Source organism: Henckelia pumila, chromosome 4, assembly GCF_033568475.1.
Source record: "Henckelia pumila isolate YLH828 chromosome 4, ASM3356847v2, whole genome shotgun sequence".
NCBI lineage: Eukaryota > Viridiplantae > Streptophyta > Magnoliopsida > Lamiales > Gesneriaceae > Henckelia > Henckelia pumila.
The window spans coordinates 190,817,753-190,871,215 of NC_133123.1; the positions used below are offsets into that span (position 1 = coordinate 190,817,753).

The 53,463-nt window shown below is 39.4% G+C and overlaps 1 protein-coding gene and 1 non-coding gene across 2 annotated transcripts; one reads left to right on the forward strand and one right to left on the reverse strand.

Moving 5' to 3' along the window:
• Positions 1-29,986: 29,986 nt before the first annotated feature.
• LOC140869868 (small nucleolar RNA R71) lies at positions 29,987-30,092 on the forward strand. Its single transcript, XR_012146859.1, has one exon. It is a non-coding gene; the product is annotated as a small nucleolar RNA R71 (small nucleolar RNA).
• Positions 30,093-36,885: 6,793 nt separating this feature from the next.
• LOC140862477 (uncharacterized mitochondrial protein AtMg00860-like) lies at positions 36,886-37,635 on the reverse strand. Its single transcript, XM_073265500.1, has 2 exons — positions 37,459-37,635; positions 36,886-37,338 (listed from the first exon to the last, which is right to left on the reverse strand). The coding sequence occupies exons 1-2, from the start codon at positions 37,633-37,635 to the stop codon at positions 36,886-36,888; spliced, it is 630 nt and encodes a 209-aa protein (XP_073121601.1).
• Positions 37,636-53,463: the final 15,828 nt, after the last annotated feature.

The following is a 53,463-nucleotide window of genomic DNA, read 5'->3' on the forward strand; positions in this document are numbered from 1 at the left end:
TAAAATTAAAAGACGTTCCAATAAATTATGTTGATAAACCGGTAACAACGAACAAAAGGAAAATCGATAGTCAAAACCCGGCAAACCTTTGGCATGCTAGGCTAGGTCATATTTCATCAAGGAGGATGAACAAGCTAGTGGGAGAGGGCATGTTTGATATGTCTGATATTAACTCTCTACCTACTTGTGAGTCATGCCTGAAAGGAAAAATGACTAAATCTCCTTTCAAAGGAAAACCTGAGCGTAGTCAAAATCTATTGGATTTGATCCATACGGATGTTTGCGGACCATTTAGTATTGGTACAAAATTTGGTCACACCTACTTCATTACCTTTACTGATGATTATTCAAGATATGGGTATTTATATTTAATGAAATATAAGTCTGAAGCATTTGAAAAGTTCAAAGAATTCAAGGATGAAGTAGAAAACAAGCTAGGTAAAAGTATTAAAGCACTTCGATCGGATCGAGGTGGAGAATACTTAAGTACCGAGTTTTTGGACTATCTAAAAGAGAATGGGATTCTCTCTCAGTGGACTCCTCCTATGACACCTCAGCTGAATGGTGTTTCGGAGCGTCGTAATAGAACCTTGTTGGACATGGTTTGATCCATGATGAGTTTCACTGAGCTCCCACCATCGTTTTGGGGCTACGCGCTTGAAACGGCGGTTTTGTTGTTGAACAACGTTCACACTAAAGCAGTGAACAAAACACCATACGAGTTATGGAATGGCAAAGCTCCTAAGTATTCGTACTTGAGGATTTGGGGATGTCCAGCTTACGTGAAGCAGACAGTGGGAGATAAGTTGGATAGTCGATCCACCTTATGTTATTTTGTAAGGTATCCGAAGAATTCAATCGGATATTATTTCTATCATCCTACTGAAACAAAAGTGTTTGTTTCAAGGAATGCCACCTTCTTGAAGAAGGAGTTCTTATTGGATAAGAAAGGCGAGATGATGGAACTCGAAGAAATTCGAGAAGAACCCGAAATACAAAATAATGATCCCATACCTCAAGAATCTTCAGAGGACACGCCTATACCTAGAAGATCCGAGAGGACTTCTAAACCTCCTATTCGATATGGTCTTCTTCTTGAAGGGGATCAAGAAGAACCCGACGTTGGATGTGATCCAAGAAACTTCAAGGAAGCAATTTCTGATGCGGATTCAAATTTATGGCTTGAAGCTATGCAGTCGGAAATAGATTCGATGCATACAAACCAAGTTTGGTCTTTAGTAGATCCTCCCGATGGAATTGTTCCAATAGGGTGTAAATGGATCTACAAGAGAAAGCTTGGGTCTGATGGTAAGGTATTGACCTACAAGGCACGATTGGTGGCGAAAGGTTATACTCAAAGACAAGGAGTTGACTATGATGAAACCTTTTCACCAGTTGCAATGTTCAAGTCCATAAGAATCCTTATTGCCATAGCTGCTTGGTATGACTATGAGATATGACAAATGGATGTGAAGACTGCATTTCTTAATGGAAACATTAAGGAAGAGATCTATATGACGCAGCCTGAGGGATACACATCCGTGGGAAGCGAGCATAAGTTATGCAAGCTTCAGAGATCAATCTATGGTCTCAAACAAGCATCAAGAAGTTGGAACCAGAAATTTGATGAAACAATAAAGGATTTTGGTTTCATCAAGAACCCGGAGGAACCGTGCGTGTACAAGAAAGTAGTTAAGGATTCTGTGACATTCTTAGTACTTTATGTTGATGACATCCTACTCATTGGAAATGATGTAGGGATGTTGCAGTCAACAAAGATATGGTTATCAGGTAGATTCTCGATGAAAGATTTGGGTGAGGCATCCTATATTCTAGGGATACAGATCTATAGAGATAGATCTAAGAGAATGATAGGACTCACTCAAGCAACCTACATCGACACCATATTAAAAAGGTTTTCAATGGATGGGTCCAAGAGAGGACATCTACCTATGTGTCATGGAGTTTCTCTATCCAAGTCTATGTGTCCCAAGACTGATGAAGAGATAGAGAAAATGACACATGTACCATATGCGTCAGCCAAAGGTAGTATCATGTATGGGATGATATCTACCAGACCGGATGTAGCATTTGCTCTGAGTGTCACGAGCAGATATCAAGCCAATCCCGGTCAAATGCATTGGAAAGCCGTGAAGGACATTCTTAAGTACTTACGAAGGACTAAGAATATGTTCATGGTATATGGAGGAAGAGAACTAAAATTCGAAGGCTATACCGATTCTAGCTTCCAAAGTGACGTGGATGACTTGAAGTCAACCTCTGGATTTGTGTTCATGCTCAATGGCGGTGCTGTCTCTTGGAAGAGTTCCAAGCAGGACACCACAGCGGATTCCACCACTGAGGCAGAATACATTGCGGCATCAGCTGCTACTAAAGAGGCCGTTTGGATGAGGAATTTCGTCCAAGAGTTGGGCGTTATTCCTGAAGTTGTTGATCCAGTCCCGGTGTACTGTGACAACACGGGTGCCGTTGCTCAGGCAAAGGAACCAAGGTCTCATCAAAGATCCAAACACGTACTGAGGAAATACCACATCATCCGGGAGATCGTGGAAAGAGTAGACATCACTGTCGAGAGAGTGGCCTCTGCAGACAATATCGCTGATCCACTTACTAAGCCCTTTCCAGGACCATTATTTGACAAACATCGCGAAGCAATGGGACTGCGTAGTATGACTAGTTGGCTTTAGGGCAAGTGAGAGATTGAAAGAGTGGGTGCCCGGTGAGCCAACTTGTGGCTAAGGGCTTTGATGACTCTATGTACAAACAATCTTTTATTTAATATAATTTACACTTTTATAATGGCGTTTACTTTATCTTTTATCATATTATTATGTTGTGACATACTATAAGATGTTTAGATGAAGACCTTGAATATACTATAGTGTATGTAAGATGTGGTGGCACATGGGGATGACTATCATGAAACACATCTTATAGTCACTGTATATTCTAAACAGTTTCTAGTCGATTGAGCCGTCCGTTAATAAGGATAAGGATCGCTCGAGATTGAGACTAGCATTTGCGATTCCGAGTACCACGTTTCATTGGTATGGAACATAGAGATGTTCAAAGTATGCAAATGGATATTCATACGATGAATGATCGAACTACCCTATCCGAACTTTCCAAGTGGTTATCACTTATCGAGTGGATAAAGTCCGCGGTTTTGGTTGTACACCATTAGTCCTTACTACTTGAAACATCATTGAGACTCTATATGCTAGTACTGTACTTTGACTCATTTACCAACTCTATTGGGGTCATCAGGTGTCGGGATTGGGTACAGTTACGACACATATAGGAGTCGATGCTTTGTTGTCAAGGATTCACCACATACTTGCGAGTGTGGATATCCTATGCAATCTGAGGAGATATTAGTGTGACGAATCTCTGGCCAGAGTACATGATGTGTTTTAAGAAATGGTTTCTTAGTAGCACATGCGATGTCACTATTTGATCTTCAAGATGCATTGCATAGTTATCGAATCTCGAACGACTCTCGATTTACCAATGGTTGTTGATTCGATCGGGATATATGGATGAAGGGACCGTACTGTACGCTAACCAAAATCTATTGGTTCTTGCAGGCACTATCAGTGATACCTAGGGAATCATGGGGCGATGTTGCTAGGCGCTCTTACCATGATTCGATGGGCAAGTCGGAAATTGTTGTTCCGAGTCACAAGGAGTTGTGAGCCCACGGCTAGCTGTATCCCTGAACCATTGAGGGTCACACAAGTAATGGATTTTTAATACCCGTTGAGATAATTAAATTTAAAGAGTTAAATTTAGTGAATAAAGAAGTGGGACTTCTTATTTAAGAGTAGAGGAGTAAGATTTCCTAAAATGACATAGGGATGGGCATTTTTTGGAAATCACTGAATTCGGATTCAGAAAATTTATCTTGACTTTAAAAGATGCAAAAATGGTTTCTGTGCACATTGGTGAAATTGGTTTATCAATCTGAGTCACGATGAATTTTATATTAATTTCTGAATATGCGGGCTTTGCTTGTCAGGCTTGAACTTATGACTAATGGGCCCTAAGCTGTTAGCAGCCCACATTATAAATAAGTTATTGCAGTACAGAAATTATATAACAGAGGCATAATTTTCGAAATTTACTAGGGTTTTTGAGACCTAGTGGCCGCCGCCCCCTCTCCCCTCTCTGCTCGAAAAATTCCAGCCTGTGAATTTTGAATTTGCAGTCTGGTTTAACGGATCAAATTCGTTAATTCTCTTCGTAGAAACTTCTGATAGATTTTCTAGTGCAATCTATCAGAGGGATTAAACTTCTGTTCGTGGACCTGATTGAAGAATTGTTCGTCCATCAGTTCCTGGGACATACAACAAGAGCAGAGTAATCTGTTGGTGTCCATAATCTCGTTTCGAGATTCAAGGTAAAAATTTAATTGTTATTTAATTTTTACACGCACAATTTAATCGTAAAGTTTTGATACCCATGATATGGAATCGTTCCATATAAAAATTTTAAACTTCCGCTGCACCGGGTATCAATTCTGATTGATCTGAACACGGCTTTCCAACAAAGTGCTCACCTACCTCAGGTATGCTCTACCCTAGCTACTCTCCTCCGCCATCGTCATCCTTAACTCCTAAACTCATCCGCACCTCACCTCATCACCTTCCCACCTCCCTCTGCTCATCCACTCTTAGGCTCATCCCCAACTCCAACATGCCTCGCCTCCACCACCTACCGCCATGGGTCAATCTTACAACTTGGACCTGGACCTGAGCTTTGTTTCTTGGCTATGGACTCTAATTGGGCCTAAACATGTGATGAGTCCATTCATGGGGTATCACCAGTTTCCCCCTCCCAAGTCGAGCTGAATCGCAGGTTCAAAACTTGATTGTTTGAGTTCCATAGCCGAGATCTTGATTTTAAAATTTTAAGCAGAGACTGAGCTGTATATTTCGTCATTCTTCTTTAGAAATCTTTTCATTCCTTAATATTTGGCCAGCCTCAAGCCCATCATCTTCATCCTCGTCCACCTCTTACTACATAGATTATACCATTGCTCCCAATCTTTGTCAACCCTTACCATCCTCACCCTCCTACCCTAGTCCTTATTATTTAGATCTCAACTAGCTTCTCTAGTGACCTCACCAACTGCTTGACCATTGGCTTCACTCAAAAATACTCAAAATTCTGTTTGTCTGCTATCTCATTCATCAATCACTACTAACTCCTCTACCATGCATTGCCTCAGTAGAAAATTGAATTTTTTATCCATCACCACTAACTCCTCTATTAGACACAGTTTTAGTAGAAAAATTAAAATTTTCATTTTCACATCTCTGCTCCTCTACTAGGCTTAGCCTCAGTAGAAAATTGAAATTTTTTTACCCATCACCACTAACTCCTCTACTAGACATAGTCTCAGTAGAAAATTGAAATTTTTTTACCCATCACCACTAACTCCTCTATTAGACATAGTCTTATTATGAAAATTAAAATTTTCATTTTCACATCTCTACTCCTTTACTAGGCTTAGCCTTAGTAGGAAAATCAAAATTTTCATAAACTCCTTATGGCGGAGAAAATTAAAATTTTATTCTCCTTCTCAACACGAGCTTGCCTCCTAGGCTCTACCTTAATAGCAAAAATGTAAATTTCATCATCATCGCCTCAAGCTTGTTAGCTTAGCCTTGGTAAGATAAACATAAATATCAGCTTTCACACTTCATGCTCCTCACCTCCTCACTCTTGCCCTAACCCTTCATTTCTTGAATCATTGCTATAAGTTGGATAATTGAACTCGCTGATCCAAATTCCCCTTCGACCGACCCGAAAATTTCGCGATGCTACAAAGTGACGACTTTTGCGGGATTAGTTGCTTGGGTTGAGGGATCAGGCCGGTAGCCACAGTAGGAAGAATACAACTCTACTTACCTCACCCTCGCCCCTTGCCCTCTACTTGTCCCACCCTCGCCCCTTGCACCTTCGCCCATCATTCATCCTCGCCCCAGCACCTATGCCCCAACATTCACCCTCGCCCCAACATTCATCCTCGCCATTGCCTTCTACTTGTGTATCAACTACGATTCAATTCCAATATCCATATTAAAAATATATTCGTCGTGATATGTGTAAAACGATGTTCTTCCTAAGGCTCCATTAACGCTATATACTCTCACGAGCTATATAAACAATTAACTGTGTAATTTCTATTGGTCCTATTAAAAATTTCCTCTCCCGAGCAATGATTTCAAATAAATATAACAATTCAATTAGTGATCATGTAATTGAAAAGACAATCAAAACTAAAAAAACAATTAATCTAGTAGAATTCAATCCAATAAAATCAAAAACTCGTAGAAGACTCTACACCAGGTTCCACCATCCCTCTAGACTAATAAAATTTAGTTCATGATCAAATATAAATAAAACTAAATCATGTTCAAAAATCCAGACATCAAATCAATAATATAAATTCAAAAGGAAGAAAACAAATCCGAATATTCGATCTTTCGTGTCCGGTCGATCGATCTTTGTGCAGATTTCTTCTTCTTCATTTCACGTTCCAACTCTCACGTTGAATCTCTCTCAAAATATTCTATGATATGTGGCGGCCGCCGACCGGAGACCTGCACTTACTTCCATAAAGTGCCTCATAGGGAGCCATACCGATAGTGGACTGAAAACTATTTTTATGCGCAAACTCCACTAGTGGTAGCCTCGTCTCCCATCTATCCCAAAAATCAATAGCGCAGGCCCTCAAAAGATCCTAAAAAATCTGAATCACCCTCTCTGATTGCCCACCCGTCTATGGGTGAAAGGCGGTACTAAGCAGAAGTTTCATCCCCAAGGCCGAATGAAGACTCTTACAAAAAGACGAAGTAAACCGCGGATCTCTATCAGACACAATGGAGACTGGGATACCATGTAGTCTGACTATCTCGGATATAAAACTCCACGTACTGAGTTATAGTGAAGGTCATCCTCACCGGTAGGAAGTGCGCTGACTTAGTGAGACGGTCCACAATGACCCAATGGCATTCGAGCCCCTCACTGTCCTAGGCAATCTGATGACAAAATCCATGGTAATATTCTACCATTACCACTCAGGAATAGGGAGTGGCTTATGCAATCCGACAGGCCTTTGATGCTCTTCTTTGACCTGCTGGCATGTCAAACACTCAGACACAAAACAGGAGATATCACGCTTCATACCCAGCCACCAATAAAACTGCTGAAGATCTCGGTACATCTTTGTACTCCCTGGGTGGATGGAGTACGGTGATGCATGGGCCTCTGACATGATCGTAACTCGAAGTGAGTCACCTGCTGGCACCAAACCGACCTCTATACTTCACAATATCGTCCACCGCTGAATACAAGCCACTGCCTTTCTCCTCATCTCTTTGTCTCCACTTCCTCATCTGCTCATCAACTGCCTGCTCGGTACGGATACGGTCAAAAAGAGTGGTATGCAGAAATAGTGAAAACAATCTGGGAGCTCTACCCACTGCATAAAACTCTAGGCCGAACCTTTGAATCTCATCCTACAATGGCCTAGACACTGTCAAGGAGGTAATCACTGATGTCTTCCTACTCAAAGCATCTGCAACGACATTAGCTTTACCCGGGTGGTAACTAATGTCGCAGTCATAGTCTTTCACCAACTCCAGTCATCTCTGCTGCCTCATATTCAACTCCTTCTATGTGAAGAAGTACATGAGGCTTTTATGGTTGGTGAATATCTTACATTTCTCTCCGTAGAGATAGTGCCTCCAAATATTCAGAGCGAACACCACAGCCGCTAACTCCAAATCGTGAGTGGGATAATTCTTCTCGTGCTCCTTCTGTTGCCTAGAAGTGTGGCGCCTAAAATCCAATCTACTAAATCATATGCATTAAATTAAATAAATACTAGGGTTATTATTTTTAGGTTTAATTGATTTAAATTCTTTATGTGAAATTATGTGTTAATAAAATATTTTATTATTTATTCAAATGATTTTTATTGTACTAACTATTTAATTAATATTTTTAATTGTTTAAGTTTATTTTTCAAAATGATTTTTATTGTGCAACTTAATTGTTTTAATATTTTAAAAGTTTAAGTTTGCATATTTAAATGAATTTAATTATTTAGTTTATTATTTCAAATGATTTTAACTATTTAACTTATTTGTTTAAATATTTTTGAGTGTCCAACTTATTTATTTTAAATCATTTAAGTTCACCGGTTAGTTACTTTAAATTATTTTAAATGTCTAGCCTATTTATTTAAATTCTTTTTAATTGTCCAAATAATTTTTTTAAAGATTTTTATTCTGCTTGTGTATTTATTTAAATTTCTTTTAAACGTTTGTCTAGTTTGTTTAAATTATTTTTAATCGCTCTGTTATTATTTAAATATTATATTAAACACTGTGACATCAAAATATTTAAAGTATTAATTTTTAATTTTTAAATTTAGTATTTAAATTCCTTCAGATGTTTATTTGATTAATTATCATGTTAATAATTCTTGAGTTTTCAAGTTCAGTGGTTCCGGGCCTGGCGCGTGGAGATGGTGGATTTCGGCGGAAAATTCTTAAACTTTATTTCGAGATTTAACATTTATGGGAATTGAGGAAAATAATTAATGTATTTACTTTTAAGATTTTTCGGGTGACCGAAATCGCCTTTGTGGCAATTTTTAAGCTTACTTTAGAATTTTCCAAAGATTAGCAATTTCAAACCCGGACTAGTGAAATATAAATTATTTATTTCAATACTTGAATTTTTTTTAACATTAGGAATTTGAAAGAAATAGTGTGTGTAGTGCAAGAATTTTTATAAAGGAGTAGCACTTTTTAAAACTAAGTAGCACCTTTTTAAATTACCCACACATGTACACTTAAAACATATTATACAACACAAATAAACCCCAAATCCCTAACCCAAGCCCCAAACCCACGCTTTCTTCTTCTTCTCCTTAAAGAATCGATCGGCATCTTCCTCCAACCCTTTTTCCTGTCGTCGCCGCCGTCGTTCACCCACTACCGTCGCCGGAGCTTGCTCTTTGGACGTCCTCATAGCTGCTAGGCCGAGAGTTCTGCCGTGAATCCTCAGTTTTTCCAGCTTGTTTCATCTCGTTTTTTTTGGGAATTTTTGAGCTAGGCAAGATTTATGGGTTTCTTTGGCCACCAAGTAGATTATTATGTCATGTGATTGTCCTATTGTGTGCATTTTGAATTTTTCTGAAATTTTAGGTCAATATTTCAAAAATTTCAGATTTATATTGGGCTTGTTCATGTTCATATCGATTTATTGTGGTACTTTATTGATTTGAAATGAGTTGGGTTTGATGTTTGAATGATGTCCTCATCTTTGCCCTATATTTCGAAAATGTCAAATTTTGGTGCTTGTGAAATTTTGAATTTTTGTGTGTTGCTTGGATGGTGAATAGGGGCTACCATGGGTGAGAATGTAGCTCACATGGTAGTGCTTAGGATGGGTTGAAGTTTGCTTGGAAGTTGGAGATGAGGAGCATTTCGATTTTAGGTGAGGTTGGGCTTCGCTTTTCATAGTTGTTTGTGGGATGGTTTCGTGCCAATTCTTGGCATGGGAGGGCTGTCCTAGTATCTTGGAGAAGTCTAAGGAGTGGTCTTGGTCTTGATTTATAGGTTGGGTTCATGGGAGTCCAATGGTTAAGTTTTAGAAGGGAGAAAGTGCTAAGATATGTGTGCAGATTTTTGCTTAGTAACAGGGCTGTCCGGAAATGGTTGTTTAAAACAGGGTTGGAATTATGTTTTGGTTAAGGGCTCGGGTCTGGAATTGTTCTAAGATGCTAGGAGTATTTTGGTTCAAGCAGAAATAAATTCGGTTAAATTTTGGTTGAGTTCTAGGCATTTGATTTGATAGGTGCATAATTTTGGAAATTTAATGAGGTTGCTGTCCGGAACTGAATTTTTATAAAATGATTGGACAGGAATAATACCCCGAGGTGACTTTCTTATTTAGTTCTAAGTGTGAGGGAGTCGTTGTTTCAAGAATAATGAGTTATAAGTTTTACGGGCGAACCACTCTAAATGTCTTAAGCGCTAAGTTATGGTTTAGACTTCCATCCTTTGGTTTGCTCTCTAAATCACCATCCCGGTTGTCCATGTGTGAGTCATTTTCATGATTATCTATCAAAAATTTACATGTAAATCATATTTACATATGCATGCTAAGTCCCATATTTAACTATGAAAGAAGTATTTTACGAACGAAGTGAGATGATTGTGATTACAGTAAAGCATGTGTTTGTATAGGGCTAGGAGACGTTTTGGCCTCCCTTACCAAATCATTATGGGTTTCCTTACTTTAGCATGTGTCCGTGTGGGGATGAGAGATATCTTGGCCTCCCTTACCAAATACATGACATGATTGGGTTGGGTGATATCCTGACCTCCTTGCGGCATAGTGCACTGCAGCCATGATCATGATCGAAATCACAAAGTCACAATTCAAGGATATAAGTTCACAGTTTCAGTTCAAATAATTTATGACCATGTTTAAGTTCAGATTATTCAGTTACATTGCTCATGTTCGACTTAGCCATGCATATTTTTCATTCATATTCACTTCATTCTTCTAGAAATCATTTGTTTAAGTTAAGGGCACAAAGTATTTTATTAAAAGTTATTTTTAATCTATATGTGCTTGTATTTATGTATTACTCGTTATTTTTCCCATATTCTTGCTGGGCCCCTAGGCTCACTACATCTACTTGGTGCAGGTTTAGGTTATCATTGAGATTACGGGGCAGGACTATCGATTGGACTGTGATGCGGGCACGGCACATCCCTCTGATCATGTCAGTCTTCCGCAAAAGTTTATTTTAATATTTTATAGTCTTTTATTCTGTTACTTGGATTAATGTAAACGTAAAGATTTATTGATCGTCTTTGGGAATGTAAGTATCAAAGTATATGATTTATGGACGTTTGGAAGGTCGAATTTTTTCTCCAATTCTCGTTCAGTTCTCGGTCTAGTTTATTTCGTACTGTTGGTTGCATTTTAAATTTGTTGTCTGTGACAGGTGGGTCGTTTTATAAATAGGTAGGTCATGCCGATTTTTTTTTTAAAATTCGTGTTTTCATTATTAATTAATTTAAAATAGAGATCAGGATCGTTTCAATTGGTATCAGAGCATGGTTCTGGTTGGGTTGTGCCTACTGCCGGTTGCAAGAAACTCGAGAAATATCGCCTCAAAGTCTGTAAGTTTTTAAGGAATTTTATATGTTAGTAATGCTTGAATTAATACTCTAAATGTTTTGATGTCATCCTTTTGAGAATATTTTCAAACTATATGTTTAATTTTTTTAAGTGTGTAGCTCAGTGTTTATTTTTGTTTAAAACTTTTTTTATAGTTTAAAGTGTACTATTTGACTGTTTATTTTTATAGCATGCGATTTCAAGTTAAACGAAGTTGGTGTACTAATATTCCTTCCAGTTTTAGATAATACGTGGTTGTTGTTTGAGTTATTAGGTAGTGTCATCAATTTTGATGAGATTGTAGGAGTTTTTTGGGAAACATTAAACTTGCGTATTAGGAAATATTAATTGTGTGCTATTATTGTAAGTTGTTTCCTTATATGAGATTTTAATCGGATGCAACTAAGCGCATAGGTTTCTTAGAAGTTGATAGGTGTATGTCTTGTCAGTTAAGTTAGTGAATAGAAACTTGTGCGAGGACTTGGGTTACGTACTTTGTTTTATATTATGAATAGCCTAAGTTTTACTCTTATTAAGGGGTTAAATATGATTTTTGGATAATAGGGAACTGGTTACTATGAGCCTTTCAATTATGTGAACGATTATTCCGATCGTTATTTTTTTTTTCCTTCTTTTGTGCTCAAATCCGTTGCAACATATATTTTTGAGTATTCGAACATTCTTTGCACTTCCTTTGAGCATTTATGGATTCATATGATATTATTCAGCATTGAATTCTGCCAATTTGGCATTAGTTGAACTTCTTAGTAAAATCTTGTTAATGTTTCATACTTCTTGAAATTTTTCCTGCGGTTCTATAGCCACATGTTGATGTGAGTAAAATTCACTTTTTCTTTTTGGTAATCTACTCATGTTGTGTGATTGACATCTGATTTTACTTTGAGACCGTTGTTTTTCCTGATTATTAACTTGTGTGGACTTGTCTCGACTGAAGTCACACCGATTGCTCTTAATTGTGCTTGGATTACTCGAGCATGATTTCATTACCCATGGATGAACGATCACGAGATTTGTATGTTGTTGGCTCATATTCATTATTCATGGAGCCTCCATTATTATTCATTCACCACTAGAATTGAATTATGAGGGAGTTGTTTTCACTTATCTAGATTTTTATTTTCAGCTCGTTTGTTTGTAATACTTGTATTATTTCATTTCATATTAAGCAGCATTACTTATATGTATGTTTCCTTTCATGATCCATCATGATAAGGATTTGGGTGGATCATAATTTCAATTATTATTTCAAATTCTTGTGTAGCGAATTGGCACGTAACCGCATAGTAAGTGTTTAGACCGTTGGAATTTAGTATTAGTTCTAGATAAAATCCTAAGTTATCGTTGTGTTCTGATAAGTGACGACTATCAATTATATCTGGTTCTAGCGAGTAGTTTGCTACGTAGTAAATTAATTGAATGGGTCGCTTCAATTTTAAATAGGATCGTTAAGAGTAAACAGACGACTTCGACAAGTTGAATAGGTGATCAGTGGCGAGATAGAGAATTAGAGTTGCCCCTAGAGACCTTTGGGTACTTTACATTTGTATTCTAAGATTTTGTGAATGTCAACCGGTTAGACTAACGCACCAACTATGGGTACAGAATGACGAATTGCATATTTAGGAAGTTTTCTGGATAAGCTGTAGATTTACTTACCGGTGAAATGCTAAGGTATTAGATGTTGCATGTTTTTCGCTCGCAAGCGCACGATGTCAAGTTATAATATAGAAATTAATTCCAAGTCGATCCCACGGAGAATGAATAAATGATATTATATCAAATATTTGCAACTAATAAAATCCTAATCCTATGTAGAGCTACGAAAATGGTTTGATTTTTATAAAACTAAAATTTTCAAGAAATAAAACTAAATAACCACGAGTTCACGAGATGAAAGTTCAATAAGCGATGACTGTTAGAGGTTCGACTTCACTTGACTGTCCACCACAATTTATTTCTAATGATTGTTCAATTATCAATTCATCTAGTTTATTAGCCAAGAATCCCTATTATTTTCTACTGCCTTTCTCGAGTGTCAAGCAGAAATTTGTATTCAATAGCAAACTCAATATGTCTATCTAAGTTCAACTATTAAACCCGGTAAATGGCACGAGAATCCTTCTAATGACTTCTATGGAGTTATATGCCTCTCGAACAATATAAACACCAAAGATGTATTTTCCTATGTCGTATTCAAAATCTCCTCTCTCGAGTGATAGATTCTAAATAAATTATCATTCAATTTATGGCCAATAAATTGAAAGCATTAAAATCAGGAAAACACAAATAAACTGTGCGAAGAAGTTTAAATATATAAATAAAAATATCTCAATCATGGTTTCCAGTCAAGATCCATCTACCTCTAGACTAAGAAATTAGTTCATAACGCAATTCAAAATCAAATAAGACATATTTTTACAACAATCCATAAACTAAGAAAAATAGAGTTCAAAGGAAAACTAGAACGAAGTAGAATTAAGATTCTCCGTTGCCGGATGCCGCCGTCTTCCATCTTTGTACCGAGTGCTTGAGCTCTTGTGCACTCCTAAACTCTCAATAGCCGTTGTTATGCTCTGAAAACTCTCTAAACCCTCGTAACCCTCAGAATAAGTTGTAAAATTCCTTTTTAAAACTCGATCAAGGCTTTCAAAATTTTAGGAGACTGCGCAGCGCTGGAGCGCCCGTACAATTTCCTCAACAGCGCTAGAGCGTTGGTTTGATAGCGTTGGAGTGCTATTTCCTCGACTTTTCACCTTTTGGAAGACTCCGTATAGTGCTGGAGTGCTGGAATTCAGGCACTGGGGCGCTGACCTGTTCAACTTAAATTCATTTTTCCTCTTCTCTTTTCTTCACTCATTTTGCATCTTTTTTATTCTTTTGATCAACTAAAATAAATATCACTTGAATTTTTGCAAACGACACTAACAACAAAAGAAATGCATAATATCGCTCAAAACACAACAAAAGCCAAGATAATTCATATAAAATATAAGTGCAAAAATTGCACTTATCAAATTCCCCCAAACTTGAAATTTTGCTAGTCCCGAGCAAAACAAAACAAACAAAATACTAAGACACACAAGAAATCAGTAAAACTTTAATAAACCAACCGGCCTCAGATGTTCAACAATTAATCCATGTGTAGCTAATTTTCTCAAGAGTTCTCGTGTGTGTGTAATTAGCCAATCCCATCTACCCACCTAACTTCCGATCAAATCATGCAACCAGTAAGCCTCAAAGAGTCATTAACCCCGCCCTCTAGTTTCAAAATACTCTCCACCAAGTTCAACTGTTACTCGCATAAATCAAAAGGAATTTTTCAGTAAGTACAATTTTTTCATAAAATTACCGAATTTTTCACCCGGTTTTTATTTTAGCCCCATAAATTACCCGCAGACTTAGCTATAACTAAATATAGAATTCGAATTTCAATCCCCTCGTCTATAGCCCAGATGGAGCATCAACCCCATTTTATCCACATATTTAGTCTTTGATTGGTGATTATGATTTCAATCCCTTTTCAGGCCCGAATGGAGTTGTTAAAAATTTAAATTTTTATTTTTATTTTTTATGACCCCATTGAATCCGTATACTTAGTCAAGAATAAGGTGACTAGGATTTCAGTCCCTTGTTCCTAACCCGGATGGAGTCATCTTTTCAATTAAATTGCCTAAATCATTTATATGCTTGTATCAGTCTACCTCAGTATTGAGCATAAATCACCAAAGTTAAGAGTCAAATTATCCAATCCACTTACAAAATCCACATAAATTTTTCTACTTATCAAGAGTATTGACAGTCAAGGTTATAGTGCATAAAAGGTGAGAACTCAAGATACAATGTCGCCAACACTAGATTATAAACTCTTTCTATTTTTCCAATTCATCATCATAGGCCATTTTTCTTTTGCTTTTCTCATTTTTCCTTTTTTTTTCTGAAAGAAACAACCACACAAACTAACAAAAACACTGACAAAACAAAACAAGAAGAAAACACAATACGAAAAAAAAACAATAAAAACATAGATGCAGGAACTAGTGATTAATTCAGCATGCAAAACCCATCAGACTTTCAAACCAACTTCACTTCAACTTCAACAACAAACTTCAATAACCCACGATAAAACGCATCCAAAACAATTAATCAAAACAACACCACCCCCCCAAACTCAGATATGTGCATTGTCCTCAATGTGCAATATATCAATAAGAATAAAGAGAATACACATACCTACGACAATGACCATCAGTGGTCATCGTCCATGTCGTCAACCCGAGGGGGCCAAGTAGGAGGCTGGGGAAATGGTTGATACTCGCTGGAACCAGGAAAACGCTGGGCAAGGCTCGTCGTGAAATCCGCCATATAATCCATAAAAAGATCGGTCCGAAGACAATTACTGTCTAGCCTCTGCTCCAAACTTGTCAAACGCTCATCATAAAGCATATCAGCTCCCGGAGGTGGTAGTGGTGGTGGCTGGCTGCTAGTGGGGCGGTCCTGAGGTGCTGCTGCTTTCGGAGGTGGCGGTACATTCTCTCGTGTGCTACCAGTAATAGGTCCCTTGACCTTGAAGAGTTCTTCATCTGCACCCTATGTAACACCAACATGGCACAAAGCTCTGTGATCAGAGAGGGGTGCGGCAATCCTCCAGTCGTGGTGCTCTTCAGTGCTGCAAGAATGGACTCCTGAATGATATTACCCAAATTAACTGTCTTCCCTGTGACGATACTGTAAGTTAGTACAACCCATTTCTTTGTCACCTCAGAAGAATGTCCAGTGGGCAGCACACGAGCAGCTATCAGAAAAAACCAAGACCTCGCGTCTTGCTTCATTTTCCCGAATGGAAAATGCACCACTGATTCATTCTTCATCTTCCACTGTGCCCCTTCTTCACAAAGAGTGGCAAGAATCTCATCATAATCCACACACTGACCTTGAACGTCAAATATTCATCCTCGTCTAAAGATGGCATACCATAGAGGATATTAATGGTATGCCCATCAAATGCCACCCTCTTTTCTCGCACTAGTACATGGTATTGTTCATGCTTGCACTTCAGATTGGCATAAAATTCTCAGACTACAGAAGTCACAGCATCACCGGGAGGTTGCACAAAACCTGTCCATCTTCGCTCATGAGCTTCTTTTCGTACATCCCACAATGGTACAGGAGAATTAGGATCAAATACCCTTTCACGAACCATACTCTTATTCATCATCAATAGATAATTCTTTGCAGCATCTTCGTCCCAAAATCGATGGGCATCAAAACTACCAGACGAAGTGCACCCTGCTTTTGTTTCTTCTTCGGCGCCATCATAATACTCAATCACAATCACAACAAAACAACAACTCAGCTCAACAGTAATCACTCTCTTTTCACTACACCGGACAATCACAAACTAAACACCAATACACCGTGCCAAGCAGCCACTCCAACCCAATATACACGGCCTCAGACAAACCATAATACACACACAATTCACAATTCTCCAACAAAACAACAATTCAACTTTTAACAACCCAAAAGAAATGCACAATTCACCATTTTTCCACAACAATTTCTGATAATCACTTCTAAAATAACACCAGTGCGCAAACTCCCCACTAAAACATATCACAATCCAACAAATCCGCTAAGCCAAAAATTGTAGACACAAAACACAACAAATTCTCTCAGAAATTACTCTGGCCGCGAATTATCTCTGATTCCGGTGAGATTTTGAACAACAATATTCCTGTTTTCCTTTAATTCAAACGCCGATCTGCTACAGCCAAAAATGGGACGAAATCCCATCTCGTTGAACCCTAGCTGCGAAAATATTGGACCCCGGATGAACTACACTTCGAACAAGTGCTATTAAAGGATGAATATGTGCGATTGATGATGTGGCCGAGATTTTCAAGTGAAATTTTCCGGTGGTGAGGGTGGCGGATCGTGTGGATTTGATGAAAGAAAAGGGTGGGTGTAAACAAATGAAATCTGAGATCAACTTTTTATTTTCAGAATATACGCAGTAGTGCTGGAGCATTGCGCTGGGGCGCCCGCTAATCTTCAGAGAGAGCGCTGGAGCGCTGGATATTTAGCGCTGGAGCACTAAACATTCGACTTTTGCAACATAGAGAAGCGCTGGAGCGCCTTGCTGAGAGTGTTGGAGCGCTGAATCCTCGACTTTAAGAAAAAATTCCAACTTAAGAACAGCGTTGGAGCGCCTGGAATGTAGCGCTGGAGCGCCTAATCCTCGAATTTCATACTCCAAAATGTGATTTTTGTGAAGAAAAATACATGCAATAAAACTCTTAATTAGGACTAAAAGTAGTAAAATAAATAAAATGACTGAAATTCAATAAAATTAACTAAAAAAAATAAAACTAAAACTAAAACAAAATTAAAATTTGGGTTGCCTCCTAAAGAACGCTTGGTTTAATGTCATCAGCCCGACATTCCTGGTGTTTTTATGCAGGCTCGATCAAAGCCACTTTCTCCATGTTCCGCACTTCATTGCCAAAGTAATGTTTCACTCTCTGCCCATTGACTTGAAAGGTTTGACCATCGTGACAGCTCAGTTCAATGGTTCCATAGGGATGCACTTTCACCACGGTGAACGGACCAGACCATCTTGACTTCAACTTACCTGGAAATAATCTGAGATGAGAATTAAACAATAATACATGCTGTCCAGGCTTGAATTCTCTCTTCAGTAATATTTTGTCATGCCACTTTTTGGTATGTTCTTTGTAGAGCTTGGCATTTTTGTATGAATGATTACGAAACTCCTCGATCTCATGCAACTGCAACAATCGCTCTTCTTCAGCAGCTTTCATATAAAAAAATTCAACTTTTTCACCGCCCAATACGCTCGATGCTCTAACTCCATTGGCAGATGACATGCTTTACCAAAGAACAATCTATATGGTGACATGCCAATCGGAGTTTTGAACGCAGTTTGGTATGCCCATAGTGCATCATCTAACTTGATTGCCCAATCCTTCCGGTTCGTGTTGACAGTATTTTCCAGAATTTGATTAATTTCCCGGTTGGATATTTCAGCTTGCCCATTTGTTTTTGGATGGTATGAACATACCACTTTATGCCTAACACCATATTTTATCAGTAATGAATTAAAGATTTTATTGAAAAAATGCGTACCTTCATCACTGATAATGGTCCTTGGGGTTCCAAACCTCGTGAAAATATTTTTCTGCACAAACTGCACCACTACACGAGCATCATTAGTGGGGGTGGCGATTGCTTCCACCAATTTCGAAACATAATCAACAGCCATTAAAATATAAGATTGGCCAAAGGATAGGGGAAACGATCCCATAAAATCAATACCCCACACATCAAATAATTCAACTTCTAAAATATTTGTGAGAGGTAATTCATGACGCCAAGATATATTTCCCATCCTTTGACATCTATCACATGATTTTACCAAGTTATAACTGTATTTGAATAAATTTGGCCAATAAAAACCAAACTGAAGTACCTTGGCGGCTGTCCGGGTGGCTCCAAAGTGACCACCATACGGTGCAGAATGACATTGTTCCAAAATTTCTTTTGATTCAGCTTCATCTACACATCTCCTTATCACTTGGTCCGAACACTTCTTGTACACAAACGGATCATCCCACAGATAAAACTTGACATCATGGAAAAATTTTTTCCTTTGGTGATGATTAAGATCTGGAGGCAAAACACCACAAGAAAAGAAAATTAGCAAAGTCGGCAAACCAAGGAAGTTTAGAATTTACCTCAAAAATATGCTCATCAGGAAATTGCTCCTTGATGAGCTCATATTCAGCTTTTCCTTCCAACTCCAAGGGAGACAGATGATCCGCCACTAAATTTTCACTTCCGTTCTTGTCTCTAATTTCAAAATCAAACTCTTGTAGTAAGAGTATCCACCGAATCAATCTTGGCTTGGCATCCTTCTTGGCAAAGAGATAACGAATTGCTGCATGGTCAGTATAAACAATTACTCTAGAGCCAATGAGATAGGACCTGAATTTGTCGAAGGAGAAAACTACAGCCAACATCTCTTTTTTCGTAGTAGTGTAATTCTGTTGTGCTCCGTCAAGAGTGTGGCCGGCATAGTAAATCGCCCGAAACATCTTGTCTCTTCTTTGCCCCAAAACTGCTCCTACAACATAATCGCTGGCATCACACATTACTTCAAACGGCTCTTTCCAGTCAGGCACAATCATAATCGGCGCAGAAATTAGTGCATCCTTGATTTTCGTGAATGTCTGCAAACACGCATCATCAAAAATAAAATATGTATCTTTTTCTAGTAAATTACACAAAGGTTTAGTAATTTTAGAAAAATCTCTAATAAAGCGACGATAAAACCCGGAGTGTCCCAAGAAACTTCTAATGGCTTTCACATTATTTGGCGGTGGAAGCTTTTCAATTGCAACCAAATTTGCTCGATCCACCTCAAGCCCATTAGATGACACTTTATGTCCAAGTACTATTCCCTCTTGCACCATTAAGTGACATTTTTCCCAATTAAGCACTAGATTTTTCTCTTGGAAACGCTGCAAAAAAAGGGTCAAATTGTGCAAACAATGATCAAAAGAGGACCAAACACAGAAAAATCATCCATAAAAATTTCCATAACTTCTTCCACCATGTCAAAAAAAATTTCCATCATGCACCACTGAAAAGTAGCCGGTGCATTACACAAACCAAATGGCATTCTCCTAAAAGCATAAGTACCATAGGGACATGTAAAAGTTGTTTTCTCTTGATCTTCTGGCGCTATGACAATTTGATTGTAGCCAGAATAGCCATCTAAAAAACATTAATGTTTATAACCTGCCAACCTGTCAAGCATTTGATCAATAAAAGGAAGAGAAAAATGATATTTTCTAGTAGCCTTATTCAACCTTCTATAATCAATGCAAACTCTCCAACCAGTGACAGTACGAGTCGAAATCAACTCGTTTTTCTTGTTTTTTACCACAGTCATACCCCCTTTTTTTGGCACAACCTGTACTGGCGACACCCAAGAACTGTCAGATATAGCATAAATAATATCAGCATTCAATAATTTCAACACCTCAGCTTTTACTACTTATTTCATTGCAGGATTTAACCTCCTCTGATGATCAACATAAGTACTATACGACTCCTCCATTTAAATTTTATGCATGCAAATGTTGGGACTAATTCCCTTGATATCAGAAATTGACCAACCCAAAGCAGATTTAAATTTTCTCAAAACTCTTAATAATTTATCCTTTTCATCATGAGTAAGAGAGGATGAAATAATTTCCCGGTAAGTCAAATTTTCTCCCAAAAATTCATAGCATAAATGACCAGGAAGTTCTTTCAATTCAGGAGTAGAAACTGGTACCTCTTTGCTGGACTCCTCAGGCAATGCTTCAATTTTTTCTTGGCCATATTTTTCCTTTGGAAAACTTTCAAGAGCAAGAAATTGCTCTCTAAGTTCCCAATCCTCCACATCAAACTGGTACACATAATTAATTAAACACCTAGCCAATGCATCCTCCAACTCCATTCTTGCACAAAAATTATTCTCATAAGAATTAGATAAATCAATGCGAATACAAGAATGTACCTCATCTTGGTATTTCATGGTTATAGATATTGAAAGTGACAGCTTTCCCACCAACTCGTAGAGTTAATTCACCCTCCTACACATCAATTAACGCTCTACCAGTCGCCAAGAATTGTCTCCCCAAAATTAGAGGGACATCTTGATCTTCTTCCATATCAAGCACTACAAAGTCAGCAGGAAAAATAAATTTATCTACTTTTACCAAGACGTCTTCCACAACTCCTCGAGTATATGTCAGAGAAAGGTCTGCCAACTGCAGAGTAATCGTGTTTGGTTTCACCTCGCCAAGCTCCAACGACCTGAAAATAGACAAATGCATTAAATTAATACTTGCACCTAAATCACATAATGCCCTATTAATAGTCGCACCACCAATAATACAAGGGATAGTAAAACTCCCTGGATCTTTCAATTTATGTGGCAATTTATTTTGCAGGATGGCGCTGCACTCCTCTGTCAACTTCACTGTTTCAAACTCTTCAACTTTTCTCTTTCTCGCCATCACATCCTTCATGAATTTAGCATAATGCGGCATCTGCTCCAAAGCATCAGCGAATGGAATATTAATATGAATTTTCTTAAACATTTCAAGAAACTTGGTAAACTTCTCATCCAACGCTTTCTTCTTGAACCGCTGAGGATATGGCAGAACAACTTTTGGCACAGGCGGTTTCTCAGGTATAACTGCAGACTTGCTAGAACTTTTTCTATCAGAATTTTTGGACTCCACTACAATCTCTTCAACTTCCTCATCATCCACTCCTTTTGGGTCATCAACCCCAAGTTCTTTACCACTTCTCAAAGTAACAGCCTTGCACTGCTCCCTTGGATTAATTTTGGTATTTATAAGAAACACACCCCTCTGCTGATTATTCAATGCATTCGCCAATTGACCAATTTGTGTTTCAAATTTTTTTATAGAAGCTCTCACATTGGTCAAGTGCGTCTCCATACTATCCAGCTTATTCTCATTCCTCTTAAATCTTGTGGATGACTCTGAAATAAAATTATGCACCAAGTCTTCCAAAGATGCCTTACCCTCACCATTCTGAGTATTGAACCCCGGTGGAGGATTCAACACATTCTTATTGTTTGCATAAGAAAAATTCTCATGATTACGCAAAATAGGATGATATTGGTTGGGTACAGGATTACCTCGATAGTTGTTGTAATTCCTGTTGTTAACATATTGAGCTTGCTCCACACTCTCAAATCCATCAGTAGAATTTACGGCAGACGCCAGTGATGTTGTATCAGTAGAACTTTGATTCCCTTTGGTCAGTGCAGCCAACTATGTAGATATAGTATCCATCTGAGCAGTTAAAGTAGTGAATGCATCAACCTCATGAATTCCAGCAGGCTTTCTTATAGCAGATCTCTCACTCGGCCACTGATAACTATTAACAGTCATTTGCTCAAGCATCTTTAAGCCTCCGCAGGAAATTTAGCGAATATGGAACCTCCTGCAGCAGCATCCACAGAAATACGAGTTGGCACATATAGTGACCCAACCCGGATCCACTAACAAATCAGAGTTATAGTAAAAGCGCATGCAATAAAAGCTTAAAGCGTAAAGTGCGGATAATTAAAATACAACAAATTCAATCGGCAGAATACAACCGACGTTATCACAATTGTATAAATACTGTTATACAACCAAATCGAAGGTTCAGGGTAAATAAATCCCTACCCTCTACAACCTCGCACTCCCCAAGCTCAATCCAGCTGAGAGCCGCATGGACCGTCTAGCTTCAAACCTGCCCCGCCACAAGGTACACAATACCCAACCACCGGGGCGTGAGCTAGAACGCTCAATACAAAGCAATGATATAAATACAAATATGCGCACACAGATGATTTAAAACTCAAGTGAAAACACTTGCTCATGGCGCCGGGAATATACAGCACCGGCTAGAGAGCTACTCCGCGGGGTACTCGTATATTCTATATCAGAGCTGAGCCAACCCCATCCTGACCCGAATCCAAAACAGGATACGAGTCCCGTATGGAAACTGTCATACCTGACTCGAGTCCATAATGAGATCACCGTTCCCTATGGAAACTGTCAATGACTCACATCTCTCCGGATACAGTCACACGTAAAATCATGTATGTGCTAAGGCGGTAAAACATGCTAAAACATGATAAAACATATAGCACATACTCATGCAACATATAAGCAAATATATCATGCCGGCTATCTCGGTCAGTACTTACGTACCTCTAACACTTCTGGTCAAACCTAGCTCTGCTGGTCTAGACTCCAAGCCTACTAGTCCAGTGTACTAGCTACTACAATGCAAATATCCATGCATCAACGATTAAGCTCTTAAAGCCTTAACTAAGCTATTGAATACTCCTAAATATTTTTAGGAAGCCAAATTATACCTTCGTCCGTCGTCAGCCCGCTGGTGTAGAATCGCCTCAAAACCTAGGCACACCTTCGCTACGACGCCGGGATCGCTAGGCAACTTCCGGATTCCTAATAGGATGCCTAGAACTCCATAGATCTAAGTAAGACGGTTCGAAAACTAGAGGAAAGGAGGGAAAATTGGTGCACAGAATGAGGGCTCGGACCCCTTATTTATAGACGGCGATCGGAGCCTCCGAACCTGGTTCGAAACGTCCGAACTCGATCGGAACATCCGATCGCCCCTTTGGAACTTCCGATCGCCCGATATTACGTCAGCCATGATGTCACCTTGCTGACGTAACCGATGACGTGTACATTGAGTCCGATCGGAGCTTCCGATCTCGATCGGAGCCTCCGAACTCCTCTTCGGATCGTCCGATTCTGCTGAACCAATTCAACTAATTCGAGTGCTCTGAATCCATTTCTGAAGTCCGTTATCCCAATAGGTACTTACTTAATCATGTTTTACTTAATCTAAACATGATCACGTGATTAATTACTCATTTAATCACTAATCAGAAATACGGGTTACTACATTCTCCCCCACTTAAGAAATTTCGTCCTCGAAATTTAAGTCTTAGAGGGAAACATAAATAGCCAACCAAATGTTCTTTATTACAATTGAACAAGTACAAATTCGATACAAAGAAGTACATAGTCTCAAAATAACTCGGGGTGCTCGGCTAACATCCGACTCTCTAACTCCCAAGTAGCTTTCTCTGTCCCTCTGCATTGCCACTGTACCATCACCAATGGTATACTCTTGTTACGAAGTACCTTTTCCTTCTTGTCAAGAATCCGTAGGGGTTTTTCCACATACGATAGATCTCGATCCACCTTTACCTCGGTCGGATGCAAAATATGCGACTCGTCTGCCACATACTGCCTTAACAAGGATACGTGGAACACATTGTGGATCTCCGAAAGATCGGGTGGAAAGGCCAGACGATAGGCAACATCCCCAACCTTCTCGAGAATCTCGAAAGGACCAATAAATCTAGGTGTCAGCTTACCCTTGCGACCAAACCTCATCACCTTCCGGAAAGGTGACACACGCAAGAAAACATACTCTCCTGCCTCAAAATGAAGTGGTCTGCGGTGAGTATTTGCGTAGCTAGCCTGTCGATCCTGGGCTTCCTTAACCCTGCGTCGGATCAATTCTACTGCATCAGTCATCTGCTGAATCATCTGAGGACCCTCCACCTGCCGCTCACCAACCTCGTCCCAAAACAAAGGTGTACGACAACGGCGTCCATAAAGAGCCTCAAATGGTGCCATGCCAATGCTGCGATGGAAACTATTGTTGTAGGCGAACTCCACCAAGGGTAAATGATCATGCCATGCTCGCCCAAAATCCATCACCGCCGCGCGAAGCATATCCTTTAGAGTGCGAATAGTACACTTCGACTGTCCGTCCGTCTCTGGATGATAAGCCGTACTCAAGCTCAGAGTAGTACCAAGGGCTCGCTGGAAACTACCCCAAAATCTCGAGGTGAATCTCGGATCTCTATCGCTGACAATGCTCAACAGAATCCCATGCAATCGAACAATCTCCCGCACATACAATTGTGCCATCCTATCAAAGGTGTAATCGCGGTTGTAGGGAAGAAAATGCTCTGACTTTGACAACCGATCCACGACAACCCAAATAGCATCACAATTCCTGGAAGACATAGGCAAGTGGGTGACAAAGTCCATCGTCACATGCTCCCACTTCCATTCAGGAATCTCTAAGCTGTGAAGTAATCCTCCGGGTCGTCTAAACTCTGCCTTGACTTGTTTACACATAAGGCATCAGGATACAAACTGATAAACGATGCGCTTCATCCCTTTCCACCAAAATCGAGTGCGAAGATCCTTATACATCTTCATGCTGCCTGGATGTACAGAAAATCGACTGCGGTGAGCTTGCGATAAGATCTCATCTCTCAAAGTAGAATCCTCGGGTACCACAACTCGACCAGAAAGACACAACAGACCGTCTCCTTGCAAATGGAAACCAGAAGTGTTATCACCCTCAGCCAGCCGGGCCAACTTCTGAGTCCTCAGATCAGAATTCTGAGCTTCCCGGATTTGTCTGTATAGTGCTGGCTCTGCAAGCACAGAAGAGACACGAATCCCTTGTTGTTCTTTCTTATGACAAAACATGAATCCCAAAGAACAACACTCCTCCACTGCCTTCGAAACCGAGCTGGTACGAATGGAACTCATATAAACTTTGCGACTAAGCGCATCAGCAACAGGATTTGAAGAACCTGGATGGTACTTGATCTCACAGTCATAATCCTTCAACAGATCCATCCAACGATGCTGCCGCATGTTCAACTCAGCCTGAGTGAACAGATACTTCAAACTCTTATGATCGGTAAAGATCTCAAATCGTTCTCCGTAAAAATAGTGACGCCATATCTTAAGAGCAAAGACAATGGCTGCAAGCTCTAAATCATGTACGGGATAGTTCTCCTCGTGAATCTTCAACTGTCTGGAGGCATAAGCAATCACGTGGCCATTCTGAGTCAACACACACCCCAAGCCCTGAAGAGAAGCATCAGTGAAGACTACAAAACCACCTGATCCAGACGGTAAAGCAAGAACTGGAGTTGTCATCAGACGACGTCTCAACTCACAAAAACTGTCTTCAAAAGCATCAGACCAAACGAAAGAAACGTCTTTCTTCGTCAACTGAGTCAATGGCTTAGCTATTTGAGAGAAATTCTCCACAAAACGATGATAGTATCCTGCTAAACCAAGGAAACTACGAATCTCAGAAGCTGTAGTCGGTCGTGACCAATTCAAAATAGCTTCTGTCTTGCTAGGATCAACAGATACGCTATCTTGAGAAATGACATGACCAAGAAACACAACTCGGTCAATCCAGAAGTCATACTTACTCAGCTTCGCGTATAGCTGTCTCTCCCTCAAGACCTGCAATACAGTATAGAGATGGTAGGCATGCTCATCCATGCTGCGAGAATACACCAAAATGTCATCGATGAACACCACCACGAACTTATCTAGAAAGTCGCGGAAAACTCGATTCATCAGATCCATAAAAACAGCTGGAGCATTCGTCAAACCAAACGGCATTACTAGAAACTCATAGTGTCCATACCGCGTACGAAATGCTGTCTTAGGAACGTCCTCTTGTCGAACTCGCAACTGATGATACCCAGACCGAAGATCAATCTTCGAATAGACAGAAGTACCCTGCAACTGATCAAAGAGATCATCTATCCGCGAAAGAGGATACTTATTCTTCACTGTCACTTGATTTAACTGACGGTAGTCAATACACAATCGCATCGAACCATCCTTCTTCTTGAAAAACAGTACTGGGGCTCCCCATGGCGAAACACTAGGTCGAATATAACCCTTATCAAGAAGATCTTGCAATTTCTTCTGCAGCTCTTTCATTTCTGACGGTGCCAATTGGTAAGGAGTTATGGAAATCGGTGCAGTCCCTAGCACTAACTCAATGCCAAACTCAATCTCCCTAACTGGTGGCAAGCCTGGAATCTCCTCTGGAAACACATCTGAAAAGTCACGAACCACTGGTATCTCTTGGATATCTGGCTCTCCTAAGGATGCGCCAATGGCGTAGATAAGGTAGCCTTCCCCGCCAGACTCTAACGCACGCCGGGCTTTCAAAGCTGAAACCACTGGCATCGGGGGTCGCGTTCCCTCACCATAGAAATACCATGACTCGTCATCCTTTGGACGAAACTGAACAAACCTCTGATAGCAATCCACTATCGCTCGGTAGGTAGTCAATAGATCTATCCCAATGATGCAATCGAAATCCTCCATCGCTAGAATCATTAGGTTAGCACTAAGCTGATGTCCCTCAAAATCCAAAACACAACCCACAACTAGACGCTTGGCTAAAACCTCGCTACCCATAGGAGTAGAAACCACTAATAACACGTCTAGAGGAATATATGGCAACTTATACTTCTTAGCAAAACGTGCTGAGACAAAAGAATGCGATGCATCGGTATCAATTAAAACATGTGCAGGAAAACCACATAAACTACAGATACCTGCAATCATCCGATCGCTGTCAGCCTCTGCCTGCTCCTGGTTAAGCGCAAAGACCTGACCCTGGGTACGTGGCCTCAAAGAAGAATGACCTCGAGAAGGAGTCTGAGTAGGCTGTCTCTGAGACTGCTGCGGATGCTGGCGCTGCTGCGAAAACTGCTGCTGGAAAGGTGGCTGCTGGTACTGAGGTGGCTGAACAGATGCCTGAGAACCTCCAGAACCACTCGCTGCCCCAATCAGCATAGGACAATCTCTCTTCATGTGACCCTCCTGGCCACACTGGAAACATGCAGTGGCTGACCAACCACACTGCCCTGGCGGATGTCTGCGTCGGCATTGAGTACACCGGTTCGGTCTCTGTCCACCAAAACGATGCACTCCACCAGATCCAGAGGAAGAAGAAGAAGTACCTCCTGGCTTCTTGAAGGACTGTCCTCTCGGACCCAAAGGACTAGAGCTCGCTGGCCTGGAAGAAGAAGAATAAAGTCCCCTGTTCCTCCGAATACTGTCCTCGGCCTGGCGACAACGGTCCACAAAATTCTCGTAAGTCCCATCGCCGCCCACAGCAACCATACGATGAATGTCAGGGTTCAGACCCTGAAGGAAATGATCAAACTTCGCCATAGAACTATCAGCAATATGAGGACAAAAGGGTAGCATATCAAAGAACTTCTGCTGGTACTCCTTGATCGTCATCGTCCCCTGTCGCAAACTCAACAACTCACTGGCTTTCGCCTGACGAAGAGCTGGAGGAAAATAAAATCTCTGATAGGCAGTCCGGAACTCAACCCAAGTAGCTGCACCTCTAGCTGCTATGAATGGTGCGGAAGTAGATCTCCACCACTTCATCTCTCTGCCGTCAAGCATAAAGGCAAGAATCTCCATCCTATCCTCAGCCATGCAACGGAACTCCTGGAAGCACTGCTCCATCCTCTCCATCCAATCCTCCGCCTCTTCAGCTGACTCACCACCCGTCAAAGGTTTCGGGCTAACTTCCTTAAACCTATGCATGCTGACTTGCCTGCGCTCCTCGGGCTGTCCCCGATGTCTACGATCATCTGGATCGCCCCAACGACCACCGTCTACGCTACCGTGACTTTCGTCGTAATCTGCCATCTGTTACATAAGAACAGATAATTACTTAATCCGCTTTACGATATTCCCAGTGCAATGCGTCGCTCTGATACCAAAAAATTAGTGACCCAACCCGGATCCACTAACAAATCAGAGTTATAGTAAAAGCGCACGCAATAAAAGCTTAAAGCATAAAGTGCGGATAATTAAAATACAACAAATCCAATCGGCAGAATACAACCGACGTTATCACAATTGTATAAATACTGTTATACAACCAAATCGAAGGTTCAGGGTAAATAAATCCCTACCCTATACAACCTCGCACTCCCCAAGCTCAATCCTGCTGAGAGCCGCCTGGACCGTCTAGCCTCAAACCTGCCCCGCCACAAGGTACACAATACCCAACCACAGGGGCGTGAGCTAGAATGCTCAATACGAAGCAATGATATAAATACAAATATGCGCACATAGATGATTTAAAACTCAAGTAAAAACACTTGCTCATGGCACCGGGAATATACAGCACCGGCTAGAGAGCTACTCCGCGGGGTACTCGTATATTCCATATTAGGGCTGAGCCAACCCCATCCTGACCCGAATCCAAAACAGGATACGAGTCCCATATGGAAACTGTCATACCTGACTCGAGTCCATAATGAGATCATCGTTCCCTATGGAGACTGTTAATGACTCACATCTCTCCGGATGCAGTCACACGTAAAATCATGTATGTGCTAAGGCGGTAAAACATGCTAAAACATGATAAAACATATAGCACATACTCATGCAACATATAAGCAAATATATCATGTCGGCTATCTCGGTCAGTACTTACGTACCTCTAACACTGCTGGTCAAACCTAGCTCTGCTGGTCTAGACTCCAAGCCTACTAGTCCAGTCTACTAGCTACTACAATGCAAATATCCATGCATCAACGATTAAGCTCTAAAAGCCTTAACTAAGCTATTGCATACTCCTAAATATTTTTAGGAAGCCAAATTATACCTTCGTCCGTTGTCAGCCCGCTGGTGTAGAATCGCCTCAAAACCTAGGCACACCTTCGCTACGACGCCGGGATCGCTAGGCAACTTCCAGATTCCTAATAGGATGCCTAGAACTCCGTAGATCTAAGTAAGACGGTTCAAAAACCAGAGGAAAGGAGGGAAAATCGGTGCACAGAATGAGGGCTCGGACCCCTTATTTATAGACGGCGATCGGAGCCTCCGAACCTGGTTCGGAACGTCCAAACTCGATCGGAACTTCCGATCGCCCCTTCGGAACTTCCGATTGCCCGATATTACGTCAGCCATGATTTCACCTTGCTGACGTAACCGATAACGTGTACACTGAGTCTGATCGGAGCTTTCGATCTTGCCGACGGAGCCTCCGAACTCCTCTTATGATCGTCCGATCCTGCTGAACCAATTCAACTAATTCGAGTGCTCTGAATCCATTTTTGAAGTCCGTTATCCCAACAGGTACTTACTTAATCATGTTTTACTTAATCTAAACATGATCACGTGATTAATTACTCATTTAATCACTAATCAGAAATGCGGGTTACTACAGCCCATTCAAACCATTGTAGAAAAATTCGATCTGTTCCCAATCTGGAAAATTATGGTTCGGACACTTCCTAAGCAATTCCTTGTACCGCTCCCAAGCTTCATACAAGAGCTCATAATCTTGTTGTTTGAAAGTAGTGATCTCAATTTTCAGCTGGGCAGACTTGGCAGGTGGAAAGTACTTAGCCAAAAATTTAGATGTCATGTCTTCCCATGTAGTGATGCTCCCAAAAGGTAAAGACTGCAACCAACTACAAACATTGTTCCTAAGAGAGAACGGGAACAATCGTAGTCTAAGGGTGTCCTCAGTAACACCATGAATCTTCACAGTGTCAGCAATCTCCAGAAAAGTACGCAGATGCAGATTTGGATCTTTAGTAGCTTCACCTCTGAACTGATTCTGCTGCACCATATTAATCAAAGCTGGCTTCAACTCAAAATTATTCGTCGTGATGTTCTGCAGAGCTATTCCAAAGTAATGATTATTGATCACTGGTCGAAAGTGATCTCTGATTGGCACCAGAGCATTATTGACAACTCTTTCACTTTCTTCAGTCATTTGTTGCAACTCTTCTCTTCTTGATTTTCTCAAAGCTTTAGCAGTTTTCTCGATTTCCGGATCAAAGAAAAATGAGTCGTAACTTTGGCTTTTTTGCATAAACTGCATAAACAGGAAAAATTTAAAATTAGGACCAACAAAAAAAAAATAAAAGTCTCTAAATCAAAATTAAGAATTATTAGCACAATTTAATGTAAATCAAATAAAATTCACTCCCCGGCAATGGCGCCAATAACTTGTTGCGTGTTTTTTGCTCGCAAGCGCACGATGTCAAGTTATAATATAGAAATTAAGTCCAAGTCGATCCCACGGAGAATGAATAAATGATATTATATCAAATATTTGCAACTAATAAAATCCTAAACCTACGTAGAGCTACGAAAATGGTTTGATTTTTATAAAACTAAAATTTGCAAGAAACAAAACTAAATAACCACGAGTTCACGAGATGAAAATTCAATAAACGATGAATGCTAGAGGTTCGACTTCACTTGACTGTCCACCACAATTTATTTCTAATGATTGTTCAATTATCAATTCTTCTAGTTTATTAGCCAAGAATCCCTATTATTTTCTACTACCTCTCTCGAGTGTCAAGCAGAAATTCGTATTCAATAGCAAACTCAATATGTCTATCTAAGTTCAACTATTAAACCCGGTAAATGGCACGAGAATCCTTCTAATGACTTCTATGAAGTTATATGCCTCTCGAAAAATATAAAAACCAAAGATGTATTTTTCTATGTCGTATTCAAAATCTCCTCTCTCGAGTGATAGATTCTAAATAAATTATCATTCAATCTATGGCCAATAAATTGAAAGCAATAAAATCAGGAAAATACAAATAAACTGTGCGAAGAAATTTAAATATATAAATCAAAATATCTCAATCATGGTTTTCAGTCAAGATCCATCTACCTCTAGAATAAGAAATTAGTTCATAACGCAATTCAAAATCAAATAAGACATATTTTCCCAACAATCCATAAACTAAGAAAAATAGAGTTCAAAGTAAAACTAGAATGAAGTAGAATTAAGCTTCTCCGTCGCCGGATGCTGCCGTCTTCCGTCTTCATACCGAGTTCTTGAGCTCTTGTGCACTCCTAAACTCTCAATAGCCGTCGTTATTCTTTGAAAACTCTCTAAACCCTCGTCACCCTTAGAATAAGTTGTAAAATTCCTTTTTAAAACTCGATCAAGACTTTCCAAATTTTAGGAGACTGCGCAGCGCTGGACCGCCGGCCTTCGGCGCTGGACCGCCCATCCAATTTCCTCAACAGCGCTGGAGCGCTGGTTTGATAGCGCTGGAGCGCTATTTCCTTGACTTTTCACCTTTTGGAAGACTCTGTATAGCACTGGAGCGCTGGAATTCAGGCGTTGGGGCGTTGACCTGTTCAACTTAAATTCATTTTTCCTCTTCTCTTTTCTTCACTCATTTTGCATCTTTTTGACTCTTTTGATCAACTAAAATAAATATCACTTGAATTCCTGCAAATGACACTAACAACAAAATAAATGCATAATATCGTTCAAAACACAACAAAAGCCAAGCCAATTTATATAAAATATAAGTGCAAAAATTGCACTTATCACTGGAGGAGTAATTAGAAATCATATACGATTGGGTTACAACTCTTCGAGGTGTCCCATTTGTATACTAAGTTATTGAAATATGAACTCAGGTTGTACATATAATAATTTGGGAATTTTTGGATTTTCAGACTTGCTGTCAAGTTGAACTAGAGACTTGAGATATGTCTTCAGGCGATATGTAGGAATTGTTTGGTACTTAGAGACCATCTAATCAAATAAGTGGATAAATCTATTGGGGAATTTTAATTAAGAGTTGAACTTTCGGTAGAATCATAGACGCTAGAGATGATCGTATAAATTGGTGAATGGATATTTGGGATCTGTCTAGTTACCTATTCGGATTCTATATGTTACACCGATAATATCTTGGAACCGAACAACATTTTATGGGTATATTTTCTTATCAAGGATTGGATTAGATTTATTTATGGAAATATGTCGATCAATCCTAAGCTGAGGAAAGTCGTTGGTTCCACTTGAAGGTTAACCGAACTAGAGTCGTTGGTTCCACTCGAAGGTTAACCGAACTAGAGTCGTTGCTTAAGGAAATTTTTATTTATCTTTAGAAGCGTTGTGAGATGCAGTAATTAATAAGGGATTGGGCATAGTCCAGGATCATTAAGCGTAGCACTGCTAATAAGTGTCGTAGACCTTTAGAGTCTCAGAGTGGTTATTAACTTGTTCTTGAAGGTATCATTATTCCGTAATATTAACGATTTGGGAATATAAGGAAATTAACTTGTTTTGTAGGCCCTTATGTGACTGTCGAGGTAGAATTGTATAGTCCCTTAGCTATCATATTTAGGAAATTTTAGTGATAGTTGCTAAGTATTTTGTGAATTTGTGAATTTTTTTTAAGAGCTCGAGTTGTATATTATAAGAGTTAAGTTTAATTGATAAATAGACATTAAGCCTAGCTTCGATGTTAGAAAGTTTTCAAGTGATGGTCGAGGTCGACATAAATTATTTATTGGTTATATGAGCTCTATTGCTTGGAATTCCGACATAGGATATAAGATTAGCAAAATATAGGTCGTGCAATAACATAAAGATCTAAGACCTTGTAGGTTGTAGAACTTATCAATGCGGTAGGATGACGTTTTTAAGCTGATAAATTTAGATCGATAGTAAATTTGAGGAATGATAAAATTGAGGATAAGACCACTTGGGAAGATGTAAGAATTATAAATTTTATATTGCAATAAGATTTAGTCAGATCCTTGATGATATAGATATCAGTATGCATCAGAGTGAGCAGCGCAAGCTGATTTGGGCCAACTCATGTAGGTGCAAAGTTAGAAAAAATTAGTGTTGATTTGTTCTAAGGTATTCGGACCTAGTTAGTGAGTCTTGAATTTCGAGGACGAAATCCCATTTAAGGGGGAAGGAATTATGGCGCCTAAAATCCAATCTACTAAATCACATGCATTAAATTAAATAAATATTAGGGTTATTATTTTTAGGTTTAATTGATTTAAATTCTTTATGTGAAATTATGTGTTAATAAAATATTTTATTATTTATTTAAATGATTTTTATTGTACTAACTATTTAATTAATATTTTTAATTGTTTAAGTTTATTTGTCAAAATGATTTTTATTGTGCAACTTAATTGTTTTAATATTTTAAAAGTTTAAGTTTGCATATTTAAATGATTTTAATTATTTAGTTTATTCTTTCAAATGATTTTAACTGTTTAACTTATTTGTTTAAATATTTTTGAGTGTCCAACTTATTTATTTTAAATCATTTAAGTTCAGCGGTTAGTTACTTTAAATTATTTTAAATGTTTGGCCTATTTATTTAAATTTTTTTTAATTATCCAAATCATTTTTTAAAGATTTTTATTCTGCTTGTGTATTTATTTAAATTTCTTTTAAACGTTTGTCTAGTTTTTTTAAATTATTTTTAATCGCTCTGTTATTATTTAAATATTCTATTAAACACTATGACATCAAAATATTTAAAGTGTTGATTTTTAATTTTTAAAGTTAGTATTTAAATTCCTTCAGATGTTTATTTGATTAATTATTATGTTAAGAATTCTTGAGTTTTCAAGTTCAGTGGTTCCAGGCCCGGTGCGTGGAGATGGTGGATTTCGGCGGAGAATTCCTAAACTTTATTTAGAGATTTAACATTTATGGGAATTGAGGAAAATAATTAATGTATTTACTTTTAAAATTTCTCGGGTGACCGAAATCGCCTTTGCGGAAATTTTTAAGCTTACTTTAGAATTTTCCAAAGATTAGAAATTTCAAACCCGGACTAGTGAAATCTAAATTATTTATTTCAATACTTGAATTTTTTTTAACATTAAGAATTTGAAAAAAATAGTGTGTGTAGTGCAAGAATTTTTATAAGGGAGTAGCACTTTTTAAAACTAAGTAGCACCTTTTTAAATTACACACACATGTACACTTAAAACATATTATACAACACAAATAAACCCCAAATACCTAACCCAAGCCCCAAACCCACGCTTTCTTCTTCTTCTCCTTAAAGAATCGATCGGCATCTTCCTCCAACCCTTTTTCCTGTCGTCGCCGCCGCCGTTCACTCACCACCGTCGCCGGAGCTTGCTCTTTGGACGTCCTCATAGCTGCTAGGCCGAGAGTTCTACCGTGAATCCTCAGTTTTTCCAGCTTTTTTCATTTCATTTTTTTTGGGCATTTTTGAGCTAGGCAAGATTTATGGGTTTCTTTGGCCACCAATTAGATTATTATGTCATGTGATTGTCCTATTGTGTGCATTTTGAATTTTTCTGAAATTTTAGGTCAATATTTCAAAAATTTCAGATTTATATTGGGCTTGTTCATGTTCATATCGATTTATTGTGGTACTTTATTGATTTGAAATGAGTTGGGTCTGAAGTTTTAATGATGTCCTCATCTTTGCCCTATATTTCGAAAATGTCAAATTTTGGAGCTTGTGAAATTTTGAATTTTTGTGTGTTGCTTGGATGGTGAATAGGGGCTACCATGGGTGAGAATGTAGCTCACATGGTAGTGCTTAGGATGGGTTGAAGTTTGCTTGGAAGTTGGAGATGAGGAGCATTTCGGTTTTAAGTGAGGTTGGGCTTCACTTTTCATAGTTGTTTGTGGGATGGTTTCGTGTCAATGCTTGGCATGGGAGGGCTGTCCTAGTGTCTTGGAGAAGTCTAAGGAGTGGTCTTGGTCTTGATTTATAGTTTGGGTTCATGGGAGTCCAATGGTTAAGTTTTAGAAGGGGGAAAGAGCTAAGATATGTGTGCAGATTTTTGCTTAGTAACAGGGCTGTCCAGAAATGGTTGTTTAAAACAGGGCTGGAATTATGTTTTGGTTAAGGGCTCGGGTCTGGAATTGGTCTAAGATGTTAGAAGTATGTCAGTTCAAGCGAAAACAAATTCGATTAAGTTTTGGTTGAGTTCTAGGCATTTGATTTGATAGGTGCAGAATTTTGGAAATTTAATGAGGTTGCTGTCCGGAAATGAATTTTTATAAAATGATTAGATAGGAATAATATCCCGAGGATGACTTCCTTATTTAGTTCTAAGTGTGAGGGATTCGTGATTTTAAGAGGAACTCTTTTTGAGTAAGAATCGAATGAGTTATAAGTTTTACGGGCGAACCGCTCTAAATGTCTTAAGCGCTAAGTTATGGTTTAGACTTCCATCATTTGGTTTGCTCTCTAAATCACCATCCAGGTTTTCAATGTGTGAGTCATTTGCATGATTAGCTATAAAAAATTTACATGTACATCATATTTACATATGCATGCTAAGTCTCATATTCAACTATGGAAGAAAGTATTTTACGAACGAAGTGAGATGATTGTGACTACAATAAAGCATGTGTTTGTGTGGGTCTAGGAGACGTTTTGGCCTTCCTTACCAAATCATTATGAGTTTCTTTACCTTAGCATGTGTTTGTGTCGGGCTGAGAGATATCTTGGCCTCCCTTACCAAATACAGGGCAAGATTGGGTTGGGTGATATCCTGACCTCCTTGCGGCATAGTGCACTGCAACCATGATCATGATCGAAATCACAGAGTCACAATTCAAGGATCAAAGTTCACAGTTTCAGTTCAAATCATTTATGACCATGTTTCAGTTCAGATTATTCAGTTACATTGCTCATGTTCGACTTAGCCATGCATATGTTTCATTCATATTCACTTAATTCTTTTAGAAATCATTTGTTTAAGTTAAGGGCACAAAGTATTTTATTACAAGTTATTTTTAATCTATGTGTGCTTGTATTTATGTAGTACTCGTTATTTCCCCCATATTCTTACTGGGCCCCTAGGCTCACTACATCTACTTGGTGCAGGTTTAGGTTATCATTGAGATTGCGGGGCAGGACTATCGAGTGTACTGTGATGCGGGCACGGCACATCCCTATGACCATGCCAGTCTTCCGCAAAAGATTATTTTAACATTTTATAGTCTTTTATTCTGTTACTTGGATTAATGTAAACATAAAGATTTATTGATCGTCTTTGGGAATGTAAGTATCAAAGTATATGATTTATGGACGTTTGGAAGGTCGAATCTTTTTCTCCGGTTCTCGTTCAGTTCTCGGTCTAGTTTATTTCATACTGTTGGTTGCATTTTAAATTTGTTGTCTGTGACAGGTGGGTCCTTATATAAATAGATAGGGCATGCCGATTTTTTTTTAAAATCCGCATTTTCATTATTAATTAATTTAAAATAGAGGTCAGGGTTGTTTCAAGAAGTGTAGGCAATAACTCTGTTTCGCTGCATGAGAACTGCTCCTAGACCCAACTTAGAAGTATCGGTATAAACAACAAAATCACCCTACCCTGAAGGCATAGCCAACACCGGTGCTGTCGTAAGAGCCTTCTTCAACAAATCAAAGATCACTTGACACTTCGGGATCCACACAAATTTAGCATTCTTCTTAGTCAACGCTATCAAGGGCACATCAATGGATGAAAATACCTTGATGAACTTTCTATAATATCCGGCCAAACCAAGAAAGTTGCGAATCTCCGAAGCGTTTTTGGGTATAGACCACTCCTTAACTGCTTGAACCTTTGAGGGGTCTACCTCCACACCACCCTTAGAGTTGATATGACCCAATAATGCCACTCTCTCTAACAAAAACTCGCACTTGTCAAATTTGGCAAATAACTTCCGATCTCGAAGAACCTCTAACACTGTCCTCAAATGTTGTCCATGCTCCTCTCCATCCTTGGAATAAATGAGAATGTCATCTATGAAAACGATGACAAATCGGTCCAAGTACGGCTGAAACACGCGGTTCATAAGATCCATGAAGACCGCAAGAGCGTTCGTCAAACCGAACTACATCACTAAGAACTCGTAGTGGCCATAACGAGTCCTAAAGGCTGTCTTGAACACATATGCCTTCAACTTCAACTGATGAAGACCAAAACGGAGATCAACCTTCGAGAATACGGAGGCTCCTTGCAACTGATCGAAGAGACCCTCAATCCTGGGAAGCGGGTACTTATTTTTCACCGTAACCTCATTCAACTCTCGGTAGTCTATGCACAATATTAGAATCCCGTCCTTCTTCTTCATAAAAAGGACCATGCGCCCCATGGAGAGAAACTAGGGCGTATGAACCCCTTATCAAGAAACTCTTGAATCTGCTCTTTCAGTTCCCTCATTTCAGTGGGAGCTAGTCTATACGGTGCTTTAGAGATTGGCACGGTACCTGGTACCAAATTGATAGAGAACTCAATTTCTCTATCGGGCGGAATACCTGCAACATCTTCATGGAACACATCTCCAAAATCTCTGACAATGTCCACATTTGAAATATCTGAATGGGCTGGAAAATCTGTTAGAGGTACACTGGCTAGGAACGACTCACACCCATCTAGAATAAGCTTCTTAGCTTGAAAAAAGGATATGATTCACGTCTTCCTCAAACTCCTAGCAGCCTCAAACCAGAATGGCTCATCTCCCTCAGGTCTGATTAACACTGACCTCTGTTAAAAATCAATCACCACTGCATTCTTTATCATCCAGTCCATTCCAAGAATCAAATCAAACTCTGGCATATGCAATACTATCAAATCTGCAATCACTGACTGCCCTTGCAAAAGAAGCTCAAGATTTCTGACTATACTTTGGGTGGACAACTCTTCCCCTGATGGGATGGTCACTGCAAATCCCACCAATAGCTCTTCTCGCTTAACACCCCACTTATGAACAAATCCCTCATAAATAAAATAATGGGTAACCCACGAGTCTAACAAGGCTTTGGTGGCTACACCTGCTACTAATATACTACCTGCAGTAAGGATGATTGCAAACACAGAAAAGATTAAGGTTAATAAATAAAAGTCCTACTTAGGTTCATTCTAAGTCATATAATCCCAAATTAAATATTACACATGCTAACACAGTCAAACTTCTCAAAACAAGCAACATTTTACAAAATCTTACGCCAACCCAAGATTCAAGAAATACCCAACTGTTAACACACTACAAACTACCAACAAGAAAACTCATAATCAAATTTCAACAATAAATCATATAAATTGCTCTAACCAAAAGCTTAAATCATTTCCTGTGATGAGGGTAGTGTATGGGTCAGCCTCCTCGGCCTGCATCACGAATACTCGTCCAGGTACTGGCATCCTCAGCTCCGGACACTCACTACCCATGTGCCCTGGCCTCTTGCACTTGAATCAAACTTCTGCACCCACTAAACATTTCCCAAAATGGGGTCGATGGCACTCCTTTCAATACGGCTTCCCCCCATCCTTGGGAGGGGCGGGTCTCTGGGCCTGGTACCCCTGGGGCCTCTACTGTCTTTCCCTGAATATGGCCTCTTTCCATGGTGCTGCTGCGGACGGCCCTATTGAACAAAGAACCTCTTACCATGTTCCTCTGCGCTGATATCCTCAAAGACTGCTCAGACCTTAAAGCTCGTCTGAGCGCAGTAGCATAGTCTGCTGGCTCCGCCATCACCACATCACGGTGGATCGTGGGCCGCAACCCATCCATAAAGTGCTGAAGCTTCTCTGCTTCATCGTCGCCAATCAACGACACATAATGGCATCCCCTCTCAAACTTTCTCACAAACTCAGCCACTGACAGAAGCCCCTGACGAAGGCTCATATACTCCTTCTTCAGTCAAGCTCTCACATCTGCAGTAAAGTATTTCTCAAAGAAGAGCTTCTTGAACTCATCCCAGGTCAAAGTGGTCAGCTCTTTTGTCTTCTCTACTCCCTCCCACCAGAGGGCAGCATCGTCCTTAAGAAGGAACGTGATGCAAAGGACCTGATCTGCATCACCCAACTCCATGTAGCGGAAGATTGCCTCCAGCGATCGAATCCATCCCTCGGCTACCATCGGGTTGGTAGTACCAGAAAAGTCCTTTGGATTCAACTTCCGAAACTGCTCATAACAGCCTTTGGTCTAGCCCTAGGAGCGGCCTCAGCATGCTGCTCAAGGATACGAGCTACACCGGCAAAAACCCGTCCCCCTACATCCATTTGCGGAGGGGGCGGAGGAGGTGGAGGTGGCGGCGCATTAGGCTCATGGCGGGGAGGAATCTGTACGCATTTCAGAAAATCCAACACTTAAATTACATGACCTAAGAAAAGGTTTTTCTTTAAATTTATACATGCTCAAAGAATTTTAAAACTAATGCTACTAAACTTAAACAAGTAGCAATACTGAAAACTTTAAACTTACAGACTTTGAGGCAAGATCCCCTGACTTTCGGCAACCGGTAGTAGGCACAGCCCAAACCAGAACCGTGCTCTGATACCAACTGAGACGACTCTAACCTCTACTTTAAATAATAATTAATTAAAAATACGGATTTTAAAAAAAAATTTCCATGACCTATCTGTAACTATTAAAAACCACATGTCTCAAACACATCATTCAAACGAGCAACAAGGCAGGATAATTGAAACGATCAAAGGCATAAAGCTAAAGGAAAAAGTTCGAATCCACAACCAACGAGGTAAAATAGTTGATTATTTTACATGCCAAATAAAACAAGTTGCAGGGAAAACACATCCTGCCCTCAAACTCTAAAAATAAACATAATTTCTTAGTTCATTATTCAATACTTAAAATGCGGAAAATAGAAAACACACGGTCGAGGGTCGGCGCTGCCAGTGCCATCAGTCCAAGGTATCCTGCCCCTCGATCCCTGAGACATCCTCACCTGCACCAAGAAAAGGTAGTGAGTCTAAATACCCAAAAAATATAAACCATGAAATGACGAGGTTTTAAAATACATGCGTAATACTTAAAATAAAATACGTTGAAACTTTCTCGAAAAGATCTTAAAGATAAAAAGGAAAGGAAATGAGACTATGTAGTAACCTAGTTCCACTTTACAAGATTAAGTTGCTAATCATATTTATAATTAATGAAACATGATTAAAGGATTTGAATAAGATCTAACGGACCAAGGAATTGGGTCCAGAATGTCCGAAAATGGTTAATGGGCTTATTGGGATCGGGCAGTTTGGAGGGTCCGAACTGGGTTTGGAGGATCCAAACTAGATCGGAGTCACCGATTGAGTTCGGAAGATACGGGCAAGTTCGAAGCGTCCGAACATAGATCGGACCGTCCGATCTCAATGCCATGCACGTGGCCAGAAGGTTTGCACACGTAGCTGCATGCAAGCAGATTGGAGCCTCCGAAGTGGGATCGGAGCGTCCGATCTCACCCGATCGGAACGTGGAACCCATGCATGGATGGGAGCATCCGATCAAGGGATCGGAGTGTCCGATCCCAAGCCTATATATACGGGTCGAGGGGGCCTCATTTTGACTCACTCCTACTGTAGTAGCCCGGTTCCATTTTACCAGATTAAGTGATTTAAAACATGTTAGTAAATGACATATAATTTTAAAAGTGTCAAAACATGTTTAAGGAATCATTATTTGGTAAAATGGAGTGAAAAATCAGATCCAAAACGTCCAAAAATGGTAGGGTAGGTCCCGGGTGCCCAAAATGAGTTTGGAAGGACCAAAACAGTTCGGAGGGTACGGACAAGTTTGGACCATCCAAACCTAGTTTGGAACATCCGAACTCAGCAAGGTCCAGGTGTCTAAAGCAGATCGGACAAGTGGCAGTTCGGACCATCCTAACTCACCGCCAGATTGGGGTGTCAAAATTCACTCTACATGTGGAATTCATGCCGGGATCGGAACCTCCGAACCCAGTTCGGATCGTCCGATCCCAGGCCTATAAAAAAGGGTCTGAGGCTCTCATTTTGAATGTCAAGTTTTCTCTCCTCTCCCGGTAATGGCTCTATTTTAAGGGCTTTGGGACTCTTTATTTAAGAGATGGAGTAGGAGATAGTATTTTTATAGCGAACAGTGTCCGCAGTAGCAGCCAGGCGGCGGAGCTCTGGCGAGGCGTCCAGGGGTCGTAGCTAGGCTATGTCCAGTCTTTGGGGCATATGTCATCAACGGGCTGACGATGGACGAAGGTATGGCTTTGGTTCCCTATATTAAATAGGGAGTAGGCTATAGTTTAATGAAGGATTTTAGGTCCTAGTAGGTGATGTTTGGCATGCTAGGTAATGCATGATTATTTATGTTGTAGTGCTGCATGATAAGCTTGGACCTAGAGGAGGAGCTTCTAGGATCTGCCTTAGTAAGGTACGAGAGTATTATTCGAGATATCCAGATTGAGTATGCATGTATTATGTGTTTACATGGATTACGTGATTTCATGTTTTATATGCCTTTATATGCAGCATGTCATGACTGTATGTTGCATAGATGAGCATATTGAGCCTTTACCTTAGAGGTGTCCTGTAGTAGGGTGAACATCCTATGAGTTTGTGGATGGTTGGATACGTATGTCTTGTGTCAGGTCACCGTGATGGTTGAACACATGTACTAGTATAAGGTCACCATTATCCACTGGGTATATGAGCCACCTCTTTAGGCGAAGGCGCAGCGTGCTATATACCCTGTGCCCGGACAATGAGCTTGTTTCTTGACCAGAGTGTCTTGGTACCCAGTTCATTTGCATTCATGCGCATATAATAGTGTATACTCATACTCTCGTACTAAGCATGTCAGGCTCACTTCCGGTTGTTTTCTGTTGGCTGGATTCCCTATTCCATGGGGCAGTTGTAGGTAGTTCTCCCGGGGACAGGGAGGTTAGGTGGTGACCAAGGCTGGTTAGCATGGTTGACCACTAGGTTTTGCTTACCTGGTATTTGACTTACTTTAATTCCGCAGTTACTCTGATTAAGATTATTTTATTGATTAATTGCATGCTTAAGTTCTGATTAGTAGGCGATCACGTCGCGGGTCACTACATTTATGGTATCAGAGCATGCAATAAGATTCTTTGGGACATAGTATTGATTTTGGATTATCCTTGTAGGATTACAAGTTGGATTCGATGATGATAACAGTATCAGGAATTGGAATAGCAAGCTATCTAGGCTTTTCCAAGATCGGCACTACCAAGGTTGGCATCAGAGTTTCGTATTATGTGGATCCCAGCAATACATAGCTAGAAGAGAAGATCTAGTTTTCAACGCCAGGCACTTCTCAGGGTTGAATGGAATGTGTGACATATAGTCATCCATTATGCGTCAACCAAGGAAGCCACCCCGAAAGACTCTTCACTTGTAGTTGGAGAGATTTTCAGGGAAATCTTGTCTCATCTACCAGATTAGGAACCCAACAATATTGGAAGGATCCGATAGATTAGCAAGATTTAATCTTTTAGATCTTGTGATGAAGAAGGTCTGCTGACATGAGTAGTAGACGGGAAACTTCATGTTCAAGATCAGTAGACGGAATGAAAGACTTCCGTAGAAATTTAAATAATGTATTAAGTTTTGTTGTAATCAGTATTTCAGTTGTAATCAGATGTAGATTTCAGTATTTGATGTACTAAGATTTTGTTGCATTGTACATCTTTCAATGTAATCTTTTGATTAAGTTATGTATTAAATGAGATTGTAATAAAGATTGTATTAGTACTTGGATTGGTGGTTCAAGTATTGTAATCTTTTGGATTATCTTGATCATATTGAAAAAAAAAATCAGTCATTTGTTTTAACGTGTGTATAATTAAGATTGAATTATGCATGTTTTTGGTTGATTAGTACTTGGTGTTTTTCCTGGGATGACCTAGTTAATCAATTGACTATGTATAGTGCCATGGGTGATGCGATTCATCAGGGGGCTTGAGTGTTTGTTCTAAGCGGGTTTCCTTAGAACAGTTGGCTGTTTTGACCTCTCTAGGTTTTTTCTTTATGATGATGGGTTTTCATCAGGATACCGGGTCAAGTAATACCAAGAGTTGTGTATTGTGACCGGGACTAGACGTGAGGAGGCGCCACCCTTAGTCAGAATTGCTCTGGAAGTTTTCATACTTCAGAAGATGTTTAGAGGCCTTTGTGCTCCAGGGACTATATAGGGAAGGCTAGTCAGTCTGGGGATTTGGCAACAGTCACAACAAGGTATGACCTTGGATTGGAGAGATACCAGGTGTGGTATCAGGGTTTAAATATCGTCTGTTTTCATACAAATGTTCTGCTGTCAGAATTAGTCTTGAAAGAAATTTTCATTGACATGTAATCGTTCTGATCAAATAGGTTTCAGTTTTGAATTGGGATTTCGAGGATTTAATACAAGAGATTAGTTGAATTAGTATTTGACAGGATTAAATTGTCAGATGCTTGCAGACTCCGGATTTGAGTTGTGCTTTTGCAGAGAATTTTCCTTGACCAATGATTTTGGTCCGGATAGGAATGCTTCTTAGTATCGTATCAGAGACTCAGGGATGAGTTATGCCAGGATACTGATGACTATCGGGTTTGAGATGGTATAGTAAGTGCGACCTTATGCCGGTGTACTCTGGAAGGATTCTTCTATTCCATTTTGACATTATAGGAAGACTTACCTCAGTCTTGATGTATGTACAGTCATAACAATGGGTATAACTATCAGGAGGATATTCAAAATTTATTTGAGTCTTCTGGAATTATTCTTGGTGTTGGGTTAGTACCAAGAGATGTGATGAGTTATCATCTGACTTCATCAGAGGTACAAATATTGATTCTGTGGATAGAATAGTCTTGGAAAGGATTCCTTGACAAGTGTATATTATGGACGGATAGTTTTCATACGTACTACTGGGGGAGAACCAAGAGGTTTTATCAGTATTATCTGATTCTATCAGGGATGTAGTTATTAATCAGGATCTTGATTAATGAATGAGAATTCTATGTGATGGATTTACTTAGATAAGTTTCCCTATAAGAACTAGAATTTGATTGTTGGATTTTCAAGTAAATACAAGTTTACATCAGAACACCGAGATGATTTATACTGGGAGACATGAACTGTGATCAGGACTAGACTTGGTGGAGTATATTTCCAATGTTATTCTGGAAGTCTTTTGTGCTTCAGAGGGTTATGAAAATTTACTCAGTCTAGAGATCATTGCAACAGTCATGTTAAAATATAACTTGGTGTCATATTGATAACCTTGAAAAGATATTTGATCTTTTTGGTAGATAGAACAGTGATGGGATAAATGTTTCCTGACTAGGAACATTTTGTATCAGAAGAGTTTGAGATCTACCGGATGATGGATCTAGTTAGTGTTTGACGGATGTCATGAGTCTCCTAAGTTACAGCATGGATTTGGCAGTATGAGAATTCACTTGGATAGTGAAAGTTGAGCACTTAGGTGACCATGTTTGCTTTGAAATAATTAAACTGGTGCAAGATTAATGCCCAGTGACTATTTGTGACTATCATCTAAGGCGGTCAGAGATAGACGTAGTTGTTCCAAGAAATATGCTAGTTCAGCTGTTGGATTTCCTACTACTTAAGAAGAGTTGATAAGAAGTTTTACTTCTAAGTTATCTGAGGTAGATATAGATATTGTAACCCCGTGATGGGGGAGGTAAATGTTCTTTTATACGAAGAACGGTTGAAATTTTTCATTACTTTATGATTAGAAACTGAACTGTGAGATTGTTGATTGGATAAATACAGTACCCTGATAAGCGGTACTCGGAAAAGTTTTTGCAGTACTTCTGGGATTTCAGTGTCAAAAATTGATCTAGCTAGTGTTTGAATTTCAATGGGTACTAACAGGATAGCATCAAGTGTTTAGATATGGAAAAAGGACAGTAGATGAGATCTAAGTTACCAGGTCTAGCGGGATTGTTCTCACTAATTTTCTGGAATGTCTATTGAATGCGTAGGCCATTAATATGTCTGATTCAATGGAATCAATTCAGGAGTTAGCTAGATTGTTTTGATTTAAGGACTTTTCCAAGAGAGATGAAACAGTTTTGTTCATCTAGTAGCGCAAGTCAGAATTCAACAAAGAATTATTGTTATCCGTGGCAGGATAATCAATATTCTCATTTTCAGGTGTTATCTCAAGTTATGAGATAGATGACATTATTTTAGTACTAGAGATTGTACTAATTAACTGTTGAGTCAATAAGAATATTTGTATTGATATTTCCAAGAAGAGAACCTGAGGGGTTCAGGAAATCAAGAATTGCCGACAATGACGTTGTCACAGGTGTTATGACAAGTGTTAGTCATAAAGTATGAGAATCCTTTCAGTGTACAAAAATTTGTGTACGAGGTTCTTTCTAATGGAAAGGAATGAAGAAAAGTGTGTATCTGTATGTTTCTAGATGTTTGGTGTATCAGTAAGTTAAGGCAAAACACCGAAGACCTAGAGGTTTGCTTCACGGTTTATCCATTCCTGAGTGGAAATGCTGTTGGAGAACGCGGCGATCAGATCAATCAGGATTGATACCCGGTGCAGCGGAAGTTTAAAAATTTTATATGGAACGATTCCATAATGGGTATCAAAACTTTTTACGATTAAATTTTGTGTGTGTAAAAATTAAATAACAATTATAATTTTTTACCTCCAATCTCGAAGCGAGATTATGGACACCAACAGATTGCTCTGCTCTTGTTGTATATCCCTGGAACTGATGGACAAACTGCTCTTCAATCAGGTCCACGAACGGATAATTAATCCCTCTGATAGATTGCACTAGAAAATCTATCAGAAGTTTCTACAAAGAGAATTAACGAATTTGATCCGTTAAACCAGACTGTAATTCAAAATTCACAGACTGGATTTTACCGAGCAGAGGGGGAAGGGAGGCGGCCACTACTGAGAGAAAATAACTAGGTTTTCGAAAATTTGTGACCTGTTGTGTATAATTTCTGTACTGCAATAACTTATTTATAATGTAGGCCGCTAACAGCTTAGGGCCCATTAGTCATAAGTTCAAGCCCGACAAGCAAAGCCCGCATGTTCAGAAATTAATATAAAATTCATCATGACTCCGATTGATAAACCGATTTCACCATTTCTGCACCTTTTAAAGTCAAGATAAATTTTTCTGAATCCGAATTCAGTGGTTTCCAAAAATGTCCATCCCTATGTCATTTTAGGAAATCTTACTCCTCTACTCATAATTAACAAGTCCAACTTCTTTGTTCATTAAATTTAACTCTTTAAATTTAACTATCTCAACGGGGATTAAAAATCCATTACTCTGTGTGACCCTCAATGGTTCAGGGATACAGCTAGCCGTGGGCTCACAACTCCTTGTGACTCGGAACAACAATTTCCGACTTGCCCATCGAATCATGGTAAGAGCGCCTAGCAACATCGCCCCATGATTCCCTAGGTATCACTGATAGTGCCTGCAAGAACCAATAGATTTTGGTTAGCGTACAGTACGGTCCCTTCATCCATATATCCCGATCGAATCAACAACCATTGGTATATCGAGAGTCGTTCGAGATTCGATAACTATGCAATACATCTTGATGATCAAATAGTGACATCGCATGTGTTACTAAGAAACCATTTCTTAAAACACATCATGTACTCTAGCCAGAGATTCGTCACACTAATATCTCCTCAGATCGCATAGGATATCCACACTCGCAAGTATGTGGTGAATCCTTGACAACAAAGCATCGACTCCTATATGTGTTGTAACTGTACCCAATCCCGACACCTGATGACCCCAATAGAGTCGGTAAACGAGTCAAAGCACAGTACTAGCATATAGAGTCTAAATGATGTTTCAAGTAGTAAGGACTAATGGTGTACAACCAAAACCGCGGACTTTATCCACTCGATAAGTGATAACCACTTGGAAAGTCCGGATAGGGTAGTTCGATCATTCATCATATGAATATCCATTTGCATGCTTCGAACATCTCTATGTTCCTTACCAATGAAACGTGGTACTCTGCATCGCAAATGCTAGTCTCAAACTCGAGCGATCCTTATCCTTATTATCGGACGGCTCAATCGACTAGGAACAGTTTAGAATATACAGTGACTATAAGATGTGTTTCATGATAGACATCCCCATGTTCTACCACATCTTACATACACTATAGTATATTCAAGGTCTTTATCAAAACAACAATAGTATATCACAATATAACAATATGAAGAAAGATAAAGTCATTGCCATTAATAAAAGTGTAAATTATATTAAACAAAAGATTGTTTATACAAAGAGTCATCAAAGCCCTTAGCCACAAGTTGGCTCACCGGCACCCACTCTTTCAATCTCCCACTTGCCCTATAGCCAACTAGTCATACTATGTAGACCCATTGCTTCGCGATGTTTGTCAAATAATGGTCCTGGCAAGGGCTTAGTAAATGGATCAGCGATATTGTCTGCAGAGGCCACTCTTTCGACAGTGATGTCTCCTCTTTCCACAATCTCCCGGATGATGTGGTATTTCCTCAGTACGTGTTTGGATCTTTGATGAGACCTTGGTTCCTTTGCCTGAGCAATGGCACCCGTGTTGTCACAGTACACCGGGACTGGACCAACAACTTCAGGAATGACGCCCAACTCTTGGACGAAATTCCTCATCCAAACGGCCTCTTTAGCAGCAGCTGATGCTGCAATGTATTCTGCCTCAGTGGTGGAATCCGTTGTGGTGTCCTGCTTGGAACTCTTCCAAGAGACAGCACCGCCATTGAGCATGAACACAAATCCAGAGGTTGACTTCGAGTCATCCACGTCACTTTGGAAGCTAGAGTCGGTATAGCCTTCCAATTTTAGTTCTCTTCCTCCATATACCATGAACATATTCTTAGTCCTTCGTAAGTACTTAAGAATGTCCTTCACGGCTTTCCAATGCATTTGATCGGGATTAGCTTGATATCTGCTCGTGACACTTAGAGCAAATGCTACATCTGGTCTGGTAGATATCATCCCATACATGATACTACCTATGGCTGACGCATATGGTACATGTGTCATTTTCTCTATCTCTTCATCAGTCTTGGGACACATAGACTTGGATAGAGAAACTCCATGACACATGTGTAGATGTCCTCTCTTGGACCCATCCATTGAAAACCGTTTCAATATGGTGTCGATGTAGGTTGATTGATTGAGTCCTATCATTCTCTTAGATCTATCTCTATAGATCTGTATCCCTAGAATATAGGATGCCTCACCCAAATCCTTCATCGAGAATCTACCTGATAACCATATCTTTGTTGACTGCAACATCCCTACGTCATTCCCAATGAGTAGGATGTCATCAACATAAAGTACTAAGAATGTCACAGCATCCTTAACTACTTTCTTGTACACGCATGGTTCCTCCGGGTTCTTGATGAAACCAAAATCCTTTATTGTTTCATCAAATTTCTAGTTCCAACTTCTTGATGCTTGTTTTAGACCATAAATTGATCTCTGAAGCTTGCATACCTTATGCTCGCTTCCCATGGATGTGTACCCCTCAGGCTGCTTCATATAGATTTCTTCCTTAATGTCTCCATTAAGAAAAGCAGTCTTCACATCCATTTGCCATATCTCATAGTCATACCAAGCAGCTATGGCAATAAGGATTCTTATGGACTTGAACATTGCAACTGGTGAAAAGGTTTCATCATAGTCAACTCCTTGTCTTTGAGTATAACCTTTCGCCACCAATCGCGCCTTGTAGGTCAATACCTTACCATCAGGCCCAAGCTTTCTCTTGTAGATCCATTTACACCCTATTGGAACAATTCCATCGGGAGGATCTACTAAAGACCAAACTTGGTTTGTATGCATCGAATCTATTTCCGACTGCATAGCTTCAAGCCATAAATTTGAATCCGCATCAGAAATTGCTTTCTTGAAGTTTCTTGGATCACATCCAACATCGAGTTCATCTTGATCCCCTTCAAGAAGAAGACCATATCGAATAGGAGGTCTAGAAGTCCTCTCGGATCTTCTAGGTACAGGTGTGTCTATCAATGGTTCCTGAGGTGTAGGATCGTTATTTTGTATTTCGGGTTCTTCTCGAATTTCTTCGAGTTCCATCATCTCGCCTTTCTTATCCAATAAGAACTCCTTCTCCAAGAAGGTGGCATTCCTTGAAACAAACACCTTTGTTTCAGCAGGATAATAGAAATAATATCCGATTGAATTCTTCGGATACCCTACAAAATAACATAAGGTGGATCGACTATCCAACTTATCTCCCACTGTCTGCTTCACGTAAGCAGGACATCCTCAAATCCTCAAGTACGAATACTTAGGAGCTTTGCCATTCCATAACTCGTATGGTGTTTTGTCCACTGCTTTAGTGTGGACGTTGTTCAACAACAATACCGCCGTTTCAAGCGCATAGCCCCAAAACGAAGGTGGAAGCTCAGTGAAGCTCATCATGGACCGAACCATGTCCAACAAAGTTCGATTACGACGATCCGATACACCATTAAGTTGTGGTGTCATAGGAGGAGTCCACTGAGAGAGAATCCCATTCTCTTTCAGATAGTCCAAAAACTCGGTACTTAAGTATTCTCCACCTCGATCCGATCGAAGTGCTTTAATACTTTTACCTAGCTTGTTTTCTACTTCAGCCTTGAATTCTTTGAACTTTTCAAATGCTTCAGACTTATATTTCATTAAATATAAATACCCATACCTAGAATAATCATCAATAAAGGTAATGAAGTAGGTGTGGCCATATTGAGTACCAACTCTAAATGGACCACAAACATCTGTATGGATCAAATTCAACAGATTTTGACTACGCTCAGGTTTCCCCTTAAAAGGAGATTTAGTCATTTTTCCTTTTAGGCAGGATTCACAAGAAGGTAGAGAGTTAATATCAGACATATCAAACATGCCCTCTCCCACTAGCTTGTTCATCCTCCTTGAGGAAATATGGCCTAGCCTAGCGTGCCAAAGGTTTGCCGGGTTTTGGCTATCGATTTTCCTTTTGTTTGTTGTTGCCGGTTTATCAACATAATTTATTGGAACGTCTTTTAGTTTTAAGTTATATAGATCATTTTCAAGTTGTCCATTTTTAATCAAACATTCATTCTTGTAAATATTGCAAATCCCATTCACAAAATTGCAAGAATAACCATCTCTATCAAGCATAGAAACAGAAATAATGTTTTTAATCAAATCCGGAACAAATAAAACATCTCTCAAAAGTAACTTAAAACCGTTCTGCAAAAATTAAATAAATATCTCCCACAGCTTTAGCTTCAACTCTGGAACCATTTCCGAGCCTCAGCTGGGTCTCACCCATTCTAAGCCTGCGACTTCTTGTCATCACCTGCAAATCATTGCAAATGTGAGATCCACATCCGGTATCCAATACCCAAGAAGTAGTATTAAGTGAAACATTTATTTCAATATAGAACATACCCTTCGCAGTTCGCAACTGCTCTAGATATTCCTTGCAGTTACGCATCCAATGACCGGGCTTCTTGCAGTAATGGCAAACATCCTTGGATTTTTCCATGTTTGAAGCCTTTGTCTTGTACTTCTTCTCGGGTTCGATTTTCTTGGGTGGGGTAGAACGTTTCTTACCCTTTGTACTTGGCCCCTTCTTAGCAGAAGAAGAGGAGCCCACCAAGAAAGCCGGTTTATCCTTCTTTAAAGTGGATTCAAATGTCACAAGCATATTGACCATCTCTTCAAGGGAGGCCTCTAAACCAAGCCCACTTTTATTACATATGACAATTCATATTGGCCATAAACCAGGCCCATTAATAAATCCAACAACAATAAAAACAAATGTAAATTCCTAACATACACCTACAAAATTGGTCATGGCAATCGATCATCCTTATCCAATAACATTTAATTCAAAATTAATTTATTGGATAACATGCAATGGCAATTTAAATTTAAAAGGATAAAATCATATTTCATATATAAAATCTTATTTTACATACAAAATCATATTTTATCTTTTTATCAAATAAAATCATATTTTATCTATAAAATCCAATTTTATACATAAAATCATATTTTACTCAATATATCCATAAGATCATATCTTATCATCAATTGTACCAAAAATAATTAATTTCAAAATTCAATTTAACGGATAAAATATTTAAATTTTCAAAAAATACAAATTTATCCAAAAATCAATTTTAAAATTTTCGGACTTGAACAATTCGATCCGACGCCTCGTGGACCAATCAAAAACAATTTTCGATCGGACCAAAAATAGAATTTTAACATATTAAAATTTTAATTTAAAAATTAAAAATAATTTTTCGCGGGCCGCCCAGGACACTCCCAGGCTGCCCGCGCCCCAAAGGACTCGGGCCGGGCAGCCCGGCTGCCCTGCGCAGTGACCATCGCTGCCCCCCCGGGCAGCGATCCAATCGCTGCCCGGGTTTTGCCCGAAAATATTTTTTATTTTTTAAAATATTTATTTTGTTTCAAAAATCGAGGCTTAAAAATTTTTGTACAATCGATTAATTTAATCGCTTGATCTGAGCAACCTGTCTCTGATACCACTGTTGGAGAACGCGGCGATCAGATCAATCAGGATTGATACCCGATGCAGCGGAAGTTTAAAAATTTTATATGGAACGATTCCATAATGGGTATCAAAACTTTTTACGATTAAATTTTGTGTGTGTAAAAATTAAATAACAATTATAAATTTTTACCTCCAATCTCGAAGCGAGATTATGGACACCAACAGATTGCTCTGCTTTTGTTGTATATCCCTGGAACTGATGGACGAACTGCTCTTCAATCAGGTCCACGAACGGATAATTAATCCCTCTGATAGATTGCACTAGAAAATCTATCAGAAGTTTCTACGAAGAGAATTAACGAATTTGATCCGTTAAACCAGACTGTAATTCAAAATTCACAGACTGGATTTTACCGAGCAGAGGGGGAAGGGGGGCGGCCACTACTGAGAGAAAATAACTAGGTTTTCGAAAATTTGTGACCTGTTGTGTATAATTTCTGTACTGCAATAACTTATTTATAATGTAGGCCGCTAACAGCTTAGGGCCCATTAGTCATAAGTTCAAGCCCGACAAGCAAAGCCCGCATGTTCAGAAATTAATATAAAATTCATCATGACTCCGATTGATAAACCGATTTCACCAATGTGCACAGAAACCATTTCTGCACCTTTTAAAGTCAAGATAAAATTTTCTGAATCCGAATTCAGTGGTTTCCAAAAATGTCCATCCCTATGTCATTTTAAGAAATCTTACTCCTCTACTCATAATTAACAAGTCCAACTTCTTTGTTCATTAAATTTAACTCTTTAAATTTAACTATCTCAACGGGGATTAAAAATCCATTACTCTGTGTGACCCTCAATGGTTCAGGGATACAGCTAGCCGTGGGCTCACAACTCCTTGTGACTCGGAACAACAATTTCCGACTTTCCCATCGAATCATGGTAAGAGCGCCTAGCAACATCGCCCCATGATTCCCTAGGTATCACTGATAGTGCCTGCAAGAACCAATAGATTTTGGTTAGCGTACAGTACGGTCCCTTCATCCATATATCCCGATCGAATCAACAACCATTGGTATATCGAGAGTCGTTCGAGATTCGATAACTATGCAATACATCTTGAAGATCAAATAGTGACATCGCATGTGTTACTAAGAAACCATTTCTTAAAACACATCATGTACTCTGGCCAGAGATTCGTCACACTAATATCTCTTCAGATCGCATAGGATATCCACACTCGCAAGTATGTGGTGAATCCTTGACAACAAAGCATCGACTCCTATATGTGTTGTAACTGTACCCAATCCCGACACCTGATGACCCCAATAGAGTCGGTAAACGAGTCAAAGCACAGTACTAGCATATAGAGTCTCAATGATGTTTCAAGTAGTAAGGACTAATGGTGTACAACCAAAACCGCGGACTTTATCCACTCAATAAGTGATAACCACTTGGAAAGTTCGGATAGGGTAGTTCGATCATTCATCATATGAATATCCATTTGCATGCTTCGAACATCTCTATGTTCCTTACCAATGAAACGTGGTACTCTGCATCGCAAATGCTAGTCTCAAACTCGAGCGATCCTTATCCTTATTATCGGACGGCTCAATCGACTAGGAACAG

Bases quoted from the DNA above. Each gene is read 5' to 3' on its own strand.
- LOC140862477 (XM_073265500.1), bottom strand. From the start codon at position 37,635: ATGAAGAAGAAGGACGGGATTCTAATATTGTGCATAGACTACCGAGAG. The intron at 37,339-37,458 runs GCATATGTGTTC...CGCGTGTTTCAG, and splicing joins TTCATCAGTTGAAGTTGAAG to CCGTACTTGGACCGATTTGT.